Raw genomic sequence first — 58151 nt, 5'->3', positions numbered from 1 at the left:
CCCTTTTCACAATGAAATAACAGGGCTATTCCTCTCCTGTGTCAGTGTTGGTCCTCTCTCTGTCTGTCAGCAACTCTGCTTGGCAGACCTATTTCACACACAATTGGACTGTTATTTAATTGCCTGTGAAAGAAAGGGAGCTAAAGGCCTGATATTTTAAATTAGCCTTGGATAAAGAGCATTAGTAAGGCTTTGTTGTAACGTTGACTTCTCCTTCCCTATCACCATCAATCCCTGGTTACAAGCAATGAGCCATTTGCCATTACAAAGCTTGTTAGGAATGTCCAGGCTGTGTAATTACCTGTGTCAATGGCAATGATTGTCTCCAGTGTCAGCTGATTCATCACTACATAATTTTATAGGTTGAAACATTCAAGAAATCTCTTTGAAGAGTGGTGTAAACACTGAAAATGTCTCATGTGTATAGGGTTTGTCATATGTTCTTGAAAGATTGACATGGCTTGAAATAATCACGTACATCCAAAATGTGCATAATGTGGCTATCTTGCAATAACGAACACTTTGACAGCCCTCTTCAAGTACATATTTTTCGTATAAATGTTATTTATAAACAAATGTGAGTTTTGTAAAACTTTTGCCCTTGGGATGAATTCTTCAACTGAGTTTCATCAACGGATTCGGTTAATGTTGGTATTGCACATGGACTCTCTTTTTTTTATTAGGGGGAGACTGAGTTTGGTGCAAGCCATAACATCCCCAGACAGCCAACCACTGACTCCACGTCCACGGCAGCAGCTGTCCTTTACAGTTTCACGTGGCGCAAATATTTAACTCGCAATATTTTGCTAATATAAAAACGTAATTAAATGTATCTGGCTCGACGAAACTCACGCTAAATTGCTGTTTTTCCGTCATTTTCGCAGAGATAATAATGAGGTAAGTGCTTCCGGTCGCCATATTTGTGGTGCTTAGCAATAGCGGCAGCGCAGATAGAACAAGGAGCTATTTATAAATATCTTTGGCAGCAGTGTGCAGAAATTGTATGGCATATTCGATCTACATTTGTGACTTATTTTGGATAGATATTTACGTTAAAAAACAATAAAACAAAAACAAAAAGGATGTCTAAAAGGTATCGGTTGGATTCGGGAGATAATTGTTATTCATCGAGTAAAAAGAGAATGTCTTCTGATGGGTGTATAGCAGGGAGAGGGAGGGATCCTTTGTTTTCGTGTTTCATGGGCACTGCAGTGCAGGAGATTTTTGGCTGCAACTAACGTCGTTCGCATGCTATCTAGCTAGATCGAATGTAAATGCAGAATGGACAAAACGTCCAGGGTCGTGTATACGGCAAACAAGTATTGTAGTCTAGTTACGTTAGCTATCTAGTCTTCTAGATCCCCGGGACCACCCATATGTAAAAATGTGTGCGCACATGACTGTAAGTCGCTTTGGATAAAAGCGTCTGCTAAATGGCATATTATTATTATTATTATTCTAAATAAACACGCAGTGTAAGCTAACATAGTTAGCAAGCAGCTAAAGCAGGCTAACGTTACAGAACAGTGCAAGAGATGCATCATTCATGCACGTGGGTTTGCCGCCCGCGCGTGGCCCGTTAGGTAGGTGGGTAGCTAGCTAGTTAGCATCCAGTCAGTAGTATTGCTAATACTAGCTAGCTGGTTTGCCAGCTATCATAGTAGAGAATGTTAACTAGTTATGTTAGCTAACTAACGGTATATTATTTGCTTTTTAAACAACAAATGTAAGTGGCTAGCTGACATTATGCTTTAGGTTTGTTTTGATTGAAACTAGCCGAAAAGCCACTTACTAACTGTTAACTAGCTAACATAGCTAAATCACAAACGTTATCATTAATATACTGCAACTGAAGGAAAATACCAATTCCCTAATCCCAAGCTATATCAAATTTATAATTTGTATATCATCCAATGATTCAGTTGTCAGTGGACGTCAACGTGGTTCTGAAACACATGGCCAACTTTGTCAGAACAGGATTCATTCATGAATTAAATCCTTACCTATAATTGGGTACTGAAATGTCAACATTCTAGGCCCATAAGAACATGACAAGAGTTCTGAAGGGTCAACTGGTGAATGTACTCAAGCCAACATGATGTCCTAGGAAATAGTGCAGTTGCTCTTGACACAGGCTGCATTGCCAAGACCAGTTTTTGCCTTTGGCCAATTCATCAAATGGAGTCTTCAACATTGGTCTCATCAAAGAAGGAAAATCAATACGTTGGTTCTGGGGTGCAGACATGCATCGTAGCATAATAAAAAGGAAATAAAGATATTGCACATTTGTAAAAGGAAAGTGTTCCCCTTTTGATATTTTAGGCCATTAATTTATTCGTTAATGTGACCTTTGCATGCTACACTTGATTACATCCTTCTGCAGCGTGAAAGGGAAATGCGCAGTAACCTTTTCATGTTATTTGAGGAAAAGGACATGACATACCCGAACCGCGGTGCATTCTAGGATCTGAGCTGTCCTATTTCTGTGTTGGTTGTTTGGTTCATTCCATTTTGGAATGGTGATGGGAAAAGAGATGGGAATGGGGCCTGGCCGATATAAAAAAAAAAGAAAAGCTTTGTCTAGTCTAAGTCACACTATTCACATTCATGCCTCGACCACAGGCGAGACCGCGACAGGGACCGCGACGAGCGGTTGAAGGACAGGAACAGAGGCCGGGACGTCAAGCCCTCTGGCATGGCCCTGAACCCGGCTGTTGGCAGTGGCATCGCAGGCCTCCTCTCCCACAAGCAGACGGCCATGCAGCAGCAGATCAACCCGTTCACCAACCTGCCCCACACACCGCGCTACTACGAGATCCTGAAGAAGAGGCTCCAGCTGCCCGTGTGGGAGTACAAGGAGCGCTTCAACGACATCCTGGGACGCCACCAGTGCTTCGTGCTTGTCGGAGAGACGGGCTCCGGCAAGACCACGCAGGTAACCAGGACAAGGGGTAGACGTGTGCATGGGGGGTACTCACACAGTCAGTAAGTCTCAGTCAGTCAGTTACTCAAGACACAAACAGACACACACACTTACTCGCACTTAATGCAGAGGTCGCACTGCATGTTTCCTGAAGTGGCTGACAGCAAATTATGACTGGGAAAAACATTGGAATGTTTGTCAATAATTTATTGATATTGGTCTGTTAAGGATTAACATTCATGTGGTGGTGAGACGGAATGTATCTATTCATTGTTCTCCAAGCCATATAGCATTATATTCACAAACAAACGGTAACACAGCCATGAAAAGTCAACTGATAACTCGATACTGACTGTTTCCTATGAGATGCCTGGGTGCCCTCACACACTCTCCCGTTATTTGCAGAATAATCCTGCCGCTGTGACCCATCTCCTTTTCCCCCCATCTTGATTTGTTGACATGTTAAATGCAGTGTGTGTGTTTCCCCTCCCTGTAGCAAAGTGGTTGGTTGCCACTAACAGGCACTCATCCGAGCCCAAGGCTAATCCGGCAGAAGGAACAGTTTCTAACTTTAGGCCGCTCTTAGCAGGTCCCCTCGTCTTTTGAACAGTGTGCGGGGGGATCCCCACCCGGGAGTGCCTATCAGCAGAAAGCTGTCAGACTCTGTCTAATACAAGCTATCATCTCAGCTTCTCTGGAGCTCGCAGTTGATTATCAGAGCGTGGGCGTGATCGGGGACGGTGGCATGGGGTTTACAGACAGTAAATGGCAGTTTATTTATTCTTCGCTCTCCAAAACATCCATGCTATCAAAGCGTCTGTGTTTTTGACTCAAAGCTATCTTCAGTGCCATTTTGTAAAGCGCTTTTGAATGGTATTGGTTTGGTTGCTGATTTGTGGAAGGTGGGGAAGGTCAAGGGATAGTAAAAGTGAGTGTGGTTGAGTAACTTCTTCTTCTCTCCATCTCCCCCTCTCCCTCCTCAGATCCCCCAGTGGTGTGTGGACATGGTGAAGGGCTTGGGCGGCCCTAAGAAGGCAGTGGCCTGTACACAGCCCAGGAGGGTGGCAGCCATGAGCGTGGCTCAGAGGGTGGCCGACGAGATGGACGTCATGCTGGGCCAGGAGGTCGGTTACTCCATTCGATTCGAGGACTGCAGCTCGGCCAAGACCTTCCTCAAGTAAATGCCAGTCTCTACTGAAGTTGAACTTCCACAAACGGTTTTATTTCACTGAGGTTGTTCAGTGAGGTGCTTCGTAGCAATACATTTTGCAACGGAAAACAATTTAGCATGTCCAGATAGTACCTCCCTGTTGTTCTCTGTTAGCGAAAAAGTTAGATTTCAAATATCCTTTACAAGCGAGACCTGGCTAATTTAGCAGTACACAGTTAATAATTAAGTTGTTAGATTAAAATGTCCACTTTAAAGACTTACCTGTTTTGTTTCCTCCCTCGATGCAGGTACATGACAGATGGTATGTTGCTGCGGGAGGCCATGAACGACCCCCTACTGGAGCGCTATGGCGTCATCATCCTGGACGAGGCCCACGAGAGAACGCTAGCCACAGACATCCTCATGGGTGTCCTCAAAGAGGTCGTCCGACAGAGGTCCGACCTCAAGGTACATGTCAAACCCCCATACCCCTGGGTGCAATGCACTGAACCTTGCAGGTAAAAATGTCCTGAATAGAGCTGACCTTATTTCTACTTGACTCTACTTGTCAGAGGAGCATGTCAGTTCTATGCTGTATTTCTATCTAAATGTTTCCTAACTTTGTGCACCACTGAAAGCGATCTGAGCTTTCACGCAAGTGCCAGGTGAATGCGGCAGGTAGCTTAGTGGTTAAGAGCGTTGTGCCAGTAACCGAAAGGTCGCTGGTTCTAATCCCCGAGCCGACTAGGTGAAAAATCTGTCGATGTGCCCTTGAGCAAGGCACTTAACCCTAATTGCTCCTGTAAGTCGCTCTGGATAAGAGCGTCTGCTAAATGACCAATTATTATTATTATTATTATTAATGCAACCCTGGCCTTGCCAACAGTTCCCACTCGCCAGTCTACATTCCACAGCATCTCATAGTCAGGCCACAGAGTTTCTAAACCCAAAGGCGCCAAATCGTGAGACTTCCAGGAACGCTTTTAGGGATTGAGATGTCAATGAGAGAAGTGAAAAATTCTTCCTTAGTTGTTCATTTTCTCGATTTCTAAAGGCACAACCTAGATTTGTGCCAATGTCTTAAGTCGCTGAACCTGTCGTTACTACAACCTTGTGAAAGTGACAAACTGACACGTTTTCATTTGAATGATAAGTGCCTTTGATTTAACAGCCGCAGTTCGACACGACCTGTAGACCCTGTGACGTGTTTCTGCGCATGAGCTTAGCTAGCTAACGTCACCATGACATCGCCTACAAGCGATCAGGGATTTCTATTGGAGAAGCAGTTTCGGCTGTGTTCGTTACTGCTTCTCAAAGCCCTGTACCGTTTGATCCTCATGTCTTCTCCTCTGCTCACTCTCCTAGACCCAAATCCTACCTCCGACCTAGTGCTCTATCCTACACGAGTGCCTGCTTCTCTGTGTGCACGCACCCGCTTGTGGACACACACACACACTCAATTATTACTCCCCCCCCCCCCCCCCCCCCCCCAGAAAAGCCTCAGTGGCAGTCTCTCCACGGGCTGACAGCTGTGTGTCTATTGAGGAAAAGACAAACGTCAGCCATTCAGCTCAGAAATGCACGGCGAGTCCCCTATGCGGCAGCAGCGAGATTGCTCCCCGGGTCAGCCCATTTAAGAGAATCAGCCAGGGATGGGGCTTTCAGTTTTTATAGGCCGAATGTGCCGGACACAATTCTCATAAAGCGGATGGGTAATGACTAGTTGTTCTCAGGGATGGTATCAAAGGTTACACACGTGTTCAGGGACTGTTAAATAAGATCTAGGTTAGTGGCAACGATCCTCCCGGCCCTGCTCATGTCCCTCTTCCCAAACTCCCTCCTCTCCCAAATTTGAAGTTTAATTTGCCTTGATTAAGAGCAATTATAATGTAATGCTGTGCTTAAAGCGAAATAGCGCAGAGACCGTGGACCAAAATATTTGAGGGCAAAAATGGGAGAGCAGAGAGGCGCGCTGCCTCCCGTCAGAATCTTAATGTGCTTAATGGGCCCTAGGGGAGAACATGGTGTGCCCGGATACTTATTCGGGCAGTGAGCATTGTGATCAGCATGGGTCAGGGGCTCTGTCCTCCTGTGATATATCCACCATCTTGTTTCCTCTCACTTGGCCAGGGTCCAATCTACACCCTCTTTCTGGTTCACGCCCGCTTCCTATCCTCCTGCATAGAAGTTATCTATTATGTTTCCTATGTCTACAAACCTGTTTTCGCTTTGTCATTATGGGGTGTTGTGTGTAGATTTATGAGAATATTTTGGGAAAAAAATCAATTTTAGAATAAGGCTGTAACGTAACAAAATGTGGAAAAAGTCAAGGGGTCTGAATACTTTCCGAATGCACTGTATGTTTTACCTCCTAGGCCTTATCCATTTCATCAGTCACCTGTGTCGACTATCACTCTTAACTACCCTGTGGTGAGACTACACCAAACCCTACCATTCTTCAACTTCTAAATACTCCTACCTTAACCTTTATCTACCTACACTATACTATCGTTCGTCGCTGTCCCCTGGTTATATGCAACCTCCTCTCTTCACAGTATTGCTCCTGCTAAAAGCCGCTGTTTCGGATTGCCCTTAGACACTGATCTAAGATAACGCTTATCGTAACCTGAACCATTAGGCCAAACTACAATCTAGAACTCCGATCAGTGTCTAGGGGCAACTTCATCCTATAGCATCATATAACCCCATCAGCAGCCATTTTCTCTTCCCAGTCCTCCTCTCACCACCTTCTCCTTTGTCTTGTCAGGTCATCGTCATGAGCGCCACGCTGGATGCCGGCAAGTTCCAGGTGTACTTTGACAGCTGTCCGCTGCTGACCATCCCGGGACGCACGCACCCGGTAGAGATCTTCTACACGCCGGAACCCGAGAGGGACTATCTGGAGGCAGCCATCCGCACCGTTATCCAGATCCACATGTGTGAAGAGGAGGAGGGCGACTGTCTGCTCTTCCTCACTGGACAAGAGGTAGGCCCTTTTCTGCCACCATTACAGCTTTTCACACGCGCACACACGATCAATGCTTAGATTAATAGAGATATTGAATGCATGTGGCCTCGCCTGTTTGGAACCTACCCTGGTAAGAGGGAAAAAAGACAGTGCCCCAGATTTAGCCTTCCCCATGAATCCCTGACATTAAGTAATTTATAATTTTTTCACTCCTCCAAATGTTGTCCACTGATGTGTAATGGAGGGTCAGGTTCATGCCCATAATGATGAATTTGGTCACAGCTGGGAGGGCACACACCTGCCTGCCTTCCCCCAGAAACGTCTGTCTGCCTCCCAGATCACGAGTGGGAGAGGCAGCCTGTCTCAGGGCTCAGCAGAGCTGCAGTGCCACACTGTTATTCTCACCATTCTCTCCCTACGTAATGTAACAGTTTGTGTAGCTTATGGTTGGGACATGAGAACTAAGTGAGGTTTGTATGAATGCAACCCTAGACTGAGATTAAAGGGATACTTCGAAATTTTGGCAAGGACACTTTATCTACTTCCTCAGAGTCAGATTAGCTAGTGGATACCAATTGTATGTCTCTGCGTCCAGAATGAAGGAAGTTATAGGTAGTTTTAGCAATAGCGCAATGACTGGAAGTCTATGGGAACAGTTAGCAATTGCGCTAACGCTAGCTAGCAACTTCCTTCAAACTGCACACAGAGACATAAAAATGGTATCCACGAGTTCATCTGACTCTGGGGAAGTAGGCTAGATAAAGGGCTGCATTGCCAAAATCTCGAAGTATCCTTTTAAGACCGAGCGTGACTGTTAATGTGCCTGGAGCTTCTCATTTTGAATGTATGGATTCCCTCACGTTGGCGCGGCGTCACCATCCAGCGTAGCCATCTTTCAAAAAAATTAAACATATATTTAGCTGAGTGGCCACCCAGTCGGATAATGTGACAGCCTATTCATTAACGGCAGTCATTTGTCATTCATTGGCGGGCTGGGACTGCACTACCGCGCACCTACATCCGTTTTCATTGGCAGATGCCGATTCGATGCCTGGTTCGTTAGGGAAGGGATGAAGTCACGGAGGAGCATTGTATTTGAAGTGGTATCATTTGAGGGGCTGGTAATTGATTTTAGATTTAGTGGTGTTCCAGCCACTCGGACAGCCAGGGAACAGCATTGGCCTCCCCTATTTGAATGTGCAGAGGAGAAGCGAAGCTTTGCGGGAAATTCGTTAAACATTGTTTAGAGGTGGACGACGTCTTTTGATGAGTATCCACCCCCCTTCACACCTCCCCCAGCTCAATAACGCTGAATGCGTTGGGGTGTCAAGCTGCCGAGGCAAAGCAAGCAGTGCAGTCAGAGAGCACACCCACGGCGAGTTCATTAACACTCTCCTAATTAGGTTAAAGAAGTTAATGTGAGGTAGCTCTGGAGGAGATGGGTGTTCAAAGGGTGCCCCCCGGAGTGCATCTTAACCTCTCGTCTCCCCGCAACTTTGATGTTGACTAATGATCGGGGACGCAGATCCGTCTTTGAGGTAAAGCTGTTTTCATTTATGACAAATGAAAAGCGAAGGGGGCGGGATTCTTTCCCGCCCTCCCTCCCTCCATGTATTTGGGGGATATTGTCCCTGCCGCGAACCATTTAAAACAGACAAACTCAAACTCCCCAAAAAAGAGAGGCAAAACTTATCACAGCTGCCTCGCCCTGATAAGTCTCACCATTTAAGCTGCCCCCTCAGCGGTTCACTTCAAAACATAAAGATTCGCCCGGGCCTCGGTTAATTAAGTGGACCGAGGCGAGTGCCTAATTGAGTCTGGTTAGGTGCCTGGTGCTCCACCGTATCTCTCCTAGGGTCGCTGTGCACGCGCTCCATTTCTCTTCAGGCACTGGCACACCAGCTCAATCCCAGCGCCTTGGCAACGGTGTCCACTTTTCATGACAGCTGCTGCATCCAGAGGGTTGATGGTCTATTAATGCGCAGGCTAATTTTATCAATCTATTCATTACACTTTCCCACTATAACTTGTCAATGTGTTGATTACATGGCTATCGGTGGGATGGATTTGACTTGTGTAGTGGGTGAACACAGCAGGGAAAGATTGGTCTAGGAATGCATTACTGTCTGCATACAAAGTCCACAAACACACAGAGAAATCCTAGCCGAGGTTGCCTATGTTTTTGTGATTTATTAAATCAGGGCAAAGCCTTGCCAATTCTTAGGAGAGCATATTTTCTACTGGGTAGCTCTAGGTTGCAGTCAGTGTCACATTGTGGCCTTGGTATGACTATCAAAAACGGTTCCCATAATTTCAGAATAAACCAAGGCTATACCCCTTTCTGCCCCAGCCCCCTTCTCCTTCGCACTCCAATAAAACATTTATTTGAATCTGTAAGTGCAAATTGTCACGTGACCCCCAACCAACCTATAGAAGGTGCTGCACAGCTCCGTAGGGCCTGAAGGTGGAGCAACAGCACAGGCTGTGGCCGTTTACATATTGGTGTATTTGTTTAAAGGGAAGATTGCAGAGTTAGGTTTCTGTTAAACATTCTGATTGGTTTCATCCTTCCAACTAAATGTCCCAATACTACATATTACTTTGTATTTTGGGATTTATTTTTATTTTATCTGAATTTGACCGAAGTCATGTCGGAAAAGCGTTTCGGAAAAGTCATGTCAAGAGAAGAACACACAACAGGAGTGAAGCCACTGTCAACATAAGACGGTAAAGATCCACATCATACCAAGTCCTCATTGTTTTAGATAAAATATTTTGGCACTCTGAATAAAGCCAACTTATCATCTGACCATATCCTGTGATTTTCTTTATTCTATATCAGATAAAGATGTTATTTGATCACTTTTACAGCACGCAAGCTTTTAGCATAGCCCTTTTTACACCCCTATTAGCTATCCATTAGCATTTATACATTTACATTTGAGTCATTTAGCAGACGCTCTTATCCAGAGCGACTTACAGTTAGTGAGTGCATACATTTTCATACTGGCCCCCCGTGGGAAACGAACCCACAACCCTGGCATTGCAAGCACCATGCTCTACCAACTGAGCTACAGGGGACTACAGCAGCCTTGAAACATCACATTGCATTCGGAAAGTATTCAGTACATTTGCAAAGTGCATTCGGAAAGTATTCAGACCCCTTCACTTTTTCCACATTTTGTTACGTTACAGCCTTATTCTAAAATGGATTAAATAAAACATTTTCCTCATCAATCTACACACAATACCCCATACTGACAAAGCAAAAATAGGTTTTTAGACATTTTAGCACATTTATTACAAATAAAAAACAGAAATACCTTATTTACTTAAGTATTCAGACCCTTTGCTATGAGACTCAAAATTGAGCTCAGGTGGATCCTGTTTCCATTGATCATTCTTGAGATGTTTCTACAACTTGATTGGAGTCCACCTGTGGTAAATTCAATTGATTGGACATGATTTAGGAAGGCACACACCTGTCTATATAAGGTCCCACAGTTGACTGTGCATGTCAGAGCAAAAACCAAGCCATGAGGTTGAAGGAATTGTCCGTAGAGCTCTGAGACAGGATTGTGTCGGCACAGATCTGGGGAAGGGTACCAAAAAGCATTGAAAGTCCCCATGAACACAGTGGCCTCCATCCTTCTTAAATGGAAGAAGTTTGGAACCACCAAGACTCTTCCTAGAGCTGGCCGCCCTGCCAAACTGAGCAATCGTGGGAGAAGGGCCTTTGTCAGGGAGGTGACCAAGAACCCGATGGTCACTCTGCTCCAGAGTTCCTCTGTGGAGATGGGAGAACCTTCCAGAAGGACAACCATCTCTGAAGCACTTCACCAATCAGGCCTTTATGGTAGAGTGGCCAGACTAATCAGGATCGAGGGAAAGATTAACAGAGCAAAGTACAGAGAGATCCTTGATGAAAACCTGCTCAGGTTCACCTTCCAACAGGACAACGACCCTAAGCACACAGCCAAGACAACACAGGAGTGGCTTCGGGACAAGTCTCTGAATGTCCTTGAGTGGCCCAGACAGAGCCCGGACTTGAACCTGATCGAACATCTCTGTAGAGACCTGAAAATAGCTTTGCAGCGACACTCCCCATCCAACCTGACAGAGCTTGAGAGGATCTGCAGAGAAGAATGGGAGAAACTCCCCAAATACAGGTGTGCCAAGTTTGTAGTCGAGGCTGTAATCGCTGCCAAAGGTGCTTCAACAAAGGACTGAGTAAAGGGTCTGAATACTTACGTGAATGTGATATTTCAGTTTTTATTTTATAAATGTGCAAAAATGTCTAAACCTGCTTTTTGCTTTGTCATTATGGGGTATTGTGTGTAGATAATAATTTTAGAATAACAAAATGTGAAAAAAGTGAAGGGGTCTGAATACTTTCTGAATGCACTGTATTAGCAGTTCAGGACATCAGCATTTCTTGTACTGTTACACAAAATCAAAATAAACCTTTACCATCATAGTAGACACTGAACGTCTATAGCCAAACTGGCTAAAACTCTGTTGTTGGCTGACGGTAGCTATAGCTAGCCACATGCTAACCTGAGTTCTAACGTTACTAGCAGTAGTAACATTAAATCCAGGTATATTGGCTAACACAAACATTGGCCACCATGATATCCTGCAAGATAGTATGAAAATGTATGCACTCACTAACTGTAAGTCGCTCTGGATAAGAGCGTCTGCTAAATGACTTAAATGTAAATATATTGGCCAATAAAGATCAGGTAGTTCAGCAAAAATAAAGACATACCTTGAAATAAACAATTACATTAATCAAGTGTTTCCCAATCTCGGTCCTCGGGACCACAAGGGGTGCACGTTTTGGTTTTTGCCCTAACAATACACAGCTGATTCAAATAATGAAAGCTTGATGATTAGTTAATTATTTGAATCAGCTGTGTAGTGCTAGGGCAAAAAACGAAACGTGCACCCCTTGGGATCCAGAGGATGGAGTTTGGGAAACACTGATTAATCCGATTGGTATTTGACCATTCATTTCTGCAAAACGTGCGGTGTTGTAGCTTATTCCATCTCCAAACACCATGCTAGATCGGAGTGGGCCCGTTTGTTTTGCATGGCCCGGTGCAGTTAGATAGCTGGCTTTGTTTTTTATAAGCTACTAGCAACATAACATGACAAAACTCTTTGGGCACTTTGTACCTACTTTCCCCGATTCGCTCCTATCACCGAAGCCACCAGCAGGGTGTTCCTCTCTTGACGTCAAAGGCGCAATGTATTGTTGGTATGAGTTTTTCATAAATGTAATTCAAATTGCGAAAATAGAAGTGTATAATTGTTTATTTTTTTATAAACTTTTGCATAAAGACCGTTTAGCTGGAATATAATCAATCTACGTTGTTAGATTTGTGGAATATATATATATATATATCGTGCAACCTTTCCTTTAAGTATGACATGAAAATGGACTTAATCAGGCAGTGGCTATCACTTCAGTACCTTTTCTGGTCTTTTCATAGCTAACATTGTCCAATGTCTGGAGATGGGGGATAAAACAAGCGTGGTCATTTAGCATAGACGTTCTAGGAATTATAGACACTTATCAGGCTATATAGTATTATGGAGGCTATATATACGCTTGTCACTTAGGGTTCTTGTGGACATGGTCGATTGCAAAGTAATTGTCTTAATTATACATGGGCCGTTTACCGAGTTGATATGTTGCATTTGCTAACGTCACATTATGGCAGTCTTTACCGTGTTGGTTTATTATATTCAGGCTGGCTAGTTCAGTCGGAGTCCTAGCCTTTTGTCTTCTGTCATGTTTTCTTATTCCCCTGGTTGTTAAGGTTCTCTGTCTGGGAGCCCACTGGCTTTATAATGTTCAGCTCCACTAAACTGATCTGCCATGATTTGCCGCTGGTTATGCATCAGTGCAGCATTCTCATTTCACATTTCCCCTACAATATTGCGGTATTGAATAATGAACTGTGTATGTGTGTGTCTGTGTTCTCCTGATTGCTGCATTTGACAACACAGCCATGGGGAGCTCACCCAAGCACGCGGCAGTCCAGGTTTAATATCCTCAGTCAGATGGGGAGAACAAATGTACTGTGGTGGGAACCTCCATCCCTGGCCCCCTTCTCCTTCTAACCCCTCCTCTCCTCTTCAGACCTTTTTCTCCCCATTGTCTCTCAAGGTGTTATTCAAACCAAGCCCCAGGTTACTGTGTGCCCAAATGCTTGCTCCTCGACAGCCGCACATCACCTGCCTGCCTATTTACTGTTTCCGCTTCTTCTTTCAGGAAATCGACGAGGCCTGCAAGCGCATCAAGAGGGAAATCGATGACCTGGGACCCGACGCGGGGGACATCAAAATCATCCCGCTGTACTCGACGCTGCCGCCCCAGCAGCAGCAGAGGATCTTTGAGTCGCCACCACCCCACAAGCCCAACGGAGCCATCGGGAGGAAGGTAAACGCCACTCGGAACACTCCTCAGCAGCACAGGGCATCCCAGCAACTCAATATCTCCCTTCCAGAGAGGGAGAGAGTGAAAGCGAGAGGGCTAAAGAAAGCAAGTAATGGACAGCGGCAGAGAGACTAGACAGGGAAGTAGGTGGGTGGATATGGAGTGGGAGGGGGGTTAGAAAAAGTGTTTTCCCGCTTCAGCTTTGGTGCAGGACTGACTCACACAACATATGCTGCTTTTGTTAGCATATGATTCCCTGCTCTAAAATATAACTGGGGTATTACTCACTCCCTCCTGGCCTAAGGAAAGCACTGGAGCCGCAGTCTTTTAATCTCTTGCACTCCTCTATTGGTTTTGCACAGCCTCTCTCAGAGAACAGAGGCAACAATCATCTGGTCTTCTCAGTGCCAGGGAAAGGAAGCAAGCATTACAGGAACTTTGCTCATCTACAATAGAATGTGTGAACATTCCTCTCTTCTTGTTCCCTTGTCCTGAACTGGTCCCACAGAGCAATGTACGGCCCTTCGTCTTCATGTTCCATTATTAATACGGACCGCAAACCTGTCCAGTGTTTTGTTTATGGCTCGGCATTCAAACGGGCGCACTATAATCACAGCAGTGAAACCACCTGGACGGCCACGCTGTTGGCAAGGAATCTGATGGAATATCAAAACCCTGTCACACCGCCATTAATTTGCAAACATTTGCCCCAACATCTGATGGGTATTTGATGAATGACTCATCGTCCTGTGCCTCCCCAATCGAGGCTGATTTGGCTGTCATTGGAGCCCCGAAAGATTATTGATGACTTATTTGGAATAATGAAGTCACAGCCTGAGAATTTATTTATTTATATATATATATAGTACCAGTCAAAAGTTTGGACAGACCTATGCATTCAAGGGCTTTTCTTAATTTTTTACTATTTTCTACATTGTAGAATAATAGTGAAGACATCAGAACTATGAAATAACACATATGGAATCATGTAGTAAACAAATCAAAATATATTTTATATTTGAGATTCTTCAAATAGCCATCAGATGACCTGGCCTCCACAATCCCCCGACCTCAACCCAATTGAGATGGTTTGGGATGAGTTGGACCGCAGAGTGAAGGAAAAGCAGCCAACAAGTGCTCAGCATATGTGGGAACTCCTTCAAGACTGTTGGAAAAGCATTCCAGGTGAAACTGGTTGAGAGAATGCCAAGAGTGTGCAAAGATGTCATCAAGGCAAAGGGTGGCTACTTTGAAGAATCTCAAATATAAAATATATTTTGATTTGTTTAACACTTTTTTGGTTACTACATGATTCCATAAGTGTTATTTCATAGTTCTGATGTCTTTACTATTATTCTACAATGTAGAAAATAGTAAAAATAAAGAATCGACAATAAAGTTCATTTGTTTTGAAGAAATCTAAAAGTCTCTCCTTTGATTAGAATAATTACCATGACAATTTATGTATGGGTGGTCCTCTGGAGCTCAATTGGTAGAGCATGGCGCTTGTAACGCCAGGGTAGTGGGTTGGATCCCCGGGACCACCCATACGTAAAAATGTATGCACACATGACTGTAAGTCGCTTTGGATAAAAGCGTCTGCTAAATGGCATATTATTATAATTGTGTGTGTGTTTTTTTAATTTTTTACATAGTCATTCACAATTGGAAACGCCAAGTCTAGGCAGGCTGCTGTCATCACGTTCCTTTCTACCGCTGCGGTTTGATCCACAGAATTTTGACAGGCCCCCCCTTTTCCTGTTGTTCAAGACGAGTCGGATGAAACTCTTGCTCCGGCCTCCCTCGCTCACCCTCCGGTGTGACATTATTTAATCTCTCCTCCTCTACTGTGTGTGTGTGTGTAAAGGAGGCTCAACAGTTTGGCCTAAGCCAGGGCCTGGGATCTTTCCAAAGTTCAAACATCATCCCTGTGTTTGCTCGCGCTGTTCAAAGGGATGTTGACATGAAAGAGGGACACGGGTAGCACAAGGAGCGGTTTGGATGCCAACTGGTCCCAGGAGACGCCACCTCCACATCTTGGTAGATTGGGATGGGGTGTTTTGGGTGGTTGGGAGGACTGGTAAGTGGCTGTAAATGTGCATTAAACAATTCTTTGAACACTGGACCTCTTCCCAACATTCACGCTCAGCAGTGCCAGACTCCTCCCTGGTGATTACAGACTGTGTCTCAACAGCATGCTACCTCTCAGGTAGTCTTTTTATCTTGTCCCCCTATCTGGCCTGAAGAGAGTGTCACATGGAGGTGAGCTGGAGGTGTCCGTGTTGAAGCTTACATTGCAACCAGGGAGAGTGAGGCTAGAATGACCATGTTGGTCACAATGATCATTGAACCACATATGACTTGCCTTCACTCAATGGCCAGGTTGATGAATACCATCAATTCTGGTCTCTCACTAAGCTGAATTGGTCAAGGGTCTTGTATGTAGCAGTGGCAGCCAATGGCATTTGTCTTGAATAGAAAAAAGCATGCACAGAGTGAGTTTGGCCTTCTGTTGTCAGTCTGACGCCGTCAGTGGCTGAACCTGAGGTGAGGCGAGATGTCACCCAAGCAAGTCCAAGGAGAGGCAATGAAAGAATTAAGGCTATCGGCACCTGCTGTCCCGCATGAAAATAGCTGCATTATGCACTCCCCCTCATTAACATAACTTGCTTGCCCGTCATGTCTCCCCAGAAAAGCCACTGATCTCCCATTTTAGAACATTTTAATGATTTAGTGTTGGAGCTTCAATTCACTATGATTACTAGCAAAGACTTTAATCCCCCCTCTCCCTTCCAAAGTATCATCGTTATGCGCTTTTGACAAATGCGATCTTGTTTAGCGCTAGGTTTGTTTTCTATCATCCTCACGTGTGCATATCCCCTCAAGTCGGCGACGCACGCCGGCTGGGATCCATTCCAGTAAGTCGCTGATGTGGCAGGGCCCAAATTGTTCGAGGCGCCCTCCATTTTTACCTATCAAGGGAAGGTTTTATTTTTCAACAGGCAGCTCCTCCCAGAGGGTTGGAGTGAAAGATGGCCCCTGTTAGCCACAGTGCTCACCCCCTGCAGGTTAATAACCCAGAAATAATACGCAGAGATGATGCTCTAATGATATTACTGATGAAAAGTCTGGAACGCTCAATACAGCTGACAGACAGACAGACAGGAAGGAGCCGCACTGCGCTCCTCTGTGTAATGCATTCTGAATCAATGCAGTCAATGAGAGGCCCTCCTATATTGTTATGAAATGTGAGGAGGCAGGCTAGCTACCGTGGCAGCTGCTAAAGCACTGACTGACTCTTTCCTGACATACAGGTCATTGTCCTGAACTGGTAGGAGTCATCCCATTGAACCTTTCACAGCTCCCTTTGAACAGGACATGAGTTGCTCCTTGCCACACGTTCCTCTTGGGGGAAATGTTGGCCGACATTGTTTTTCTGAGATGATGGCCCAACCTGCCGGTCCGTGCTAGGCTAGCCAACTTTGTTGAAGATTGCTTGTCGGCTGGGTCATTGACTCAAAGAAGATGCACTTTCTCCACACCTACGGGTCACCGAGTGTTGCTGAGCGTTCTTAATGTCTTGAATGCTTTGCCAAGCAATTGGCTTTGGTTTAATTCCAGTGTTGCTCTAGTTGTCGGCATTCAAATTTGTATTAAAAGGTGGTTGATTCTCTTAGTTCAAAGAGATCCCCTCAGACGTATTGTGAAGTGATACCTGCCACCGTTGATTCTTGCAATGTACCGCTAGTGTTCAATCAGATCAAGATGTACATCCCTCCCGAGGGGGAGGTGTAAACTAATCGAAGTGACCGTTGGCTTGGCCAGGCTGCCTTCTGACAGGTTTAAAATGGGCCGTCTTTGGCTGCTGCCTCGCTCCTCAGCATGAATACAAAGCAGAATGCTTCCACTTCTGACGGCAGAATTACACAAGGCCAAGGGCTGGGCCCCCAAAGAATGTCCAAGGCATTAATAACTAAACAGTCAGGCGTTCTCTGGCTGGAGAGAAATCCTCGCGTTAAAGGTAGGATTTTGAAAATCCTTTGAGGCGCACTGCTTTAGACAACCAAAAGAAATGGAGCTACGCAAGATTGATGGAAAGTGCTCAGAATCTGTTTTGCACCCGCATCGATGGATGATAACTCACAAAGTATTTTTGCACCGGCAAATGTTTGATCAAGAGATGTGAAAGCATTACCGAAGTGAATTCGCATATAAGCCACATGTACACTAACAAATTAAGTACGTGATTGGCAGACTTGTTATAGGAAAGTGATGCTGTCTTTTTCCTTGGGAGAATGTTTCTCACGCCTATCCATCACAAGGAAGTGTCTGTTCAATGCTTTTGCAGATTTCATTCAAATTGCTAACTTTCATTATTAGCATTTTTCCTGTGCTTGCAGTTGAACTGGTCTTACTTTTCTATATGAAAGAAGGGACAGTGCACAGAATATGCAATGAGGCAATTTTATTAACATTATGCTGAGACATTGGAGTGGAAGTTCCCAGTACAGCAAGTTTCTGCTTGTCTGACTCAGTCTCCAGTGCCATGGTTCACAACGTAGTTCGAAGGGTTCTGGGGCCAATCAGGCTCCGCCGTTACATAACGGGAACACCCCCAAGCGGTGGTCAAGGCTCGCGTGAGAGCAGCTGCAGATCTGCCTTCCTCCCCTCCTCTTCTGTTTGTGTAAACGCTGACAGAGAGACCCATAGGGTGATGTGACTCATTTGATTTCGGTGCTCCGATTCAGCTGTCATTGCTCATAGACAGATTTGCTATAGGGGATAATTGTAATAGAAAAATATCTGGGACTGGGAGATGTGCGACTCCACAGCAGCTTCCCCGTTTGCATTGCTCCCGCAACCCAAATGGCTTTTCGTTTCAGTTTTTTCTCTACCTTCTCTCCCCTCCCTTACGCTGTATTTGTCTGCGCCCTATTACATTTTAGGGAAAATAAATGTTGCAGCCGGCCCTGATGCTTTAATCAACCGACGGACCCTTCTGACAGCTGAGTTTTTTCTTCTTCTTCCTGGTCTCCCCTTTGCTTTTTATAAGTATTACTGTGTGTTGCCTCGGATTAATGTCTCTTAAAGAAACCCAGCCGTAATGTTTCCAACATTGTACTCGGAAATGCGGAATCATTGGAAAAGAAAACCCCTCCTTGGCTTTGAAGCAATTGAAAACAAATCTCTGTTCTCATCACCTGCTTTAGTTTAGAGCCTCATTTTGCCGTGACTAATTTTTTGTGACTCTAAATATAATTGCCGCAATCCTCCAAGCGTATTAATTTTAATGCAACTTCGCTCCTATTTCGAGGTGGGTTTGGAGCACCTCTCTGATTGTCGGAGTGAGTGATTTTAATTTGGTGGGCGCTCTCATGCTGCTACACGACGCCTGCACCTTGGGGCGCAGGAAACATCCGCGTGTTGCTTTGTTTGTTGAAGGCGACAGGCTCCATTACTCAGAAGCAAGTCAGAATTTGATTTCCTTTCATTTTTTTACCCCAACTTTCATTTTCATCTAAAACAAATTCCTCCAGTCTTGTCAAACTATAATCTCGGAGGATGAATGTCAACGTACACAGTGATTCTGAAAGAACTGCATTTTTAAATGCATGCCACTCGCTGGAAAAGGAACTATTACATCAATTATTTGTTGTAATTTTGAAGACCTGTGGGAGGGGCTTTTTGTAAGAGAGAGGATGACATCTCGTGGAGATGGGTAGCGTACTGCGAGCTGACAGCGGTACCCCCTCCAAAAAGAGCAGTGGTAATGCATGTGGAAGGGACACTCAGCGGCGAGGCAGCCCGCCGCAGTTTGCAGACGCCTCATTCGACTTGATTGCAACAACTGTTTCAGTACTCCCCTGTTGGATCCTATTAGACAGTGTGTCTGCGATTTGGCCATGGAAGTGTCTGCAGAACTTAATTCATTCAGATGTTGCAGCGTGCCCGCTGTAGAAATGTAGTGTTTAGTGACTTGAGTGTTGAGCAGTGTCTCCACTAAAGGGTGATTTGTATGGGGCCATTTTTCCTTTTATTAAAACATTTGCTCTCTCGCGCAGTCTCTCCAAGATATTTCGACCTCCCCAAATGGCAGTGGTTTTTGACCTATGACCTAATAATTTCCCTCTCAGATTCAACACCTTATGACTCTGTGTCAAAATTGAGAATTCATTAATATGTGAATAACTGAATTATTAAACAATAAAATGACCAAATACCGGAGTGAGTGATTGAATAGTGCCATTCCATTGCAGGGCCTCAACCCATGTTACTCTCCCTCTCCCACAACCCCTCCCTAACAACTGACTCTAAACCCAGCTGTGATAATTTCCGCAGGTCGTGGTTTCGACAAACATCGCCGAGACATCCCTGACCATCGACGGCGTGGTGTTTGTAATTGATCCCGGATTTGCCAAGCAAAAGGTTTGCCACCGTCCCTCCTCCCCTGCATCATCCCCCCATCCACCCCCCCAACCTAATCTCCTCCGCTCATCTGCCTCTGTTGCCTGAAAATCCCCAGATAAACAGAGCAGCACTGCACCTGACAGCGGCAGAGATGGAAAAGCCAGTTATTTATTCCTCTGACATTTCTCTAGCCCGGAGCCAAGTCATACACGTGGCTCAATCAGAGATGATATATTTGCCCGGGCGGATTGTGTGTGGGTGCTTGTGTGTGCTTGTGTGTGCACGTGTGTTTGTGCTTGTGTGTGCATATGTGATTTGGGATTATGTGTGTTAGTGTCTCGTGTGTGTGAAACTCAATTTCCCACTGTAACCTGCACATAAACACTGGTCTATTTCTCAACCATGATGCCCCCTATGCCTCATCCCTTTTCTAAATGTTTGTGTACCTATGTTTGTATGTGAAGGAGTGATTTGAATCCTCTCAATACCTCACCTGTCCACCTTGCTGTTCCTTCCAGGTGTATAACCCTCGTATCAGAGTGGAGTCCCTCCTGGTGACGGCTATCAGCAAAGCATCGGCCCAGCAGAGGGCGGGGCGCGCCGGGAGGACACGCCCAGGGAAGTGCTTCCGCCTCTACACAGAGAAGGCCTACAAGACCGAGATGCAGGTTAGTAGTGTCACTGCCATAAGAATTATATTAGTCCCAGATGAATTGTTGTATATAACCGATTGATTATTTAAAGCTGCATAGGAATGCTAATGTCCCAAGGTTGAGACATAGCTACGTCTTACATTATTTCCAGAGAGTGTACAGAGCATCGTCGTTCATTGCTTACTTGTATCCGTGATTCTTATAAGTGTAGTGCACTCGTACCTATACAGAGAAAAAGCATATGAGGCTTAATTGTACCTCTATAGAGAAAATAAATATTTCAATTTCCCAATATTCCCACCTAGAACCCAAGTCGCCTATTCCTTATTCAGTCCTTTTCACTCTGACAGCTGGATTCCCCACCAATCACCCACAGCCCTTTTTAATAACTTGCGCCAGTGACACAGACCCCCCCTGTGACAAATGAACACGTGAAGGACCCAGTCCTCCACTTTAACAGGGTAATTATTTCACGTCACACCGACTGGCAGAGGGGAATTTTAAAACAAGTTAAATAGCCCTTCAAACAGCCCCAGACTTCCATTTTCTGTTCACTTTGACGTACGAGTCCGTGTGAAGAGATAATCGGCACCCTTACTACTTTTTTTGATTTGAAATCCTCTCCTCCGGTTTCCCCTCCCCTTCTTCTGTAACAGGACAACACGTATCCAGAGATTTTGAGGTCCAACCTGGGTTCGGTCGTGCTGCAGCTCAAGAAGCTAGGTATCGACGACTTGGTACATTTCGACTTCATGGACCCACCAGGTAAGAGCTCTTGTATTGCATTTTGACAAAAGGGATAGAGCTTATTTTTGTGTTAATATCTTGTTTTTGTGTTAATAGGGGCCCTATTCAGTCAATCTCAGCTAAATTAACATTCTTTCTGCGCAGTGTGTGTGTATACATAGTGTGATTGTATATGCTGTTGAATTTTTCTTTGTTTCACAGTGTAAATCACAAAGCCAAACATTAATTTTTTTCACTAAAAAGAGATGAATGTTCTTGCTTTATCCTGGAAACCCAGTTTACGGAGATTGATTGAATAGGGCCCCAAGTTGTAAAGTTTGGGCTTTGATAGATAACATCATGGTGAATTTCTGTCTCACTTTGGTCACAGAATCATCTGTTAAGGGCTAATGAACAGACATGGACCGGTATAAACTGTTGCTCTCAGGTCCACAAAACCTTTTTATTTAACTGAAAATGTTTGATGTATGACATCCAATCTGGGTAGCTATGAGCTTAGAAAAAGAAAATGTGGAAAAATCACATTCAAAAGTAATTGTGCTGTCTTGGAAGTTGTGGTTCTTTGCTCCTTTGCCAGAATAGGTGGTTAAACTGCACTGTCAAAACAAGTCTGTTTCTATCCGCTCTGGGGGAACATGGTGTAGTGACTAGGGGGGAATAGTTTGGCTGGTCAGTCGATGTGTGTTGGGACTGTCGCTTCTCCAGGCGCTTCCTATTCCCCCTGTTCATCTGCACTGGGCTGGAGCCTGGCCAAAACACACAGAGGTGCCTTGTCTTGTCCCAATGTCACTTACTTCCCTTACCAGCAGCCCTGGAGCCAACACACCATGTGTGGGTTCTTACCCCCCTCCCTCGGTCTCTCTGTCCATAGCCTTAACCCCACACACACACTTCCCCCGTCTCTCCACCTTAATACAGTTTCCATCTCCGAGATTAAACCCATCTCTCCCCGTCCACGGCGCCAAACACCATTTTGAGAATGAAATTGGTTACATCAATAGCCCCGGTATCACCTTGGCTATTGCCTTCTCTTTATATTCCGCGGGTGAAATGTGACTGACCTATTCCCCCTACCTCCGCCACCCACCCCTCTCAGTTCTCTCCCACCACTATACGTCTCCCAGCACTTAAGGGTTAGCCCCCCGCCTGGTCCACTCAAGCCTTGTCCATTTAGTCTAACTGGGAATGAGGGGAAGGAATGATTACCTTATTCATCTACTTAGAAAAGAAGGATGCCCCTGGAAGTTCTACACGCTGTCAGTGGAGGCGCTGGGTTCGTCTAACTAGCTGCTTAGCGCCCCGGGAACACGAGGTGTTTGGACTAGAAAGATGAATAGCCGGAGTATGCTGTGCCCTCGCTCCAACGCACTTCAAAGGTTCTCCAAGAAAAGCCTTTGTATCTCGCCGGCGCCCTGGTCAATTTGACATGCGGTGCAGAAGAACCACTCCCAGAATGGCTACGCCAGAGTTGTGGGTTCAGCCAAGTGAATCCTGGACCTGGTTAAAGAGAGCCATGGAATTGGATCTCCAGGTAGAGAAGCATGACTGGAACATGTTTTGCTCCATAGCCCAGCGTTTCCCAAACTAGGGGTCACGACCCCATGTGGGGTCGCCTGATTTGAAAATGGGGTCGCGAGAGAAACTCTGAAATACTGGCCAAACGCTCTAACCGCTAGGCTACCTGCCCCAATTAAAAAAGTAAATATTGGCCGTTGATTACATTTTTTGTTGTTTTCTACATGGTGGGGTCGCAACATTTTATTTTGGATCAAAATGGGGTCGCGGACCAAAAAAGTTTGTGAACCCCTGCCTTAGCCATGTTAAAATACCTCACACTACCTGGCGCCGACGAAGATGGTGGCCTCGCGACTAGCTCTTAGGAAACTTAGCAGTATTTCGTTTTTTTATGTATTATTTTTTACATTATTAGCTCAAAGTGTTTTGTATAGATGTTGTGAAATTGTTAGATATTACTGCACTGTCGGAGCTAGAAGCACAAGCATTTCGCTACACCCGCAATAACATCTGCTAAACACGTGCATGTGACAAATAATTTGTGATTTGATTTGGATTGTCCGGGTGTCCGCTTCAGTAGGAGACATGGGAACACACACACCGTCTGACTGATGATGAGGCCACACAACCCAATGAATAAAATGTCAGCTCCTCAAAGGGCTTGAGAGATGGAATGCTTCCTTGAGATGATTGAAAACCTCTGCTGCTTGATGATGGTGGGGGGGATGCTTCCCATCAGCCATTTGTTTTCATTTATCATTTGGGCACATTAAAAGGATTTAATCATGACTTGGGTTTGTGCTGCTGTCATTAAGGCAAGTGGGGACATTGTCATTGAGCTGCTGCTCTCCTCTGTGGCTGTATGCAATGAAAAGGTACAGGCAGAGTGATACCTCGGAGTGGGCTAGGATTGGATGGGTCCATATATTTAAGGTTAACCAAAGAACCCAGGCATGGAGGCCATTGGCTTTTAGTCTGTGTTGCATTCAAGTTGGGCCTGAATCTTAATGGAGAAATTCGATTTCCACCCTGTAACCAGGGATCACATGAGCGGCCAGTCTATTTCTCTGTTGACCTGCCTCGCTCCACGCTCAGTAAGCACAGTGGCAGTGGGGTGAAGCGGCTCACTAAATCACATGGAAAATCCAAGAGAAATCAGTAGCGATTTACAGGAAGGACCAGCCTTAGGTGGGATTCATTTGCCTTTTGACATTTGCAGAGTAGTACATTTCAAAGCCAATGTGAGTTTAATGTACCTTTTTAGCCTTTAATCCCATTGATTTGGCCCTTGGTTAATATATCGGATTCTCGTGTATTGAGGCGGTCAATAGTTTCTTTCTGATGAGGTGCGTCATGTATAGATTGCATTTCCACACTTGTTCGTCATGTTACTGCAAAATCAGATTTTCCTCCAAAAGGAGTGCGTCCGCCACAAGCCATTGGTATAGTAAGTAATGTGGCTAGCTCTCACTTTTCTATAAAAAAAGTAGGTTTAATGCCCCAAATCGATATTTGTTCATCATAAGAAAATACCTGCTTGCATTTTGAAAAAGGCTTTTTTATTCCTTATTTGAGAGAAATGAAAGTGAACAACACGGCCCTCAGCTGAAGCCGAAGCTAATTTTCAGTTAACATGCAACTGGTCATTAGGCTTCAGTTCTCCCGAGCCAAAGGTCAATAATTGCATCTTGGGGAAAATCTTTTAACCAAACGGTGGGAGCCCTGTTTTGATGCATTAAGTGAAGGGTTCCCCTGTAATTGCATTAGTTGTTTTGAATCAGCGGAGCGGAGGATGAAAAATGAGCCTCACCACCACCATTACAAAGTTTCCGTCCAGGGTAACTGGCCATCACACATACAGAGGTGCTTGTTTTTAAATCTCCTCCTTATGTTCTTTCCATCTTATTTTTTCTCTTTCCTCCTCTGCCACCCCTTGCACTTCCTGTGCTTCTCTTCGATTTCTTCTTTATTTATTTAAACCATATTTATCCAGGTTACTCTCATTGAGATAAAATCTAATTTTTTGTTTGAAAACACCTGGTCCAAGATAGCAGCGGTTGACAAAAGTACAATTATGTTCTTACCCTTGTCTCCCTCTCTCGTCTCCCTCTAGCACCGGAAACCCTGATGCGGGCCCTGGAGCTGCTCAACTACGTGGCGGCGCTCAACGACGACGGCGACTTGACGGAGCTGGGCTCCATGATGGCTGAGTTCCCCTTAGACCCGCAGCTAGCCAAGATGGTGATCGCCTCCTGCGAGTTCAACTGCTCCAATGAGATCCTGTCCATCACAGCCATGCTGTCAGGTAATACTCAGGGAGAAAAGTGTGGCATGCCCATCACAAGCCACCTTCATTATTGTGCACACTAGTTTTCCTGTGTAAAGTTGTATGTTCATGGCAAATTTGCCCTTCATCCTCCCCAAAATATGGATTCAGTGCACTGCGCCTGCTACTTATTTTTCTCTTAGTTGTCTAGACGATGATCCCTTCACCCTTGACCCCTTTCTTGTTTAGTCTATTAGACCAGACAGGTTTAGGAGATAATTAGATGATATGTTTAAGTCATGAACTTCTCCTGAAATTCAATACTTTTGTATGTGCTTGGGTCTGCAGACACAACATGAAGAGCCTACTCTAGCCTTTGATATGCATTTGTTGACGTTAGATTTGTTTGTGTGGTGTCTAGAGCTGGTCTGACCATTTCACACCTGGTTCATTAGAAAAACATATTTGTCCGGGAAAGAACATAAAACCGTGCCTCTCTGTCATTGTAGCAATGGCATCACTCTAGTACTGATGCACTACATTGAGCTCTAAAAAGAGCTGTGTATAGGAGGTGTAATCTGAACTCCATCTCTGCAACTGTGAATTTCAATAACGATGTTGATGAATGTGATTTGACTTGCGGCTGATAGCAAATGTAATCTCAAATGGTCCTTAACTTTGCCCACAACCCCACGAGGTGGAAAGAAGCGTGAGAGCAGAAGGAGCTGGTGGTGTAAGTCAGTTAATATTTGTCAGGCAGGAAAAATGCGTGTCTACAGTAAATTAATGAGTTTATAGTCTGAGCAGCACCAATGTGCTGCGGCAGTAATTGCGCTTTAGGCTTGCCAAAGCAGAGTGCTGCTCATTGAGATGAATCCGATGCTTTTGAACAGAGGGAAAGGGAATTTAACTAGCTGTTTGGACACGCTGCACATCTATAACGGGTTTGTCAAGGAACCCGGTTTTCTGCTGAGTTCATTACCGAGTCAGCAGCGGATTCTAGGTCTCACATCGCCCAGGCAACCAAGTGTAGGGGTTCGAATCGATAAACACTCAGCTTTCACCCGTTAAGCCCACGATGGAGCATGTTTTGACGTTAGGCTGCTCACAGCAAGTTTCGGGAAGGCGGGAGGTGTTTGATGCAGCCTTTTGATGTACAAGTGCTTTTCCGCGTGGATGCAAGACCACAGTTTTCCCTTTAAAGTGCTCAGGCCAAGATCGAGTGGTTAGGAGGACACTTTCTTTGGTGTCCCTCTGCACCACCGCATACAGAGCTTATGAGTCAGATGAAGGCTAGCCTCATAAATGCCCTTTTGCCAAACAGTTTGAGTAAAGATACTTTTTGGGGGGTTGGAGCCCCTTTCTATGCCCCTCCTCTCATACCCTGGCTGAGGTTTGGTCTTACAGTATGCAGCTCGTCAAACAGCTAAACTCAGCCGAGCGCAAAGCAGGAGAAAGCCAACCCTCCTTTGCCCTCTCCCACCCCCCTTCACCCCCTTCTTCCGACACGCACCTGTGGCAATGCTCTGTGCCCTGTGAAGTGCTCTCTCTGGCCTCTCTGACCCGAGGCCTTGTTCTTTGTGGGAATTGCTTAACTCATCCCTATGGGCGGCTGTGTTGGGGCCCATACCAACCTTGTTTAGTCCCACAGTGTTTCGTACGACCCACGGAGGCTAGGAAGGCGGCCGACGAGTCCAAGATGCGTTTCGCCCACATTGATGGAGACCACCTGACGCTCCTCAACGTCTACCACGCCTTCAAACAGAGTACGTGTCCCACAGAATGTCCATTGAGCATGCTTTATTGTAATTCAGGACTAGGCTTAATCTGTGTCCGGTAAACCGACCTTAATGTCACTTAACATACAGTGCCTTTTTGTCAACGATCTACACAAAATACTCTGCAATGTCAAAGTGGAAGAAAAATTCGAACATTTGTAAAACATTTATTTACATTTTCATTTACATTTTAGTCATTTAGCAGACGCTCTTATCCAGAGCGACTTAGTTAGTGAGTGCATACATTTTTCATACTGGCCCCCCGTGGGAATCGAACCCACAACCCTGGCGTTGCAAGCGCCATGCTCTACCAACTGAGCTACAGGAGGCCTGTATGAAAAATAAAACACTAATATATCTTGATTCCATAAGTATTCACATCCCCTGAGTCTATACATGCTAGAATCACCTTTGGCAGTGATTACAGCTGTGAGTCTTTTTGGGTAAGTCTAAGAGCTTTGCACACCTGGATTGTACAATATTTGCACATTATTATTTGTAAAATTCTTCAAGCTTTTGTCAAGTTGGTTGTTGATCATTGCTTGCCATAGATTTTCAAGACGATTTTAAGTCAAAACTGTAACTAGGCCACTCAGGAACATTCAGTGTCGTCTTGGTAAGCAAGTCAAGTGTATATTTGGCCTTGTGTTTTAAGTTAATGTCCTGCTGAAAGGTGAATTTGTCTTTCAATGTCTGTTGGAAAGCAGACTGAACCAGGTTTTCCTCTAGGATTTTGCCTGTGCTTAGCTCTAGTCAGTTTCTTTTTATCATAAACTTCCTAGTCCTTGCCGATGACGAGCATACCCATAACATGATGCAGCCACCACCATGCTTGAAAATATGAAGTGCTCATGTGTTGTGTTGGATTTGCCCTAAACATAACGCTTTGTATTCAGGACATAAAGTTCATTTCTTTGTCACAATTTTTGCAGTTTTACTTCAGCGTCTTGTTGCAAACAGGATGCATGTTTATTCTGTACAGGCTTCCTTCTTTTCACTCTGTCATTTAGGTTAGTATTGTGGAGTAACTACAATGTTGTTGATCCATCCTCAGTTTTTGCCTATCACAGCCATTCAACTCTGTAACTGTTTTATGGTGAAATCCCTGAGTGGGACGCCTGTATCTTTGTAGTGACTGGGTATATTGATACACCATCCAAAGTGTAATTAACTTCACCATGCTCGAAGGAATATTCAATGTCTGCTTTTCTTTTTACCCATCTACTAATAGATGCCCTTCTTTGCGAGGCATTGGAAAACCTCCCTGGTCTTTGTGGTTGAATCTGTGTTTGAAATTCACTGCTCGACTGAAGGACTTTACAGATAAGTGTATGTGTGGGGTACAGAGATGAGGTAGTCATTCAAAAATCATGTTGAACACTATTTATTGAGTCCATGCAACTTATTATGTGACTTGTTAAGCACATTTTTACTCCTGAACTTATTTAGGCTTGCCATAACAAAGGTTTAATACTTATTGACTCATTAATTTGTAAACATTTCTAAAACATAATTCCACTTTGACATTATGGGGTATTGTGTGTAGGCCAGTGACACAATCTGAATTTAATCCATTTAAAATTCAGGCTGTAACACATCAAAATGTGGAAAAAGTCAAAGGGTGTGAATACTTTCTGAAGGCACTGTAAATCTAGATCTCGCCTCTCACAGACCATGAGTCGACACAGTGGTGCTACGACAACTTTGTGAACTACCGGTCGCTGATGTCGGCCGACAATGTGCGCCAGCAGCTGTCCCGGATCATGGAGCGCTTCAGTCTGCCCCGCCGCAGCACAGAGTTCACCAGTAGAGACTACTACATCAACATTCGCAGAGCGCTGGTCACAGGATTCTTCATGCAGGTCAGTGCTCACTGGCCAAACAGAGAAAGGAAGGGCCCAGAGGGTTCTGTCTCGGAATGTGTTGACATGCTCTAGTGCGCCATATTGTGCACCAACAACACAGCACTTGGTTTTGACCATTGGGTAGTTGGCAAGTCCCTTGTACATGTTCCAAAAATGTCCCAGGCCAGAGTGGAGTATGTGGGTTAGTCAGCTAACCCTAGTTAATGTTTTGAAATTGGAAAATAACACTGTACCACTGACTTATGGTTAGATAACCCAACTTCAATATAAGCCTGTTAACTTGTCAAACTGATGCCATCCCTTAATGTGGCAATCAGCAGTTGAAACAATAACAAAGCGTACTCCACTTTTCAGTAAAAAGCTGAGGGATGGGGCTGCAGAAATGGAACCGCTCTCAAATTCGTAGACCGAGCTATGGAGGCAAGGACTGATCTAAAAATTATAATTTTAACCATGTTTTTGAGGCTATAGTTTTACATTTACTTTAACAAACATTGGCGTAAAACAAGCTTATATTTTGGGTTCTGATGGGGTACGACAGTTGAACTAAGCTCATGAGACATAAGTTAAATTCTTTAAGAAATCAATGGGTACATATCATTTATTTAAATCCAAAAATGCATGTAGCAACTGCAGATTGCCCTTTTGAGACTGAAGTAAGATGCAGCGCTGCGTTTGTGCATCACCTTTGTGTTTTTTTCCCTAACTCACCATGTCTGTTTAGTTAACAGGTATTTACACTGTTGCTTAAAACACAACACGTCAAGATACTTATTGTAATGGATAGCCTCCCCTAAGTGTGCACACACAGGCACAACCAGTTAAACACATAATAAGAATTCAAGGCAGTTTGCTGCCTGCTAAGGGAAAATAAATGACATTTTGTTGAAAGTCCATTTCCGGGGGAACCTGAAAACAAGCGACATGACAAGTTGAATTACGCCGTTAATATACAAATATTTGTCAACATTAACCTTTATCGCAAAGACACATTTGTGGCTCATATTGCAGTTTAGGGGTGTTTTGAGTGCATGTCTTTGTTTGGAGAGGTCTTTATTGAGACTGATTGATTGGCCTTGTTAATCACAGCAGCCATCATCTGCATATTAAAGTACCCCGAACGGAAACTAAAAATGAACCGCCCTCCTTAACTTGGCAAATTCTGCTGAAGTTATACCGCCTAAGCCCAGAGCTGCCACTTTTTCCCTTTTCTGTGTAATTGATTGTGTTCATTGTACTTTAAAGATGTACACTACATTCAGTCTAGTTGAAACCCGAATAGGCCGATTTGGCTGCAGGGATTATAGATGGTAAAAAAACTGTGTTAAATCGCCTCAGGCTAAAAAACAAACCTGCAGATCACAAGTGCCTGATCAGGAAACATGTTGATACTGTGTTTCTGTGTGTGTATGGTAAGGATGTAACATTTGATATGCATCGGTCCCTGGTTTAAATGTTTTAGATACAAGTGCATTGGTCTGTGGGACCCCAAACTGATCCAAATGTTGCATGCATCGGTCCGAAAATAGATTCAAACGTTCGAATCGCCGGCTCACTAAAATGTTTTGCTCATATTACTTTTTTTCTACCTTCCGAAAATACCTAATCTTTTGTGACAATTGATGCATCCTCTCCTTCAGTGTCAAACTAAGCATGTAACTGCGTTGAACGTCATTGATCTACAAGTCATTTTTCATGCCGAACAACCCCAAGCAATATCAGTAGTCTAGTCAAACTGCTCACTGTGCTGCTGCTTGCGCTGACCAACAAGATGTAGGCAGACTATTCCTGATCTTGCACATCTGCGCGGCACCTTCAGCATTCAAATGCTTGGAAAATGGCTTGCGCAATATTAGGCTTTATTAGTTGAGTGAAAACCAATGTAATTTGATAGGTTATTGTGTGGTTGAAAAATGTGTTTTACCAGAATAAAAGTAAGCTTCCGGAGACAACTTTCATCTGGCTATAGCCTATACCTGCTGATCGGGGCTTATATTTGATTTTATTACGATTGTTCAGGTTCCCCGTCAGCAATAGTTTTGCTTTAAATAATCGGTGTATATGGTCAGTTTTAGATATACAGGGTCACGTTGATAGTTATGAAATTATCAAAACCATTCATTTTGAGACTGGGTGAAATCCAAAGTTGTGCTATATTCATTGTCATAGCAAACAATTTAAGTTAAATATTGATACATTACTAGCTAAAAACACTTTTAATTCAGATCAAAAGTGGGGAGAGAAAAAAATCATACATTGCCCCCCCAATCTGACAGTGGCTTAGCTCAGGTGACTATATACACAATAGACATATACACTACCGTTCAAAAGTTTGGGGTCACTTAGAAATGTCTTTGTTTTTCGAAAGAAAAGCAATTTTTTTGTCCATTTAAAATAACATCAAATTGATCAGAAATTAAAAGATGCTGGAGGAGTGCTTGATGCCATCTGTCAAGCATGGTGGAGGCAATGTGATGGTCTGGGGGTGCTTTGGTGGTGGTAAAGTGGGAGATTTGTACAGGGTAAAAGGGATCTTGAAGAAGGAAGGCTATCACTCCATTTTGCAACGCCATGCCATACCCTGTGGACGGCGCTTGATTGGAGCCAATTTCCTCCTACAACAGGACAATGACCCAAAGCACAGCTCCAAACTATGCAATAACTATTTAGGGAAGAAGCAGTCAGCTGGTATTCTGTCTATAATGGAGTGGCCAGCCCAGTCACTGGATCTCAACCCTATTGAGCTGTTGTGGGAGCAGCTTGACCGTATGGTACGTAAGAAGTGCCCATCAAGCCAATCCAACTTGTGGAAGGTGCTTCAGGAAGCATGAGGTGAAATCTCTTCAGATTACCTCAATAAATTGACAACTAGAATGCCAAAGGTCTGCAAGGCTGTTATTGCTGCAAATGGAGGATTCTTTGACGAAAGCAAAGTTTGAAGGATACAATTATTATTTCTATTAAAAATCATTATTTCTAACCTTGTCAATGACTACATTTCCTGTGCATGTTGCTATATTTCCTATTCAAACTCATTTCATGTATGTTTTCATGGAAAACAAGGACATTTCTAAGTGACCCCAAACTTTTGAACGGTAGTGTACATCATACACAGACCAGTCAGCTCAGCAGATTTTAATTTAAAATGGAAAATGAAAGTGTTTATGCAACAAATGTTATAGCATCAAATCGTATCCCACCGAACCGCATCGATTCATTCCTCTAATCAAACCGAATCACACCAAATCATTTCAAATTAAAAAGTATCGTATCGAAGCCCATGTATCTAGATACGTATCGAATCATCTTGAAAGGCAAAGATGCATATCCCTAGTGTATGGACTTTAAATGAGTGGAGACTGTATGCGTTGGTGAGATTTTGTTAATAAATGTCAATGGGTAGTCCTCTTGAAATGTAATTAGTCTTGTGTGCAGCTAATATCTAGCCTACTTATTCCTGTCGCTGTGTATGTGATTGACAGGTAGCCCATTTGGAGCGTACGGGCCACTACCTGACTGTGAAGGACAACCAGGTGGTCCAGCTGCACCCCTCCACTGTGCTGGACCGCAAGCCGGAGTGGGTGATGTACAATGAGTTTGTGCTGACCACCAAGAACTACATCCGCACCTGCACCGACATCAAACCAGAGTGGTAAGCTCACTGCTTGCCTAGCCCTAGGTCCGTCTTGTCTAGTGTGTGTCCTGGCTATAGTCGGTCCTCTCCTAGATGTCTGTGTATGTGCTTGCCTGCAGTCAACCCGCCTGCTCCTAGATCCATATTTCTTCTAGACCGGTGAGAATGTGAGTACGGGTGTGTAAACAAGCAGTCAGCCCGCTCCTTGTGTGTGTGTGTGACACTCAGTGTGCGCATTGTTTGATTACGTGGGTTTTTCTCTTTTCATGTCTTTGTACTTCTGTCTGTTTGTGCTTGCGCATTTGTGTCAGATGAAGTGTGTCTGCACCAATCTCTCTCTGTCTCTGTGTGTGTGTGCGAACCTTCCTTCTCTTTCACTCAAACACACATGTACACACACACAATCGCAGACACATTTCATGACTGTTTACTTGTCCTTTCCCAGGCTGGTGAAAATCGCCCCGCAGTACTATGAGATGGGTAACTTCCCCAACTGTGAAGCCAAGAGACAGTTGGAGCGCATCGTTGCTAAACTCTCAACCAAGGAATACTCTCAGTACTAACACTATACGTTTGTATGAGAACAAACCATCACCACCAGCACTAAGGAAATCTGAAGTCTTTATCTGAGCACTCTTAATTTTCTTCTCATTGGATCATGATGTATTATTTTCATACTTTTTGTTTGGCTCCTCCTCCTTTATTTGACCACCTGTAGTCATTGTGATTAACAGGTGGTTGGCACTGCGGCTGATCCGGGTGGGAGTTAGCGGTCAACGCAATTATTGCCATTGACCATGGTAAAGCATTACCATTTATGTAGATGTTGACATTCCTTTTTAGAACGCGTGAACTCTTACTGAAATGTACTTAGGTAGAGACATTCCATGCTAATTCATTGAACAAACTTTGACTTCAATTTAAGGAAAAATACCAGCGTCGACAGTTCAGCACCCACCGTCTTGCTTGTATAGCTACCAGACTTTGGTGTTATGTTAGGGGGATGGGCTCAGCAGGTTGAAATGTTACAAATGTGATTGTCTTGTGTTTTATATATATTTTGAGGTTGGAATAATACTGTAAAAATGATAATGCCCTTTTAGTGTAAGAGCTGTTTGAAAAGACAGCCTGAAATGTCATCCTGTTTTGTAAATTAGTTGATAGACCAATAAGAAAGAGTTCCAAACCTCTCTGCCAATAACAGCTAGTTTTCCGTTTTCCCCTCCCCACTCAGACCACTCCCAGACAGTCCTAGCAAAATTCTTGCTTGAGAAATTGCTTTCTTTTTGACCATTTTAATTGAAAACAATCACAGTAAGGTACTTCATTGTTACCCAGAAAGGTTTGATATTGATATAAAAACGGATGCATTGGGCTTTTAATGTATTTTAATGTGAATGGACACAAGGGCGCTCCCCTTGTGTGAACAAATATGGTGTCATTATAGGGGTGTGCGGACTGGTAAATTACCGGGTCATCCATTTTAAAATCACATGAATAAACTGTAAGAACTTTAATGGCCTTTGCATTTTTGGCTTTTCAAGCTTGGCCTTTGAAGTCAATGTCTGAGTTCTTTATTTTTTGATTTTTTTAGGTATGGATGTAGTGTATATAGATATGTATGTATGTATGTATGTATGTATGTATGTATACTGAACAAAAATATTAACGCAACATGCAACAATTTCAAAGATTTTACTGAGTTGCAGTTCATATAAGGAAATCAGTCAATTTAAATAAATAAATTAGGTCTTAATCTATGGATTTCACATGACTGGGAATACAGATATGCATCTGTTGGTCACAGATACACTATATATACAAAAGTATGTGGACACCCCTTCAAATTAGTGGATTCGGCTATTTCAGCCACACCCCTAGCTGACAAATGTATAAAATTGAGCACACAGCTATGCAATCTCCATAGACAAACATTGGCAGTAGAATGACCTTACTGAAGAGCTCAGTGACTTTCAATGTGGCACCGTCATAGGATGCCACCTTTTCAACAAGTCAGTTCGTCAAATGACCGGGGCAGCTGTAGCAGGGCAGACAACTGTAAGTGCTGTTATTGTGAAGTGGAAACGTCCAGGAGCAACAACAGCTCAGCCGTGAAGTGGTAGGCCACACAAGCTCACAGAACCGGACTGCCGAGTGCTGAAGCACGTAGCGCGTAAAAATAATCTGTCCTCGGTTGCAACACTCACTACCGGGATCCAAACTGCCTCTGGAAGCAACGTCAGCACAATAACTGTTCATCAGGAGCTTCATGGGGTTTCCATGGCCGAGCAGCTGCACACAAGCCTAAGATCACCATGCACAATGCCTAGCGCGACTGAGTGGTGTAAAGCTCGCCGCCATTGGACTCTGGAACAGTGGAAACGCGTTCTCTGGGGTGATGAATCACGCTTCACCATCTGGCAGTCCGACGGACAAATCTGGGTTTGGCAGATGCCAGGAGAACGCTACCTGACCGAATGCATAGTGCCAACTGTAAAGTTTGGTGGAGGAGAATTACTGGTCTGCGGCTGTTTTTCATGGTTCAGGCTCCTTAGTTCCAGTAAAGGGAAATCTTAACGCTACAGCATACAATGACATTCTAGACAATTCTGTTCCAACTTTGTGGCAACAGTTTGGGGAAGGCCCTTTCCTGTTTCAGCATGATAATGCACCCTTGCACAAAGCGAGGTCCATACAGAAATGGTTTGTCGAGATCGGTGTGGAAGAACTTCACTGGCCTGCACAGAGCCCTGACCTCAACCCCATCGAACACCTTTGGGATGAATTGGAACGCCGACTGCGAGCCAGGCCTAATCGCCCAACATCACTAATGCTCGTGGCTGAATGGAAGCAAGTCCCTGCAGCAATGTTCCAACATCTAGTGGAAAGCCTTCCCAGAAGAGTGGAGGCTGTTATAGCAGCAAAGGGGGGACCAACTCCATATTAATGCCCATGATTTTGGAATGAGCTGTTTGACAAGCAGGTGTCCACATACTTTTGGTCAGAAAACCAGTCTGTATCTGGTTTGACCACCATTTGCCTCATTTAGCACAACATATCTCATTGATTAGGCTGTTGATTGTGGCCTGTGGAATGTTGTTCCACTCTTCTTCAATGGATGTGCGAAGTTGCTGGAACTGGAACACGCTGTCTTACACGTCGATCCAGAGCATCCCAAACATGCTCAATAGGAGACATGTCTGGTGAGTATGCAGGCCATGGAAGAACTGGGACATTTGCAGCTTCCAGGAATTGTGTACAGATTCTTGCGACATGGGGCCATGCATTATCATGCTGAAACATGAGGTGATGGAGGCGGATGAATGGCACGACAATGGACCTCCAGGATCTCGTCACAGTATATCTGTGCATTCAAATTGCCATTGATAAAATGCAATTGTGTTCGTTGTCCATAGCATCTGCCTGACAATACCATAACCCCACCAAGGGACACTCTGTTACAATGTTGACATCAGCAAACCGCTCGCCCACACGACACCATACACGTGGTCTGCGGTTGTGAGACCGGTTGGACGTACTGTCAATTCTCTAAAACGACGTTGGAGATGGCTTATGGTAATGAAACAAACATTAAATTCTCTGGCAACAGCTCTGGTGGATATTCCTACAGTCAGCATGCCAATTGCATCCTCCCTCAACTTGAGACATCTGTGGTGTTTGACAAAACTGCATATTTTAAAGTGGCCTTTTATTGTCCCTAGCACAATGTGCACTTATGTAATGATCATGCTGTTTAATCAGCTTCTTCATATTCTTCACCTGTCAGGTGGATGGATGATCTTTGCAAAGGAGAAATGCTCACTAACAGGGATGTAAACAAATTTGTGCACAAAATTTGAGATAAATAAGCTTTTTATGCATATGGAACATTTCTGGGATCTTTTATTTCAGCTCATGAAACATGAGACCAACACTTTACATGTTGCGTTTATATTTTTGTTCAGTGTATATCAGCCAATAACTGGATAATTCCAGATATCACCGTTAGTCTGAAAGTAATCATAGACAAGTTAATACAAATGTTTGAGGGTGAAATCGATGTGAAAATCGCTGCCCGCATCTCTGTTGGAGTGGTAGGGTCTTTAGTTGCATAAAATTGCTCAAGCTTTTGTCAAGCCACTGATGAGGCTGCATAATCATTTGAAACAGGACCCATTAACATCCTAAACGTTCTTCAGTACACTTCCTAATTTTTCATCAGGATTGGACAACTAGTTCTTATCAAACTTTGAACAGAAATGAATTGAATATTTATTTGCTTCTCTAGCCAAGAAAGTTTGATGAGCCCTGGAGAGGTTTCTTAGAGAGCTCCCCTGTCATCCTATGGGTCAGCAGCCCAAATGAAGCACGTCGCTGTGTGAGGCGGCGCGTAAAGCCACAAGAAATTGGATGCAGGACTCCTCAGAGATGAGAGCCTTGAAGACAGGGCTGTTCCCCAGGCTCAGGTCAGCCCAGGTCCCAAAGAAGGCTAGCCCAACTGGGGGGGCATCTTGGGTCCTTCTACCCCTGAAGGCACCCTCGTGGCTGCTTTGGGTTGAGGGAGTTTCGCAGTGTGTGTCCAGCTTCGGCTGGCTCTGTTTGAGGCTCGGTGACTTCCATAAAATCTCTGCATTATTCAGAGTTAAAGCCTCCTGACAGTTATATGAACTCTGGCGTTTTAGTCCCCCCTATGGGATATCATGCCTAAAGAAAAATGTCAATGGCTGTGGATGCAGTTCTTTGAGATTGTGCTTATTCCCGAATATATGGTGCCTTATGCACTCTGGCCGTTGCGGGTGGATTCTGTTGGTTTTTCCCTGTCGGGACATTTCTCTTTCTCTACCTCATTGTATATTCTCAGTAAGGCTGCGAAGGCGGTCTAGTTTCCACCGAACATTCATCTCGCCTGAATGGCAGCCTGTGTCTGGCACACCTCAGCCATTCCAGGTACTTTACAGTGAGGGAAAAAAGTATTTGATCCCCTGCTGATTTTGTACGTTTGCCCACTGACAAAGAAATGATCAGTCTATAATTTTAATGGTAGGTTTATTTGAACAGTGAGAGACAGAATAACAACAAAAAAATCCAGAAAAACGCATGTCAAAAATGTTATAAATTGATTTGCATTTTAATGAGGGAAATAAGTGTTTGACCCCTCTGCAAAACATGACTTAGTACTTGGTGGCAAAACCCTTGTTGGCAATCACAGAGGTAAGACGTTTCTTGTAGTTGGCCACCAGGTTTGCACACATCTCAGGAGGGATTTTGTCCCACTCCTCTTTGCAGATCTTCTCCAAGTCATTAAGGTTTTGAGGCTGACGTTTCGCAACTCGAACCTTCAGCTCCCTCCACAGATTTTCTATGGGATTAAGGTCCGGAGACTGGCTAGGCCACTCCAGGACCTTAATGTGCTTCTTCTTGAGCCACTCCTTTGTTGCCTTGGCCGTGTGTTTTGGGTCATTGTCATGCTGGAATACCCATCCACGACCCATTTTCAATGCCCTGGCTGAGGGAAGGAGGTTCTCACCCAAGATTTGACGGTACATGGCCCCGTCCATCGTCCCTTTGATGCGGTGAAGTTGTCCTGTCCCCTTAGCAGAAAAACACCCCCAAAGCGTAATGTTTCCACCTCCATGTTTGACGGTGGGGATGGTGTTCTTGGGGTCATAGGCAGCATTCCTCCTCCTCCAAACACGGCGAGTTGAGTTGATGCCAAAGAGCTCCATTTTGGTCTCATCTGACCACAACACTTTCACCCAGTTCTCCTCTGAATCATTCAGATGTTCATTGGCAAACTTCAGACGGGCATGTATATGTGCTTTCTTGAGCAGGGGGACCTTGCGGACGCTGCAGGATTTCAGTCCTTCACGGCGTAGTGTGTTACCAATTGTTTTCTTGGTGACTATGGTCCCAGCTGCCTTGAGATCATTGACAAGATCCTCCCGTGTAGTTCTGGGCTGATTCCTCACCGTTCTCATGATCATTGCAACTCCACGAGGTGAGATCTTGCATGGAGCCCCAGGCCGAGGGAGATTGACAGTTATTTTGTGTTTCTTCCATTTGCGAATAATCGCACCAACTGTTGTCACCTTCTCACCAAGCTGCTTGGCGATGGCCTTGTAGCCCATTCCAGCCTTGTGTAAGTCTACAATCCTGTCCCTGACATCCTTGGAGAGCTCTTTGGTCTTGGCCATGGTGGAGAGTTTGGTATCTGATTGATTGATTGCTTCTGTGGACAGGTCTCTTTTATACAGGTAACAAGCTGAGATTAGGAGCACTCCCTTTAAGAGTGTGCTCCTAATCTCAGCTCGTTACCTATAAAAAAGACACCTGGGAGCCAAAAATCTATCTGATTGAGAGGGGGTCAAATACTTATTTCCCTCATTAAAATGCAAATCAATTTATAACATTTTTGACATGCGTTCTTCTGGATTTTGTTGTTGTTATTCTGTCTCACTGTTCAAATAAACCTACCATTAAAATTATAGACTGATCATTTCTTTGTCAGTGGGCAAACATACAAAATCAGCAAGGGATCAAATACCTTTTTCCCTCACTGTATGTCCATTTGTTTTTAAAATGGCTTCCCTTGTGTCTTGTGTTGCTGGGCCAAAACTGAAGCGTTTGCAGCGTCACGGTTGATGTTTATGCAGCTGACTACGTGGGCGAGAACGTAGTTTGCCACGGCACCCAAGGGGTATTTTTGTTTTAGCTCCGTGATGATCCATTAGTCTTACATGAGGACCAAATAAATGTTTTCTCCACCTATGGCATAATATATCTCACCTCTGTGTGCCTGAGAAGGGATGAGTCTTATGCTAAGAGACACTACTGAGGAAGACTAACTTCAAAAGCGACCCTTAACTTAGCATTTGCCCCCTGATTGAAGTTTCAAAGGCAAGTCAGCCAAGTGGGGAGGGGATGTTTAAATGTTTTCAGTGCGGTCTTTAGTAGCGAGAGGAGAGAGCGGAATGTGGCTCCCTATACTACTGAGGGAGTTGCATATTACGGCTATGCCTTGCGCAATATGCAAAGTCAGGAGATTAGCATGTTTATTTTATCTTTTCAGACTGTTGGGAGGCGAGTGTTTCAGTTTTTAAATCGACTACTTTTTGCACAGGAACATGAATGTAATCATGAAATGTTGCCAGGGAGATTAGCACCCTTAACTGAAGCCAATGGAAAACCCAGAGGTTTTTGTGTTATATTTTATTATTAGTGGCTAATGACACAGTGAAAGCATAACATATATTTAACAAATGTCCATTTTAGACCAATCCACCATATGCTTTTCTTGGTGTGTACAGCATTGTCTTACATCGGCGCGACGGCCGTCTGCACTGACGTTTGTTGCTTTAGAATGGCGCCATCTGTTTGAAGACAATGGTGTGTACAGTTCATTCCAATGGCATGGTGAAATCTGTGTTATGTAAACATAATGTCCTCTATGATTGTGTCTGAATTGGACTTACATAGTTTGCAGTACAACACGGCCCGTCCACATACAGTACGTTTGCCCACTGACAAAGAAATGATCAGTCTATAATTTTAATGGTAGGTTTATTTGAACAGTGAGAGACAGAATAACAACAGAAATATCCAGAAAAACGCATGTCAAAAATGTTATAAATTGATTTGCATTTTAATGAGGGAAATAAGTATTTGACCCCTCTGCAAAACATGACTTAGTACTTGGTGGCAAAACCCTTGTTGGCAATCACAGAGGTCAGACGTTTCTTGTAGTTGGCCACCAGGTTTGCACACATCTCAGGAGGGATTTTGTCCCACTCCTCTTTGCAGATCTTCTCCAAGTCAATAAGGTGTCGAGGCTGACGTTTGGTAACTCGAACCTTCAGCTCCCTCCACAGATTTTCTATGGGATTAAGGTCTGGAAACTGGCTAGGCCACTCCAGGACCTTAATGTGCTTCTTCTTGAGCCACTCCTTTGTTGCCTTGGCCGTGTGTTTTGGGTCATTGTCAGGCTGGAATACCCATCCACGACCCATTTTCAATGCCCTGGCTGAGGGAAGGAGGTTCTCACCCAAGATTTGACTGTACATGGCCCTGTCTATCGTCCCTTTGATGCGGTGAAGTTGTCCTGTCCCCTTAGCAGAAAAACACCCCCAGAGCATAATGTTTCCACCTACATGTTTGACAGTGGTGATGGTGTTCTTGGGGTCATAGGCAGCATTCCTCCTCCTCCAAACACGGCGAGTTGAGTTGATGCCAAAGAGCTCCATTTTGGTCTCATCTGACCACAACACTTTCACCCAGTTCTCCTCTGAATCATTCAGATGTTCATTGGCAAACTTCAGACGGGCATGTACAGTGGGGAAAAAAAGTATTTAGTCAGCCACCAATTGTGCAAGTTCTCCCACTTAAAAAGATGAGAGAGGCCTGTAATTTTCATCATAGGTACACGTCAACTATGACAGACAAATTGAGAGAAAAAAATCCAGAAAATCACATTGTAGGATTTTTAATGAATTTATTTGCAAATTATGGTGGAAAATAATTATTTGGTCAATAACAAAAGTTTCTCAATACTTTGTTATATACCCTTTGTTGGCAATGACACAGGTCAAACGTTTTCTGTAAGTCTTCACAAGGTTTTCACACATTGTTGCTGGTATTTTGGCCCATTCCTCCATGCAGATCTCCTCTAGAGCAGTGATGTTTTGGGGCTGTCGCTGGGCAACATGGACTTTCAACTCCCTTCAAAGATTTTCTATGGGGTTGAGATCTGGAGACTGGCTAGGCCACTCCAGGACCTTGAAATGCTTCTTACGAAGCCACTCCTTCATTGCCAGGGCGGTGTGTTTGGGATCATTGTCATGCTGAAAGACCCAGCCACGTTTCATCTTCAATGCCCTTGCTGATAGAAGGAGGTTTTCCCTCAAAATCTCATGATACATGGCCCCATTCATTCTTTCCTTTACACGGATCAGTCGTCCTGGTCCCTTTGCAGAAAAACAGCCCCAAAGCATGATGTTTCCACCCCCATGCTTCACAGTAGGTATGGTGTTCTTTGGATGCAACTCAGCATTCTTTGTCCTCCAAACACGACAAGTTGAGTTTTTACCAAAAAAGTTCTATTTTGGATTCATCTGACCATATGACATTCTCCCAATCCTCTTCTGAATCATCCAAATGCACTCTAGCAAACTTCAGACGGGCCTGGACATGTACTGGCTTAAGCAGGGGGACACGTCTTGCACTGCAGGATTTGAGTCCCTGGCGGCGTAGTGTGTTACTGATGGTAGGCTTTGTTACTTTGGTCCCAGCTCTCTGCAGGTCATTCACTAGGTCCCCCCGTGTTGTTCTGGGATTTTTGCTCACCGTTCTTGTGATCATTTTGACCCCACGATGTGAGATCTTGCATGGAGCCCCAGATCGAGGGAGATTATCAGTGGTCTTATATGTCTTCCATTTCCTAATAATTGCTCCCACAGTTGATTTCTTCAAACCAAGCTGCTTACCTATTGCAGATTCAGTCTTCCCAGCCTGGTGCAGGTCTACAATTTTGTTTCTGGTGTTCTTTGACAGCTCTTTGGTCTTGGCCATAGTGGAGTTTGGAGTGTGACTGTTTGAGGTTGTGGACAGGTTTCTTTTATACGGATAACAAGTTCAAACAGGTTCCATTAATACAGGTAACGAGTGGAGGACAGAGGAGCCTCTTCAATAAGAAGTTACAGGTCTGTGAGAGCCAGAAATCTTGCTTGTTTGTAGGTGACCAAATACTTATTTTCACCATAATTTGCAAATAAATTCATTAAAAATCCTACAATGTGATTTTCTGAATTTTTTTCTCTCGATTTGTCTGTCATAGTTGAAGTGTACCTATGATGAAAATTACAGGCCTCTCTCATATTTTTAAGTGGGAGAACTTGCACAATTGGTGGCTGACTAAATACTTTTTTTCCCCACTGTATATGTGCTTTCTTGAGCAGGGGTCCTTGCGGGCGCTGCAGGATTTCAGTCCTTGACGGCGTAGTGTGTTACTAATTGTTTTCTTGGTGACTATGGTCCCAGCTGCCTTGAGATCATTAACAAGATCCTCCCGTGTAGTTCTGGGCTGATTCCCCACCGTTCTCATGATCATTGCAACTCCACGAGGTGAGATCTTGCATGGAGCCCCAGGCCGAGAGAGATTGACAGGTCTTTTGTGTTTCTTCCATTTGCGAATAATCGCACCAACTGTTGTCACCTTCTCACCAAGCTGCTTGGCGATGGTCTTGTAGCCCATTCCAGCCTTGTGTAGGTCTACAATCTTGTCCCTGACATCCTTGGAGAGCTCTTTGGTCTTGGCCATGGTGGAGAGTTGGGAATCTGATTGATTGATTGCTTCTGTGGACAGGTGTCTTTTATACAGGTAACAAGCTGAGATTAGGGGCACTCCCTTTAAGAATGTGCTCCTAATCTCAGCTCGTTACCTGTATAAAAGACACCTGGGAGCCAGAAATCTTTCTGATTGAGAGGGGGTCAAATACTTATTTCCCTCATTAAAATGCAAATCAATTTATAACATTTTTGACATGCGTTCTTTCTGGATTTTTTTGTTGTTATTCTGTCTCTCACTGTTCAAATAAACCTACCATTACAATTATGGACTGATCATTTTTGTATACATCTGGCACTTCATTGGACACTGTGTTAACAAACCTCCAAACGAGCTTCAATTCCATACAACACTCCTTCAGTAGCCTCCAACTGCTCTTAAACACTAGTAAAACTAAATGCATGCTCTTCAACCGAACGCTGCTTGCACCCGCCCACCCGACTAGAATCACTAATCTAGACGGGTCTGACCTAGAGTATGTGGACAACTACAAATATCTAGGTGTCTGGTTAGACTGTAAACTCTCCTTCCAGACTCACATTAAGAATCTCCAATCCAAAGTTAAATCTAGAATCGGTTTCCTATTCCGCAACAAAGCCTCCTTCACTCATGCTGCCAAACATGCCCTCGTAAAACTGACTATCCTACCGATCCTTGACTTCGGCGATGTCATTTACAAAATAGCCTCCAACACTCTACTCAGCAAATTGGATGTTGTCTATCACAGTGCCATCCGTTTTGTCTCCAAAGCCCCATATAATACCCACCACTGTGACCTGTACGCTCTTGTTGGCTGGTCCTCACTACATATTCGTCGCCAAACCCACTGGCTCCAGGCCATCTATAAATCACTGCTAGGCAAATCCCCGCCTTATCTTAGCTCATTGGTCACCATAGCAACACCCACCCGTAGTCTGCGCTCCAGCGGGTATATCTCACTGGTCATCCCCAAAGCCAACACCTCCTTTGGCCGCAATTCCTTCCAGTTCTCTGCTGCCAATGACTGGAACAAATTGCAAAAATCTCTGAAGCTGGAGACACTTATCTCCCTCACTAACTTTAAGCATCAGTTGTCAGAGCACCTTACCGATCACTGCAACTGTACACAGCACATCTGAAATTAGCCCGCCCAACTACCTCATCCCTATATTGTTATTTATTTTGCTCATTTGTACCCCAGTATCTCTATTTGCACATCATCTCTTGCACATCATTCCAGTGTTAATACTAAATTGTAATTCTTTTGCACTATAGCCTATTTTATTGCCTTACCTCCATAACTTGCTAAATTTGCACACGGTATATTATATGTATTTCTGTTGTATTTTTGACTTTGTTTTGTTTTACCCCATATGTAACTCTGTGTTGTTGTTTTTATCGCACTGCTTTGCTTTATCTTGGCCAGGTCGCAGTTGTAAATGAGAACTTGTTCTCAACTGGTTTACCTGGTTAAATAAAGGTGAAATAAAATAAATAAATAAATTATTTGTCAGTGGGCAAACGTACAAAATCAGCAGGGGATCAAATACTTTTTTCCCTCACTGTACTACCTGATATTTCCCAATTTTTAAATGGCGTTCATTTATGCCTAAGCAGTCATGATCGAAGTTCAGTAATCCCATGCTTCAGTATAAAGGAGTTGTATAATTTCAGCAAATGCATTCTTTTTTAGAGGAACTTCCATGGCTTAACCTTTAAGAAGCCATGGATACATTATTATGTAGAGGAAGTAGATTGCCTGAACCAGTGTACCCTCAGTTCATCACTTCACCCAACCCTCACCTGCTGACTCTGTCATTCTCAGCCTTTGCTGATGTGCCCCCCTTTGAATGTGACAGAGGACAATATAAGGGACCATTCAACAGAGGTCTGCGAACATAACTTACCAAAATCACAAACTCTGAGACAAACGGACAATGAAATGGCTTTGTTCGCCACTAGCCAACTGGCACACAAATCACCACTTTGTATGGGAATGACTGCATCTCTGGACCACCCATGGGGCGCTGGATGGAGGCCTCATCAGTTTGGGCTTTGGTGGGGGGGGAGTTTATTGCAAGACACCTCAGCGTTTCGCAAACCCTTTCCACAATCTAGCCCCCTACCATCCTGCGCCAGCCTTTACCCCCCGATACGAGCCCAGACAGGTGTCTTATCTCCATCACGCAGCACAAGAGCAGCCAATCTCACAGGAAGATGGCAACTGGAATGTGACAAATCCATCTGTCCTGGTTTGAATTTGTATGCTAATTTGAAGTAATAGCCTCTCTGGTGACAGTGCAATGGAACAATTCAATCATGCCATCTCTGACAGTCGCTTGCCAGCCCTTTATGTGATATGGTATATATGCATGAACCACTGGGTTAGGCTTGATAGATTGGCTATATAGGGGGAGGTGGGTTGTAGTCTGCATGTTTAAAATTGAGCTGCCAATTGGAAATTAATCTCGCCCCAACTAGAGGGATCTGTGCAGAAATGTGCTGGCAGGAAATGAAAAACAATATTTGCATCATTTGTGACTTCATCTATTTCCTCTAGCTCAGTAGATATATATCCTGACATATCACCTAACAAGTTCACTGGTGTGGTCCCCTTATGAAAAAACATGGAAATTATTAAAATATACCAATATTGAAATGGCACACATGATTGTCACAGTGGATTATTACTACCTGTCAATGCGATTCTCTGAAAAACAAATATGCCCCTAGAATTAGACGTAATAAGAAAGGGAGATCACAGAAAGATTCAGTACATTGCAATGGACCCTGAAGGGTAGCGAGTGGCGTAATACATCATTTGTTTTTAAAAAGCTTGCTCAGACTATTGTGATTTCTCTCGCTGTGCAGCTCCCCTGTGCTGTGTAAATGCATGGTGCTCCGCAATCTTTAAATTAATCTACAGTAGAGGACAGATTATGGTAGATTATGACAGAGATAAAGCACAAACCACGCTGTGGTATATGAACCCCCCCAGTGTTCATATTGCTTGCGCCCCCCCCCCCCCCCTATTCTTTCATCTAGGCCTTCTTACTCTGACTACTTAATTGGTTAACCTATTTTTTTCCTACCCATAGAAACAAGGTTTAGGATGTACAGACATTCTATAAGGCAGTTGCTACCAGTACTACACTTGGGAATTCTAACTAATGACCTAAATAGGAAAGGTCATATGCAATCACTAGTCTGGAGAAATATAGGAGGAATGTGTAGGAGAAATTGTGGAAACATGACACTAATGATCCTTGGTGGAAAATCCCAATTAAGACAATTTGATCATATTTAATTTACAAATTAAATACAATCACAGTATGCATTTTGATGTGAAATTTGCATGATACACGCATTCCCTATTGGCCACATTAACTGTGACACATTAAACGTCTTTTTCTTATCTTCCTCCAAACCAAGTTACCATGCTGAAATCAGATTGCTGTATGAAAAGCCTTTTACAGTGAACATAGTTTTTCTCCTTCATGTTAATACCATCAGTGTCCATTTCATATTTCCATTACTCTAGCCAGTGAAGTGAATCTCTGACAATTTGTGTGTGAATGAAAATGCAGAACATTTGAGCCACTCAACCAAAATTCAAAAGGTCACAGCTGATGCGTGACGAACACACGTCAAATCAAACGAGGAGGAGAGCAAAGAGGGATACAGAGGAAGAATGAAAGGCTCTGGCTGCTTTGTGGTCCTCAGCAACACGTCGTGATAACGGGCGAAAGACAGCCCTCCAAACAAGCTCTGCTGGTGAACCTAGTTGAAGTGAGTCAAGAGTGAAGGCAAGAGAAGCAGCCTTGTTTGATGAGCAACATTGGGTATCCTTTAATCCAGTGATTCTCAACTGGTGGGTTGTGAGGTTTTGAATGGGTCGTGGGTGTCTGCCCAAAAAAATATTTCGATATTTTTTGGGGTTGAGAAATACTCCAGTCTGAATTTAAACGACTAAACCCAGGTAGAAAGTGATTAAATAATTTAATCTCTGAACAATTTTTCTTCAATCACAGTATTTTTTATATAGAGCTATTAGCAGCGCTATTTAGCGAATTTGGTAGATTTTATGGTCTCAAACCAGTGATCTTGTTAATGTTCTTAATGAAGTATATGGGCAAAATGTAATTATTTCCTATTTTCCTTTGTCATATAATTGCTAATTTTACTATCAATATAGCATTAAAAATACTTTTCCAGATTGCATCTTGCAGATTTTTCTGCGACGCGAATATTGGGTCGCGAGGCAAAACCAGTTGAGAACCACTGCTTTAATCTCGGCAACCCAAAACCAAACCTTGTGTGAGTGCTGGCCTCCGGGAAGCTACACGATTTGCATCTGTTTTTTTGGGGGGATGTTTGGCCAAGTGTGAGTGCAGGAACCAGTGTGGATTCTCTTTGGTAGCAGACACACCCCCTCCTCTGACATTTTGCTGTTATGTCTCTTCTCTTGCACATGTACACTCCCCTACGTATTTAATTGGACAGTGAAGCTAAAACATTTACATTTACTCTACTCCAGCATTTTGGATTTGAGATCAAATGTTTTATATTAGGCGACAGTACAGAATGTCACCTTTTATTTGAGGGTATTTTCATACAGTGCATTCGGAAAGTATTGAGACCCCCTTGACTTTTTCCACATTTTGTTACGTTACAGTCTTATTCTAGAATTGATTAAATAGTTTTTCCCCCTCATCAATCTACACTACACACAATACCCCATAATGACAAAGTAAAAACAGAAGTAATTTTTTTGCAAATGTATATAAAAAAAAAAAAAAGTATATAAGTATTCAGACCCTTTACTCAGTACTTTGTTGAAGCACCTTTGGCAGCAATGACAGCCTCGAGTCTTCTCGGGTATGACGCTACAAGCTTGGCACACCTGTATTTGTGGAGTTTTTCCCAATCTTCTCTGCAGATCCTCTCAAGCTCTGTCAGGTTGGATGGGGAGCGTCGCTGCACAGCTATTTTCAGGTCTCTCCAGAGATGTTTGATCGGGTTAAAGTCCGGGCTCTGGCTGGGCCACTCAAGGACATTGAGACTTGTCCCAAAGCCACTCCTGCGTTGTCCTGGCTGTGTGCTTAGGGTCGTTGTCCTGTTGGAAGGTGAACTTTCACCCCAGTCTGAGGTCCTGAGCGCTCTTGAGCAGGTTTTCATCAATGATCTCTCTGTACCTCGATCCTGACTAGTCTCCCAGTCCCTGCCGCTGAAAAACAACCTCACCGCATGATGCTGTCACCACCATGCTTCACCGTAGGGATGGTGCCAGGTTTCCTCCAGACGTGACGCTTGGCATTCAGGCCAAAGAGTTCAATTTTGGTTTCATCAGACCAGAGAATCTCGTTTCTCATGGTCTGAGAGTCTTTAGGTGCCTTTTGGCAAACTCCAAGCGGGCTGTCATGTGCCTCTACCATAAAGGCCTGATTGGTGGAGTGCTGCAGAGATGGTTGTCTTTCTGGAAGGTTCTCCCGTCTCCACAGAGGAACTCTGGAGCTCTGTTCTTGGTCACCTCCCTGACCAAGGCCCTTCTCCCCCGATTGCTCAGTTTGGCCGGGCGGCCAGCTCTAGGAAGAATCTTGGTGGTTCCAAACTTCTGCCATTTAAGAATGATGGCCACTGTGTTCTTGGGAATCTTCAATGCTGCAGAAATTATTTGGTACCCTTCCCCAGATCTGTGCCTTGACAGTCTCGGAGCACTACGGACAATTCCTTTTGACCTCATGGCTTGGTTTTTGCTCTGACATCAAATCAAATGTTATTTGTCACATACACGTGTTTAGCAGATGTTATAGCGGGTGTAGCGAAATGCTTGTGCTTCTAGCTCTGACAGTGCAATAATATCTAACAAGTAATATCTAACAATTTCACAACATATACCTAATACACACAAAACTAGTAAGGAATGGAATTTAAGAAAATATACATATATGGACAAGCAATGACAGAGCAGCATGGACTAAGATACAGTAGAATATTATAGAATAGAATGCAGTATATACATATGAGATGAGTAGTGTAAGATATGTAAACATTATTAAAGTGACTGTAAACATTATTAAAGTGACTAGTGTTCCATTTCTTAAAGTGGCCAGTGATTTCAATAGGCAGCAGCAGCCTCTAATGTGCTAGTGATGGCTATTTAACAGTCTGATGGCCTTGATAGAAGCTGTTTTTAATTCTCTCTGTCCCAGCTATGATGCACCTGTACTGACCTCGCCTTCTGGATGATAGCGGGGTGAACAGGCAGTGGCTCGGGTGGTTGATGTCCTTGATGATCTTTTTGGCCTTCCTGTGACATCGGGTGCTGTAGGTGTCTTGGAGGGCGGGTAGTTTGCCCCCGATAATGCGTTCGGCAGACCGCACCACCCTCTGGAGAGCCCTGTGGTTGTGGGAGGTGCAGTTGCCGTACCAGGTGGTGATACAGCCCGATAGGATGCTCTCAATTGTGCATCTGTAAAAGTTTGTGAGGGTTTTAGGTGCCAAGCCGAATTTCTTCAGCCTCCTGAGGTTGAAGAGGCTCTGTTGCGCCTTCTTCACCACACTGTCTGCGTGGGTGGACCATTTCAGTTTGTCGGTGATGTGTATGCCAAGGAACTTGAAGCTTTCCACCTTCTCCAATGCGGTCCCATCGATGTGGATAGGGGGGTGCACCCTCTGCTGTCAACTGTGGGTCCTTATATAGACAGGTGTGTGCCTTTCCAAATCATGTCCAATCAATTGAATTTACCACAGGTGGACTCCAATCAAGTCAAGGATGATCAATGGAAACAGGATGCACCTGAGCTCAATTTCGAGTCTCATAGAAAAGGGTTTCAATACTTATGTAAATAAGGTATTTGTTTATTATATTTATTAAATGTTTAATAATTTCTAAAAACCTGATTTCGCTTTGTCATTATGTGGTATTGTGTGTAGATTGATGAACATTTTTAATTTAATCAATTTTAGAATAAGGCTGTAATGTAACAAAATGTGGAAAAAGACAAGGGGTATGAATACTTAGTGTTTCGAAATAAAAGCACTTTATGTATCTATTTCCCCCATTTGAAGGTGTCATAATAATTTGGACAAATTCATTTAGTGTATTACATTTAGTCAGTCAAAGGTTTAGTATTTGGTCCCATATTCCTACCATGCTATGACTACATCAAGCTTGTGACTCTACAAACTTGTTGGATGCATTTGCAGTCTATTCTTATTTACAATAAAAGTGACTCCAAAATAATAATAATAATAATATGCCATTTAGCAGACGCTTTTATCCAAAGCGACTTACAGTCATGCGTGCATACATTTTTGTGTATGGGTGGTCCCGGGGATCGAACCCACTACCTTGGCGTTACAAGCGCCGTGCTCTACCAGCTGAGCTACAGAGGACCACATGACACAATACATTATTTACCATTAATTTCTATTGGGTACAACATAATCCAAAACAACCAAAACAAACTGCAAATGCATTCAACAAGTTTGTAGTCACAAGCTTGATGTAGTCATTGTGTGCTAAGAATATGGGAACAAATACATTTTGATTAAATGTAATACACTATAAGTGAATTTGTCCAAATAATTATACTGAGTATACCAAACATTAGGAACACCTTTCTAATATTGAGTTGCGCACCCCATAAATGTTTGTTGAAATGTATGTACGTCTGAGTTGGTTTTTTTGTCTCTACTTTTTTCATATTTTTACTTTATGTTGAAGGTTGGGCAGCCATTGTCATGTCCAGTTTAGTGGATCCATGTCTGTGAAATGTTCAGTTGTTTATGTCTATTGTGTATTGTCTAAAAACCCAAATAAAATTGTACAATTGTTTTTTAATTTATTGGCTGCTTGCTGGACTCCCTTTTGGAGAGAGGCTGATACTTTTGCCCTCAGAACAGCCTCAATTCGTTGAGATATGGCCTCTACAAGGTGTTGAAAGCGTTCCACAGGGATGCTGACCCATGTTGACTCCAATGCCTCCCACAGTTGTGTCATGTTGGCTGGATGTCCTTGGTGGACCATTCTTGATACGCACGGGAAACTGTTGCAGTTCTTGACACAAACCGGTACACCTGGCACCTACTACCATACCCTGTTGAAAGGCACTTACATCTTTTGTCTTGCTCATTCACCCTCTGAATGGCATACATACACAATTCATGTCTCAATTGTCTCAAGACTTTAAAACATCCTTCTTTAACCTGTCTTCTCCCCTTCATCGACACTGATTGAAGTGGATTTAACAAGTGACATCAATAAGGGATCATAGCATTCACCTGGTCAGTCTGTCATAGAAAGAGCAGGTGTTCTTTTGTGTACTCAGTGTATGACACCATTAAATGCCGGGACTAGTGCATTCATTTCTAAACGGTAAAACAGATGTATGAAAATACATATAAATAAAAGGTGACATTATGTACTGTTGCCTCATAAAACATTTGATCTCATATCCAAAATGCTAGAGTATAGAGCCAAGTTAAAAGTAGTAGCTTCACTGTCCAAATAAATAAGTAGGGAGAGTACATTTGAATCCACACATATGTGAATCCCTTACATACAATGCAGCATTAGCTTGACCAATCAATGGCGTCCCAATTATGAAATGCAGAGCAAATTCCCATGCAGACATTTTAGAATGATGGTCATGACTCATACTGTAGATGTTATACTTTTTCCCATTATGTACACAACAACAGGTAGGCTATGTGTACCATAGAAATGGAATGGCACTCTCATTCTATCTATTGACTTGATTTCACTACAAATATATATTTAATTTATTTCAGTCACTGTTTGAAATCAAGAGCTCCTGATGTAGCCTAGTTTCTAAGGCAACATGATGGAGAAATGCCCCCATGAGGTAACTAGGCTGGCTACCTGTTGAAGTTCATGCCAAGTCGCCAGCACAACGTCTGACTGCAAGGCAACAATTGCAATTAAGTTTGTAAAAGTTTGTAAAATGTTGGTTCAATTATTGTGCTGACAGGCCATTGACTGTCAGGTGAATGAAAAAAAACGAATCTTGGTCCAATGAAGGCGTCCTGCATCCCCGGTTTTGGGGAGAAGGTGCCCACGTGACGGAGCCAGGCAGCAATACAGCGGTCGTTCCTTTTAATACAACGCGCCAGAGAAGCAAGCGGGGCAGAAATACTCGTCGAGGGAAGAATAAAACCTTTTCCGAACAAAAACTACTCACTAGTCACGACACAGCAGACCATGGACGGTTATGGGCTGACAGAAGATGAGCTGTTTTCCTCCTGCCTCCTGAACCTCACCTGGGATAATTCCTATGAGCAGGTAGGAACGTGACTCCACTCTTCCTCGCCGACTCTATGAAAGTATCCATGCTGTGAATAGCTCGTAGCACAGCAGTGAATAGCTTGTAGTCTAGGCTGCTATGTGTCATTTTAATAAGCGAGGTAGACATAAATGAAGGTTAGGAAATAGTGCAAACCAATTTAACCATGTCTGGCAAACGCAACGTGATGATGGCGACAATTCAGTTAAGGGGGCAATCAGGAGTTGCTACATTCATTTTTGGAATTATAAATTAATGAAATATGTACCAATTGATTCTTGAAGAATATAACGTATAAATGCCTCACGAGCTTACTTCAACGGTCGTACTCCATCAAAACCCAACCCAACATATAAGCTTGTTTTACTCCAATGTTAGAAAACAAAGTAAATGTAAAACATTTTATAGCCTCAACATAGTTAAAACTATAATGTTGTTATCATGGATGGTCAGCCCTTGCATCCATATCACTGTCTATGAACATGAGTGGTTACATTTCTCCAGCCCCATCCTGAAACATGGGCGGGAAAATCTTTGATATTATTTGAACTGCTGATTCCAGCTTTAAGAAGAGTTGTCTTTATTTAAATGTACCCTAATTCTTATGGAGGCATCACACTATGCTACTTTACTGCACTATGGCTACATCACTGTCCCCATGCTGGGGCATCCCACCAAATAAACTTTGGGAAACTTGAAAGTGACATGTGAGGTGACATCACCCATTCAATATAACCTGACCTGTAGGCTACTATCATACATAACACAATATAAAATTGCAATAATTATAGTCCTACTGTATAGTTTACATTTACCAGATGCTCTTATCCAGAGCGACTTACAGTTAGTGCATACATTATTCTTTTTTATTTTCATACTGGCCCCCCGTGGGAATCAAACCCACAACCCTGGCGTTGCAAACACCATGCTCTACCAACTGAGCTACCTCCCTGCCGGCCATTCCCTCCCCTACCCTGGACGACGCTGGGCCAATTGTGCGCCGCCCCATTGGTCTCCCGGTTGCGGCCGGCTACAGCAGAGCCTGGATTCGAACCAGGATCTCTAGTGGCACAGCTAGCAATGCGATGCAGTGCCTTAGACCACTGCGCCACTTGGGAGGCTACATTTAAAAATAGTTGAAATACAAACTAGCTGCAATATCTTACTAATTTGACTTTCCATTAAATCAGACTGCCTCTGTCCCACAACATAGTTTTACATTACCATCTTCAGGTGTTGTGAACCTTTTGGGTCAGTCTGGATATAACTTTGCTACTTGTGATATGCTGATAGAATGGAAATGCATCGCCTAAGTGCCTGCCCTATACTCTCCAGGAAACAGAAACCCCCGTAACTCAGATAGGCTACCATTCTAAAGTTACACAGCTTTGGGCAAGGGATCAAACAACTACTGCACACCCTCAAATTCAATAATGAATGAACCCAATAGAGAGAATAAATCTTATGCCAGAAGTCCCATCAATAAATCAGAACCAACAGGAACACAACATTGCTTTGAAGGAACTCAAATCTGATATTTGATATCCACTGGCTGCATGCTCCATAGATAAGCAAAAGGGAGTTATGACTTGGGACTATATCTCATTGTATATTATTAGGTGGTTTGAATGTGACTGGTATGCAATGCCTGTATACATGAGGCAACTTGAAGTGATATATGAGTTATTGGTCTTCAAACAAAGCTATCCGATGATGAGCAGTATTGGCATGTTTTCATCCAGCAGCACTAGGCCCACCACTGCTTCTACAGAACAGCCGTAGAGTGTGTGGAGATAATTACCTTTATTCATATTTTTTTTCAACCCAATCATTCTGCTTTAAAAACACTAATGTTGAGTTATGAAATCTGTCTTCATCGAATTCCAAGGATTCTAATTTGTGAACGTGTGAGCTATAATCATCTCCCAAACAAGAATGGGAGTGAATGTATTTGCTGTGAATGTTAAGAGGGCTCACAATTATTTAGCAAATCATTCCGCTTGATTGATGCCAAAATATTGGTACGTTGTCTTGAATTCCTTGATGTACATTTACTTGGATGGCATCTCCTGCGTTAAGGATACATTTCTTGGAAAGGTGGCTTTTATGTAATTGTATTCAGGTCAGCTGAAATACTGTTGCAGGAGGACACATTGAAACAATAAAACACTTGCTGTTTAGCATGGAGAACTGTTATGAATTACAAGCAATTGCGAATTAAAGTGGATTGGGTGCTTAAACCAGGCTTTTAATTGGCAATGCTAAAAAATCCTATTGCAACAGTATTTAGGCAGGGAAAACAAAAGTCATCCCAAACATTATTAATGTAATTGTGAATGCCATATAGTTGTGCCACCATTAAGACTTTGCCGATTGTATTGCGAAAACCAAGCAAAAATTCTCAATCCACATGTGCAAATGAGTGGAGCAACAGAAACTAAGCCATGTAATTAAAAACTCTGAGCCACATAATTTCACACATTTACCATACAGATCATACAAAGTACCAGTGTGCTTACTACTACATATGGGCTGCGTATACAGCACATTCGGAAGGTATTCAGACCTCTTGACTTTCTCCACATTTTGTTACATAAAAATAAAATCAATCTACACACAATACCCCATAATGACAAAGTGAAAACAGGCACATTTATTACAAATAAAAAACAGATACCTTATTTACATAAGTATTCAGACCGTTTGCTATGAGACTCGAAATTGGGCTCAGGTGCATCCTGTTTCCATTGATCATGCTTGAGATGTTTCTACAACTTGATTGGAGTCCACCTGTGGTAAATTCAATTGATTGGACATGATTTGGAAAGGCACACACCTGTCTATATAAGGACCCACAGTTGACAGTGCATGTCAGAGCAAAAACCAAGCCATGAGGTCGAAGGAATTGTCCGTAGAGCTCCGAGACAGGATTGTGTCGAGGCACAGATCTAGGGAAGGGTACCACAAAATGTCTGCAGCATTGAAGGTCCCCAATAACACAGTGGCCTCCATCATTCTTAAATGGCAGAAGTTTGGAACCACCAAGACTTTTTCCTAGAGCTGGCCGCCCGGCCAAACTGAGCAATCTGGGGAGAAGGGTTTTGGTCATGGAGGTGACCAAGAACCCGATGGTCACACTGACAGAGCTCCAGAGTTCCTCTGTGGAGATGGGAGAACCTTCCAGAAGGACAACCCTCTCTGCAGCACTCCACCAATCAGGCCTTTATGGTAGAGTGGCCAGACGGAAACCACTCCTCAGTAAAAGGCACATGAAAGACCGCTTGGAGTTTACCAAAAAGGCAGCTAAAGGACTCTCAGACCATGAGAACCAAGATTGAACTATTTGGCCTGAATGCCAAGCGTCACATCTGGAGGAAACCTGGCACCATCCCTACGGTGAAGCATGGTGGTGGCGGCAGCATGCTGTGGGGATGTTTTTCAGGGACTGGGAGACTAGTCAGGATCGAGGGAAAGATGAACGGAGTAAAGTACAGAGAGATCCTTGATGAAAACCTGCTCCAGAGCGCTCAGGGCCTCAGACTGGAGCAAAGGTTCACCTTCCAACTGGACTACGACCCTAAGACAACGCAGGAGTGGCTTCGGGACAAGTCTCTGAATGTCCTTGAGTGGCCCAGCCAGAGCCCAGACTTGAACCCGACCGAACTATACATTAGAGTTGCTTACCAAGATGACATTGAATGTTCCTGACTGGCAAAGTTACAGTTTTGATTTAAATCCGCTTACATCTATGGCAAGAATTGAAAAATGGCTGTCTAGCAATGATCAACAACCACCTTGACAGAGCACAAAATAAAATTTAAAAAAGTGCTAATATTGTACAATCCAGGTTTGCAAAGCTCTTAGAGACTTACCCAGAAAGACTCACAGCTTTAATTGCTGCCAAAGGTGATTCTTATGTGTATTGACTTGGGGTTGTGACATCAGTAAGGGATCATAGCTTTCACCTGGTCAGTCTATGTCATGGAAAGAGCAGGTGTTCTTAATGTTTTGTACACTCAGTGTATATTTCTACACTGAGGTTGGAATAATACTGTGAAAAGGATGATAATACCTTTTTAGTGTAAGAGCTGTTTGAAAAGACCCCCTGAAATTTTGGCCTGCTGGTGACATAGTCCAGAACAGACTATGGGAGGCGCACAGTAGTACATAGAGCCATGACTACGTGGAACTCTATTCCACCATCAGTAAAATTTGATTTAAAAAAAAAGAAAGATAAAAATACACCTTATGGAACAACGGGGGCTTTGAAGCAACACAAACATAGGCATACACACACACACAATAACATACGCACTGTACATACACGTACACATGGGTTTTGTGTTGTAGATATGTGGTAGTAGAGTAGGGGCCCGAGGGCACACACGTAATGTGTTGTGAACTCTGTTGTGAATGTATAGTAATGTTTTAAAAAGTGAGGGAAAAAAGTATTTGATCCCCTGCTGATTTTGTACGTTTGCCCACTGACAAAGAAATTATCAGTCTATAATTTTAATGGTAGGTTTATTTGAACAGTGAGAGACAGAATAACAACAACAAAATCCAGAAAAACGCATGTCAAAAATGTTATAAATTGATTTGCATTTTAATGAGGGAAATAAGTATTTGACCCCCTCTCAATCATAAAGATTTCTGGCTCCCAGGTGTCTTTTATACAGGTAACGAGCTGAGATTAGGAGCACACTCTTAAAGGGAGTGCTCCTAATCTCAGCTTGTTACCTTTATAGAAGTCACCTGTCCACAGAATCAATCAATCAATCAGATTCCTAACTCTCCACCATGGCCAAGACCAAAGAGCTCTCCAAGGATGTCAGGGACAAGATTGTAGACCTACACAAGGCTGGAATGGGCTACAAGACCATCGCCAAGCAGCTTGGTGAGAAGGTGACAACAGTTGGTGCGATTATTCACAAATGGAAGAAACACAAAAGAACCGTCAATCTCCCTCGGCCTGGGGCTCCGTGCAAGATCTCACCTTGTGGAGTTGCAATGATCATGAGAACGGTGAGGAATCAGCCCAGAACTACACGGGAGGATCTTGTCAATGATCCCAAGGCAGCTGGGACCATAGTCACCAAGAAAACAATTGGTAACACACTACGCCGTGAAGGACTGAAATCCTGCAGCGCCTGCAAGGTCCCCCTGCTCAAGAAAGCACATATACAGGCATTTCTGAAGTTTGCCAATGAACATCTGAATGATTCAGAGGAGAACTGGGTGAAAGTGTTGTGGTCAGATGAGACCAAAATTGAGCTCTTTGGCATCAACTCAACTCGCCGTGTTTGGAGGAGGAGGAATGCTGCCTATGACCCCAAGAACACCATCCCCACCGTCAAACATGTAGGTGGAAACATTATGCTTTGGGGGTGTTTTTCTGCTAAGGGGACAGGACAACTTCACCGCATCAAAGGGACGATGGACGGGGCCATGTACCATCAAATCTTGGGTGAGAACCTCCTTCCCTCAGCCAGGGCATTGAAAATGGGTCGTGGATGGGTATTCCAGCATGACAATGACCCAAAACACACGGCCAAGGCAACAAAGGAGTGTCTCAAGAAGAAGCACATTAAGGTCCTGGAGTGGCCTAGCCAGTTTCCAGACCTTAATCCCATAGAAAATCTGTGGAGGGAGCTGAAGTTTCGAGTTGCGAAACATCAGCCTCGAAACCTTAATGACTTGGAGAAGATCTGCAAAGAGGAGTGGGACAAAATCCCTCCTGAGATGTGTGCAAACCTGGTGGCCAACTACAAGAAACGTCTGACCTCCTGTGATTGCCAACAAGGGTTTTGCCACCAAGTACTAAGTCATGTTTTGCAGAGGGGTCAAATACTTATTTCCCTCATTAAAATGCAAATCAATTTATAACATTTTTGACATGCGTTTTTCTGGATTTTGTTGTTGTTATTCTGTCTCTCACTGTTCAAATAAACCTACCATTAACATTATAGACTGATCATGTCTTTGTCAGTGGGCAAACTTACAAAATCAGCAGCGTATCAAATAGTTTTTTCCCTCACTGTAACTGCCTTAATTTTTCTGGACCCCAGGAAGAGTAGCTGCTGCCTTGGCTCTTTGCTAAGAAGCTATTTTTGTTTGTTTTCAATTAAAATGGTCAAAAACAATCACAGTAAGGGATTTATTTGTTACCCAGA

At 43.6% G+C, this 58151-nt stretch overlaps 1 protein-coding gene across 1 annotated transcript; it reads left to right on the top strand.

The window, feature by feature from the left end:
• Positions 1 to 708: 708 nt before the first annotated feature.
• LOC311112814 (ATP-dependent RNA helicase DHX15-like) lies at positions 709 to 33867 on the top strand. The gene is made up of 14 exons (XM_084155950.1): positions 709 to 897; positions 2623 to 2935; positions 3907 to 4100; positions 4382 to 4541; positions 6841 to 7059; positions 13322 to 13489; positions 19826 to 19912; positions 20413 to 20562; positions 21204 to 21312; positions 24923 to 25114; positions 26719 to 26841; positions 28525 to 28715; positions 32201 to 32370; positions 32798 to 33867. Exons 1-14 carry the CDS (start codon positions 893 to 895, stop codon positions 32913 to 32915), a joined length of 2199 nt encoding a protein of 732 aa, XP_084012076.1. The 5' UTR covers positions 709 to 892; the 3' UTR covers positions 32916 to 33867.
• The last annotated feature ends 24284 nt before the right edge of the window (positions 33868 to 58151 follow it).

This window comes from Coregonus lavaretus, assembly GCF_964263955.1.
Source record: "Coregonus lavaretus genome assembly, chromosome: 39".
Taxonomy (NCBI): Eukaryota; Metazoa; Chordata; class Actinopteri; order Salmoniformes; family Salmonidae; genus Coregonus; species Coregonus lavaretus.
This window is presented reverse-complemented; position numbering and strand designations above follow the sequence as displayed.

Coding starts and splice junctions, on each gene's coding strand:
- LOC311112814 (XM_084155950.1), top strand. Junction 4,542..6,840: donor GACAGAGGTCCGACCTCAAG/GTACATGTCAAA, acceptor TTGTCTTGTCAG/GTCATCGTCATGAGCGCCAC. Junction 28,716..32,200: donor TCACAGGATTCTTCATGCAG/GTCAGTGCTCAC, acceptor TGTGATTGACAG/GTAGCCCATTTGGAGCGTAC.